Here is a 71,940-nt window from a genome sequence, read left to right as displayed (position 1 = left end):
AGACACAGTGTGCCACTAACACAGTCATTTTCTGGCCTAGCGTGAGCTTTCTGGCCTCTTCAATGTTGATTATCACTGCGGCCACTACACTCAGGCAGCCAGGCCATCCTTTACTCACTTCATCCAATGTTTGGAGAAGTAGGCCACAGCCCTTTTATGTGGTCCTAACTGTTGTTCTAGGACTCCTAGGGCCATTCCTTGTCGCTCATGAGAAAACAGCCAGAATGGTTTTGTCACGTCTGGAAGACCCAAGGCTGGTGCTCTCATGAGTTCCTGTTTCAGTCTCTTATAGGCTCCCTTTGCCTCGGGAGTCCAAACTAGAACACCCTTACTTTCCTTCAGTAAGTCATAGAGTGGTTTGGCGAGTATTCCATATTGATAGATCCATAGCCGACACCAACCGGTCATCCCCAGGAAAGCGCGCAAATCTCTCACCGTCTCTGGTCTAGGCATTTGGCAGATGGCTTCTTTCCTGGCTGCTCCCAGGGATCGCTATCCTCTGGAAACTTCATATCCCAGATACACCACTTCTTCTTGCACCAGCTGTGCTTTCTGTTGAGAAACTCGATATGCACTTAAACCCAGAAAGTTTAACAGGGAAATAGTCCATTCAATGCACTCTTCTTCTGTTTCTGTTGCTATTAGGAGGTCGTCTACATATCGCAAAAGAGTACCATCTCCCAGCGGCCTTTCCCACTGTTCTAATTCTTTGGCTAACTGCAGATTCCCATTCAAACGCAAAGATCTTTTGGCTCTCCGGAGCTAAAGGAAGGCAGAAGAATGCGTCTTTTAAATCTAACTCTGTGAACCATGTCAAATTACCTTTTAATTTAGTTAAGAGTGCGTAAGGGTTAGCAACTACCGGATGTAGCGTCTTGGTTATCTCATTTACTGCCCTCAGGTCTTGGACTAATCTTTAAGCTCCATTGGGTTTCTTTATTGGCAGAATTGGGGTGTTAAAATCTGATTCACATTCTATCAATAAACCTAATTCTAAAAACCTTTTGATTATGGGCTCAATTCCCTTTCTATCTTCTAACCTCAGTGGGTATTGTTTCCTAACTACCGGCCTCGCTCCAGGTATAAGTTCAATAATGATAGGTGTTGCTTGTTTTGATCTCCCAGGTATATCGGTAGCCCATGCTAATGGATATGTTTCACTCAGGATACGCTCAATATTGTGGCCTTCAGGCTTCGGTTCTATACAACTGATTGTTAGGCTTAAGGCTGTAATCAGTTGCTCTTCACTTACTTGAAATTCCAATTTGTCTTTGTTGAATTTTATTATGGCTCTCAGGTTCTCCAGTAAGTCTCTTCCTAATAGAGGCTTTGGTGAATTTGGCAAATACAGAAACTGGTGAATTCCCATTTGTTTCCCAATTTTGTATTTAATGGGTTTCAAAAAGTAAGCTTTTTCTGGTTGGCCTGTTGCTCCCACAACTTGTACAAATTCATCACTCTTAGGTACCAATTCCTGAATTAAAACCGAAAATGTTTCTCCTGTATCAATCAAAAAATCCAATTCCTTTTTACCTTCCCCTAGCTCCATTTTAACCAGTGGGTCTGCTAGGGTACGGCCCACCAGTCCCCCTCATTCACTGCCCTGATGTGCGATAGTAGTAGTGTCCATTGATCTTTCTCTTAATTGGGGGCACTCATGTTTCCAGTGTCCCGTTTGGAAGCAATAGGCACACTGGTTTGGCCCTATTCTAACTGGCTGGGGTTGGAACCTCCCTCCCCCTCTCACTGGGTAGCCTCTACCTCTACCCCTGGTGTTAGGCCCCAAATGGTTTGTATTTTGAGCTCCTACTGCTACAGCCACTATTCGAGCTAGCCTCTTATCTTCCTTTTCCTTTTCCTCTATTTCCCTATTATTATACACCTTCCATGCCTCATTCAGCAATGCCTCCAGGTTTATATTTGCTGGATGTTCGAGCTTTTGTAATTTCTTCCTGATGTCTGGATTACTCTGTCCCATCATTAATCCTAACAGGTGTTGCTTCCCTTCTTCCGTTGCTGGGTCCAGGGGTGTGTACTGTCTCATGGCTGCCCTAAGTCTATCCAAAAACTCTGATGGGGTCTCATCCTTTCCCTGCCTGATATCATATAGCATCGACCAATTGATAGCCTTAGGGATCGCATTACGCAAGCCCATCGCTATCAGTTTTCTATACTGCACCAGCCGCCGATAGTGCTCTTCATTGCCCGGGTCCCATTCTGGTTTACTGCTGGGGAAATTATCTTCTAGTCTCCCTGATAATACTTGAGCATGTCGTTTTCCTGTTTCCAATACGAGTTCCCTTTCGGTATCTGTCAATTCTGAAAGCATCACCTCTATGTCTTCCCAATCAATATCTAAATTCTTCGCCATTAATTCAAACCTCTTCGCTACTCCCTCTGGATTCCTCCTGAAGTTCCTTGCCTCATCCCTCCAATTGTTCAAGTCACTCGTGGAGAACGGCACCTTTACCCTAGTCCTTTCCCCTACCATTGGCATAAATTGTCGGAGAGGAGCTATCGTATGGTTACCTTCCTCTCTTTGCTTCGCTTCCCTCCGTGCCACAGATCTGGTATAATACGAGTGACTGATTGCCTCCCCGGGATCTTCTTCCTGTGCCTCAGTGTCTTCCCTATTCTTTCTCTTCTCTTTTCTCTTTCCCTTTCCCTGTTCTTCATCTTCACTTTCAATTTCTGTCAACTCTTTTCCTACTACTCCCCTAGCATGGTTTACACAGTCCAACCGCCTCTCGCTCTGCATCTGTCGCCTTTCTTCCCGCATCTGCCGGTGCCTGTCCTGTTCCGGGTTACTGTCCTCCTCATCTTCCGTTCCCCTTCCGTCTCTCTTATCCTCTATCTGGATTACTATATTCAGCTTCTGTGAGTTGTAATGGATGGTATTCCCACAGGCTTATTTCACTCTCCTTTCCACTATCCCTTCTTGTTAACTTAAGACATTGTTCCCCAATGCTACATGCATCACAGCAACGTTCTTTAGGCTTTGAACCTTTCTTATCTTTTTCTAGAGCTAGTACTAGGGGGTCCTGAGGTGCTACATAAAGAACATGTCAGCATACATCACTTCATCGCATTTATTAAGTCAACGGAGGAAAAGCATCAGTTGTAAAATAGTGTTATAATTAGTTGTTCCCTCCGGTGGCCATTTCTCATTGTCATCTAACTTATACAATGGCCACCACTGTGTGCAATATTTAAGGAGCGTCTTTTTACTTATGTTTCCCCCCGGAATCCCTCCCAAGTCCTTCCAGTGCTTTAGGATACATCCTAAGGGGGTTTTCATATTTACGTCCTTACTCTGTTGACCTCCCATTGCTATTTCCTGTGTCTGTGTTTTCTGTTTAACCAGAACAGTCTCTTTCTCGCAAATACTGTATGCCAATTGATTTTAACGCTTCATACACACAATTTCCAATCGCTTTGTCCGTTTCCGACCTGGCTTCTCGCGAAGAACAGGAAATGCGGAGTGGGACTCCCTCTCGCTTCGCAGCGATGCTGCGTCTCATTCACTCTCACCCACACACCTTTATGAAATAGTTCCTACCTTATGGTCTATATCAGAACAGATTGTTTACCAGGTAGGGTCACGAGAGGTCGCCTACAGACCGTGAGATACCGGTTTGCCAGATTCATGCAATCGCAAAGCACCGTAACAATTGCAGGGGGTGACAAATTTCTTCCCGGGATTGAGGCGTGTGTCTATTACATGAAGAGTGACAAGACGCCTCCTGTAAGATTTTGCAACAGACACATAGAGCAGACACAAAAATACCACGAACTGACCGACCTCTCTTCCGGTCTCAGAGAACAATTTCAGTTCTTGACCCTTAATTCACAGTATTATAACATTAAACACAATGTTAAAACGGTTTCCCACATAATAAGAACAAACCAAAGATACCAAGATAAACGAAAAACAAATATTCTTTCCAAAGATACCAAGATAAACGAAAAACAAATACTCCTTTCAGCAGGACTCTAACCTGCGTTACGAAAAACAAATATTCCTCACAGCAGGACTCTAACCTGCGTTACTATTACCGTACCTCTAACACAACTGGGATTCTTTACCAGGGCGTCCCCCGGCTTCCCTTCGAGCGGTCACGTCTGACCCTCGTTTCCCAATAAAGCGCTTTACCATAAAACCCTTAAGCAAAGATAAATACCTCTTAATTTGGAGCAGGAGATGCAGAAAGTTCTTGTCCACCGTTGCGCGTTGGCTGGGGGATGGGGATCCCTTCTGACAGAATTCCGTCAAGGGCCCCGAAGAGATCCCGCTCCCCCGAGCCAAGGCTCGGGAGGACCCTTTCCGTCCTGCCGCGGTCGCCAAAAATGATGCCGAATTTTGCCCCAAAAGACGATAATAAGCTGCCCAGAGACTAGATTTGAGGTCTATAGGCAGGAGGTATTTATTGACAACGCGTTGGAGAAATCACCAAGTGGATTTCTAAATCAGGTACATCAAAAGCAGGTTTTTATACAATTTTGAACAAGGATTACATCATTTATTATATGCATATTAATAAGCAGACAGGAGTATAGGCGGGGTTTTCCAGGAACTCTTGGTCTTCCTTAGTTAAATTTTAAGCTTCTCCTAATTTGGGCATTTTCCTGTCATCCTTGGCATGTTTTTCCATGACTTGGCAGAAATCACTGTTGCACTTGGCTTGATTCTGACGGCTTGGCAGGTCACCTTAACTTTTTGGCTTCTACTTTCGCTTCTTCAAATATTCTAATTCCAAAGTTTCTTTTGTGAGTGTATTTTAGATTATTTATTAACTTATCTAATCAAAGTTTTCCCAAACAATGTATTTTAGGTTATTTATTAACTTCTGTGTTTCCCTTGATAGAGTGTCTTTTAATTCTTTTATTCCTCAGATCTTTTAATTCTTTTCTTTCTCAGAAACTACTGTTCTTTGTAATGAATGGCTTCAACACATTTGAACATCCACATAACATCTACTTAATAATTGTCAGAGCCAACCATTGCATTACTCGTCCAGAACCCACAGAACCAGGAGAGAAGCCACTGTTGCCATCACAGCTGAAATGTTTCCTAACAAATCTCCCCACATACTTGCACCTTTATTGGACATGCCCAGGGCTCCAGTGCGGGTACATCTCTGCCTCTCTTCCCCTTTGGCAGCAGTCGAACCGGCACTGTTGCCCGATTGATAAATGACACAAAACTCGGACAAGTTTTGTGGGTGCTTTATTAAGGGCCCGGGGGTGCCGGCGGACTAACGTCCCAAGTCCGAGCCCCCAATTTCACATATGGGTGATGCCGAATTTTGCCCCAAAAGGCGATAATAAGCTGCCCAGAGACTAGATTTGAGGTCTATAGGCAGGAGGTATTTATTGACAACGCGTTGGAGAAATCACCAAGTGGATTTCTGAATCTGGTACAGCAAAAGCAGGTTTTTATACAATTTTGAACAAGGATTACATCATTTATTATATGCATATTAATAAGCAGGCAGGAGTATAGGCGGGGTTTTCCAAGAACTCTTGGTCTTCCTTAGTTAAATTTTAAGCTTTTCCTAATTTGGGCATCTTCCTGTCATCCTTGGCGTGTTTTTCCATGACTTGGCAGAAATCACTGTTGCACTTGGCTTGATTCTGACGGCTTGGCAGGTCACCTTAACTTTTTCGCTTCTACTTTCACTTCTTCAAATATTCTAACTCCAAAGTTTCTTTTGTGAGTGTATTTTAGATTATTTATTAACTTATCTAATCACGGTTTTCCCAAACAATGTATTTTAGGTTATTTATTAACTTCTGTGTTTCCCTTGATAGAGTGTCTTTTAATTCTTTTATTCCTCAGGTCTTTTAATTCTTTTCTTTCTCAGAAACTACTGTTCATTGTAATGAATGGCTTCATTCCCCCCTTTTCTTATAACTTACAAATTCTTTCGTCAAATTCTAATCCTATAGGGCGCTGGTACGCTCGTACCATTGCCCAAATCATTTGGGTCCTTTTCATTATGATTCTTAGTCTCCACCACATACAAATATTTGTGAGAATTAATAGTAACAGAACTACAACTGCTATTAGCATTGGGTGCACCAGGTAGTTAAAGACCTGTGTAGCTGTTGGGGAGTATCCTGTGAAGATATCCCACCAATGATGCTGGCCTACTTGTTCTACTTCGGTCAGGACATTCTTTATTTTTTCTGAATTATGTTCTACCTGCCATACCATTCGTTTAGTTGTTTGATTCACCTTCCGCACCAATTTCTCTATTTTAGGATGTGCAAGCATTGCTTTAAGAACTTTGACGTCCATCCCTATTTGTAATTTCGGTATCTCTTGATATACGTTGAAATCTGCGTTAATTAGCTGTTGAGTCGTTATTGGGACAGTATAATGAAAGTCACAACCTACTATCTTGGTGAAGTTGCATACACAGAAGTTAGTGTTATTAGTCTCTTCTTGGCAATTATCTATAGTGATGTTGTCACAAGCTGTCCTCACGCAAGCGCACCCATTCCCTATATAGTATACTTGTGATTGTGTTCTATTATGCGGAAGCATTTCAAAAGTACATATACTATTCTCGGCATCTAAGCATAAATCTTCTGCTTCTACTACAGCGTTTTCGCAGATATAGCCTAATTGTCCTCTAGGAATGCATGCATCTATACTAACCGATTGCCATCTATTTTTGGAATTATAACTGGCCCAGACATTATGGTCTATTGGCTTAACAATGATATCTTGATGTATTGTCCCTAGAGTGAGGATAGGAAAGATAGCTCTTTCCTCTGCCGCGCTAATGGTGAGGACATAGGCTTCAATGTGTTCTTGTTGAGAGTCATAAGTGAAATTTAATAATTGCCACCAGGCTTGGTGGTCTTTTTCAAATTGTGTAGTATGATTGTCTTTTAATATTGTTTCTCTGATTTCTTGAGGTAATATACCTGCCGTTCCTTCTCTCATTATTCCTGCCGTTACTGATTGTACCCATTGTTGCGTCTGAGGGCATTGGATAGCTAGTGCTATTTCCTTGCTAAGTTCTCCTGTATAGTCAGCGAATTTCACAAAGTCCTCTGCAGTGTGGTTTGCTACCATGGTTAGCAATTTTACTACTAACGATTGTGTTTCTGCTAATGTAAGTATGGATGAACTGAGGGGCATTTTAAGCTTTCCTAAGTTTGACGTGACGGTACTTAATTTGTTCACTAAAACCTCTTGGTCTATCGTATTTAATATACCAAATCCTGTACCAATCCACCCACTTAGATCTCGTTGTGCTCTTCTGTGATGAGACCTTGCTGCTAGCCATGCATTCCATCCCTTTAGGCTTTGCTGTATAAATGGTTGGCAATCCTTCTGTAAATACGTAATATCGGTGTGAACGTTCATCTGCACCTTTTTCAGAGAATAAGTGGGGTCTAACAATAATTTTTGTTCATTAGATCTTCTAATCACCTGAGGCCCTATAAAGGTTAGGTTGTGTACTGCTTTACATTCCACCGGTGGAGTGATTTCTTGGGGCAGGTCTAGGTCTGGATACAATGGGATCATGTCTCCCGGTAATGCCACCTTATATTGGACAGCACGCCTAGGGAAGCCAAAACCCCGCTCTGGCATTTTCAACTCCCTTTCGCATGTGAACGTCACCGACTGGTCTTATCTAAAGGCCATCTCACACTGCGCTCTCCCTTCCTCAGGACCACTAGAAACTGCGATCTTTCCTGCAGGGGAGAGAAGAGGGTGGGGGTCGAGGGTTATGTTTCGAGGATGTAGTTCCCCAAGCGAATCTTCTGTATAGATTACCGAGTTTTGGGGTTGTGTTTGTGTTCCGAGTGGATCTTCCCTGAGATCACTCCACTGACATGAAATTGGGCCCTTCTGTTGGATCCAGACAGTGGGCTTGCCCATTTTCACTGGACTATAGGTAATTAGGTTATTTTCAGAGGCTGCTATCAAGGGTTGAATTGTTAATACTAGCCGCCTTGTTTTTCCTTCTACTGGGTCAAGTTCTCGACACCCAATTTGGATTTGGTCTCCCTTGTATGCTACCATGGAAGGCTGATTCCATACTTCACTCGCGTATGGCTGTTGGTTACGTAAGGCATATACCTCAAAATAGGGTCCCTTCGATTCCGTTTCCAATTCCGGGTGGATACACTGGTGTGCATTAGACCATGGGTCTATTGAGGCGGAGTCTCGGGGAAGAATACTTATCAGTCCAATGATCAGGAGGGTCTGAGGTGAAGTCAGGATCATGGTGTCTGCTCCTCTTGTTTATTCCCCGGAGCTTTCTTGACCCGTGAGTAATGGATCCACGTAGGTCGCTCCTTGATCCGAACCGCGGTGAAGGTAGTCAGCAGCACTTGGAAAGGTCCCTCCCACTTTTCTTGTAGGGGTTTTCCTAAAAGATTCTTAACATACACCCAATCACCGGGATTAAACGGATGCAATTTGCAGTCAGGTTGTTTAGGCTGGTGCTCTATCACCACAGTAGCATCTTATCGAACTGTTTCCCCACCATAATTACATAATCATAAATGTACTGATTACCGATTTGGTCTATAGCGTCTCCATTTACCGCTTGCATAGCATAAGGTCTACCATACAAAATTTCAAATGGGCTTAACTTTTCTTTTGATCTTGGTTTGACTCTCAGCCTAAGCAGAGCAATAGGCAAAGCTTGATACCACTGCAAATTAGTCTCCTGACATATTTTGGCAATTTGCTGTTTGATGAGATGATTCATCTTTTCCACTTGCCCACTGGCCTGTGGGCGGTAAGGCGTGTGTAATTGCCATTTGATTTGTAATGCTTTGCTTATTGCTCTTACCACTTTTGCGCAGAAATGTGTACCCCTATCCGAAGAAATGCTTTTCGGTACCCCAAACCGTGGAATAATTTCATTCAACAGCACTTTAGTCACCTCTCTTTCCTTATTTGTCCTGCAAGGGAATGCTTCAGGCCACCCAGAAAATGTATCAGTTAATACCAACAAATACCGAAACCCCCCTTTTCTTGGGAGTTCAGAAAAATCAATTTGCCATACTTCACCTGGGAATTTACCTCGATTTATGGCTCCTTGGTGTACCTTGGTTCCCGTATTCGGGTTGTTTTTCAGACACCGCTCGCACTGGGATGTGACGTGCTTTATAGTGGTAAATAATTTCGGTCCTGCTATCCTGGCTTGCAAATATTGATAAAGCGGATCTAGACCCCAATGGGCCTTTTCATGCTCTGTCTTTACAACCTGCCACATCAGGTTCCCTGGTATTACCAACTGTCCTGTCTCTAATCGTCCCCATCCACTGTCTAACAGTTTACCTTTATTTCTTTGAATCCATCTATGATCTGATTCCTGATAGTTTGGTTGGAGGTTTACATCCAGCTCCCCTGGTATCAGAGCTGTTATATTTGCCTTTCCGGTCCTTGCAGCAGCTAATTTAGCTTCTGCATCTGCCTTTCTATTCCCAACTTCTGGAATAGTGTTACCTTTTAGATGTCCTTTACAATGCATTATGGCCACTTGTGCTGGGAGTTGGACTGCTTCTAGCAATCGTAGAATCTCCTCTGCATGTTTGACTGTTTTCCCTTGAGTAGTCAACAGTCCTCTTTCTTTCCAGATGGCTCCATGAGCATGAACAACGGAGAAGGCATATTTAGAGTCTGTCCAAATATTTATTCGCATGTTCTCTGCCAATTCCAGGGCTCGAGTCAGAGCTATCAATTCTGTCTTCTGGGCTGAGGTCCCTGCAGGCAAAGGGTTTGACTCGATTACCTTTTCTGTGGTAGTTACTGCATAACCAGCCATTCTTATTCCTTGTTTTACGAAGCTGCTACCATGTGAGAACCAATCATCTGCATCTTCGAATGGCTCTTCTTTGAGATCCGGGCGACTGGAGTAAACGGCTTCGATTGTTTCCAGGCAATCGTGCTCGATGGGTTCTGCTGAGGTCTTTCCTTCTAGGAATGAAGCTGGGTTCACAACGTTAGTTACCTGAATAATAACATCATCTGACTCAGCCAAGATAGCTTGATACTTTAGGAATCTGGAAGGTGACAGCCAGTGATTCCCTTTCTGCTCTAACACAGCAGACACAGTGTGCCACTAACACAGTCATTTTCTGGCCCAGCGTGAGCTTTCTGGCCTCTTCAATGTTGATTATCACTGCGGCCACTGCTCTCAGGCAGCCAGGCCATCCTTTACTCACTTCATCCAACTGTTTGGAGAAGTAGGCCACAGCCCTTTTATGTGGTCCTAACTGTTGTTCTAGGACTCCTAGGGCCCTTCCTTGTCGCTCATGAGAAAACAGCCAGAATGGTTTTGTCACGTCTGGGAGACCCAAGGCTGGTGCTCTCATGAGTTCCTGTTTCAGTCTCTTATAGGCTTCCTTTGCCTTGGGGGTCCAAACTAGAATACCCTTACTTTCCTTCAGTAAATCATAGAGTGGTTTGGCGAGTATTCCGTATTGATAGATCCATAGCCGACACCAACCGGTCATCCCCAGGAAAGCGCGCAAATCTCTCACCGTCTCTGGTCTAGGCATTTGGCAGATGGCTTCTTTCCTGGCTGCTCCCAGGGATCGCTGTCCTCTGGAAACTTCATATCCCAGATACACCACTTCTTCTTGCACCAGCTGTGCTTTCTGTTGAGAAACTCGATATGCACTTAAACCCAGAAAGTTTAACAGGGAAATAGTCCATTCAATGCATTCTTCTTCTGTTTCTGTTGCTATTAGGAGGTCGTCTACGTATTGCAAAAGAGTACCATCTCCCAGCGGCCTTTCCCACTGTTCTAATTCTTTGGCTAACTGATTCCCAAAAATTGTAGGGCTGTTTTTATATCCTTGTGGCAACACCGTCCAGGTGAGTTGGGCTTTTCTTCCCCTATCTACAGATTCCCATTCAAACGCAAAGATCTTTTGGCTCTCCGGAGCTAAAGGAAGACAGAAGAATGCGTCTTTTAAATCTAACACTGTGAACCATGTCAAATTATCTTTTAATTTAGTTAAGAGTGTGTAAGGGTTGGCAACTACCGGATGTAGCGTCTTGGTTATCTCATTTACTGCCCTCAGGTCCTGGACTAATCTATAAGCTCCATTAGGTTTCTTTACTGGCAGAATTGGGGTGTTAAAATCTGATTCACATTCTATCAATAAACCTAATTCTAAAAACCTTTTGATTATGGGCTCAATTCCCTTTCTATCTTCTAACCTCAGTGGGTATTGTTTCCTAACTACCGGCCTCGCTCCAGGTATAAGTTCAATAATGATAGGTGTTGCTTGTTTCGATCTCCCAGGTATATCGGTAGCCCATACTAATGGATATGTTTTACTCAGGATACGCTCAATATTGTGGCCTTCAGGCTTCGGTTCTATACAACTGATTGTTAGGCTTAAGGCTGTAATCAGTTGCTCTTCACTTACTTGAAATTCCAATTTGTCTTTGTTGAATTTTATTATGGCTCCCAAGTTCTCCAGTAAGTCTCTTCCTAGTAGAGGCTTTGGTGAATTTGGCAAATACAAAAACTGGTGAATTCCCATTTGTTTCCCAATTTTGTATTTAATGGGTTTCAAAAAGTAAGCTTTTTCTGGTTGGCCTGTTGCTCCCACAACTTGTACAAATTCATCACTCTTAGGTACCAATTCCTGATTTAAAACCGAAAATGTTGCTCCTGTATCAATCAAATAATCCAATTCCTTTTTACCTTCCCCTAGCTCCATTTTAACCAGTGGGTCTGCTAGGGTACGGCCCACCGGTCCCCCTCATTCACTGCCCTGATGTGCGATAGTAGTAGTGTCCATTGATCTTTCTCTTAATTGGGGGCACTCATGTTTCCAGTGTCCCGTTTGGAAGCAATAGGCACACTGGTTTGGCCCTATTCTAACTGGGTGGGGTTGGAACCTCCCTCCCCCTCTCACTGGATAGCCTCTACCCCTACCCCTGGTGTTAGGCCCCAAATGGTTTGTATTTTGAGCTCCTACTGCTACAGCCACTATTCGAGCTAGCCTCTTATCTTCCTTTTTCTTTTCCTCTATTTCCCTATTATTATACACCTTCCATGCCTCATTCAGCAATGCCTCCAGGTTTTTATTTGCTGGATGCTCAAGCTTTTGTAATTTCTTCCTGATGTCTGGATTACTCTGCCCCATCATTAATCCTAACAGGTGTTGTTTCCCTTCTTCCGTTGCTGGGTCCAGGGGTGTATACTGTCTCATGGCTGCCCTAAGTCTATCCAAAAACTCTGATGGGGTCTCATCCTTTCCCTGCCTGATGTCATATAGCATCGACCAATTGATAGCTTTAGGGATCGCATTACGCAAGCCCATCGCTATCAGTTTTCTATACTGCACCAGCCGCCGATAGTGCTCTTCATTGCCCGGGTCCCATTCTGGTTTACTGCTGGGGAAATTATCTTCTAGTCTCCCTGATAATACTTGAGCATGTCGTTTTCCTGTTTCCAATACGAGTTCCCTTTCGGTATCTGTCAATTCTGAAAGCATCACCTCTATGTCTTCCCAATCAATATCTAAATTCTTCGCCATTAATTCAAACCTCTTCGCTACTCCCTCTGGATTCCTCCTGAAGTTCCTTGCCTCATCCCTCCAATTGTTCAAGTCACTCGTGGAGAACGGCACCTTTACCCTAGTCCTTTCCCCTACCATTGGCATAAATTGTCGGAGAGGAGCTATCGTATGGTTACCTTCCTCTCTTTGCTTCGCTTCCCTCCGTGCCACAGATCTGGTATAATACGAGTGACTGATTGCCTCCCCGGGATCTTCTTCCTGTGCCTCAGTGTCTTCCCTATTCTTTCTCTTCTCTTTTCTCTTTCCCTTTCCCTGTTCTTCATCTTCACTTTCAATTTCTGTCAACTCTTTTCCTACTACTCCCCTAGCATGGTTTACACAGTCCAACCGCCTCTCGCTCTGCATCTGTCGCCTTTCTTCCCGCATCTGCCGGTGCCTGTCCTGTTCCGGGTTACTGTCCTCCTCATCTTCCGTTCCCCTTCCGTCTCTCTTATCCTCTATCTGGATTACTATATTCAGCTTCTGTGAGTTGTTCTCTGTCTCTCTTTCGCATGCCTCATTGTCATTCTTCTCACTATATTTCAACTCAGAGACATCGCCTCCCAGTGAGCTACTTTTGTCTCTAGTCCTCGGTGTGCTAGTTTCCATTCTACAGGTACCTGATTTCCTTAAACTTCCATTCTTAGGTGTGCTACTAGCCCTACATGGACTTAGTTCGGGCAGGCTGCGTGTCTCCCCTCGGCTCTCAGCTCCATGTGGACAGGCTTCTTCCCTCTCAACTTCTAGTCTAGGTGGGCTGTCAGCATCCCTGTAGTTCCCCGACCCCTGTGGACTATCTGGTCCCTGCGGGCTGCTTTCCCTCTTTTCAACCCCCGATTTTGATGGGCTACCTTCTTGCCAACTGTTGTCTAGCTTCTGAGGGCTGCGCCCAAACTTAGATTTCCACCATCGTTCCAGCTCCTTTAATGGGCTAGGGTCCCCTTGTTCCTCTTTTGGCCTGGGTAGAGGCCCTTCCTGTCCTGGGGCGAATGGATGATATTCCCACAGGCTTATTTCGCTCTCCTTTCCACTATCCCTTCTCGTTAGCTTAAGGCATTGTTCCCCAATGCTACATGCATCACAGCAACGTTCTTTAGGCTTTGAACCTTTCTTATCTTTTTCTAGAGCTAGTACTAGGGGGTCCTGAGGTGCTACATTTACCCCACATTCTTTTTGCCACTCTGGTTTATTTCTTAGGGTAAAGAACATGTCAGCATACATCACTTCATCCCATTTATTAAGTCGACGGAGGAAAAGCATCAGTTGTAAAATAGTGTTATAATTAGTTGTTCCCTCCGGTGGCCATTTCTCATTGTCATCTAACTTATACAATGGCCACCACTGTGTGCAATATTTAAGGAGCGTCTTTTTACTTATGTTTCCCCCCGGAATCCCTCCCAAGTCCTTCCAGTGCTTTAGGATACATCCTAAGGGGGTTTTCATATTTACGTCCTTACTCTGTTGACCTCCCATTGCTATTTCCTGTGTCTGCATTTTCTGTTTAACCGGAACAGTCTCTTTTTCGCAAATACTGTATGCCAATTGATTTTAACGCTTCATACACACAATTTCCAATCGCTTTGTCCGTTTCCGACCTGGCTTCTCGCGAAGAACAGGAAATGTGGAGTGGGACTCCCTCTCGCTTCGCAGCGATGCTGTGTCTCATTCACTCTCACCCACACACCTTTATGAAATAGTTCCTACCTTATTGTCTATATCAGAACGGATTGTTTACCAGGTAGGGTCACGAGAGGTCGCCTACAGACCGTGAGATACCGGTTTGCCAGATTCATGCAATCGCAAAGCACCGTAACAATTGCAGGGGGTGACAAATTTCTTCCCGGGATTGAGACGTGCGTCTATTACATGAAGAGTGACAAGACGCCTCCTGTAAGATTTTGCAACAGACACATAGAGCAGACACAAAAATACCACGAACTGACCGACCTCTCTTCCGGTCTCAGAGAACAATTTCAGTTCTTGACCCTTAATTCACAGTATTATAACATTAAACACAATGTTAAAACGGTTTCCCACATAATAAGAACAAACCAAAGATACCAAGATAAACGAAAACAAATATTCTTTCCAAAGATACCAAGATAAACGAAAACAAATATTCCTTTCAGCAGGACTCTAACCTGCGTTACGAAAAACAAATATTCCTCACAGCAGGACTCTAACCTGCGTTACTATTACCGTACCTCTAACACAACTGGGATTCTTTACCAGGGCGTCCCCCGGCTTCCCTTCGAGCGGTCACGTCTGACCCTCGTTTCCCAATAAAGCGCTTTACCATAAAACCCTTAAGCAAAGATAAATACCTCTTAATTTGGAGCAGGAGATGCAGAAAGTTCTTGTCCACCGTTGCGCGTTGGCTGGGGGATGGGGATCCCCTCTGACAGAATTCCGTCAAGGGCCCCGAAGAGATCCCGCTCCCCCGAGCCAAGGCTCGGGAGGACCCTTTCTGTCCTGCCGCGGTCGCCAAAAATGATGCCGAATTTTGCCCCAAAAGGCGATAATAAGCTGCCCAGAGACTAGATTTGAGGTCTATAGGCAGGAGGTATTTATTGACAACGCGTTGGAGAAATCACCAAGTGGATTTCTGAATCTGGTACAGCAAAAGCAGGTTTTTATACAATTTTGAACAAGGATTACATCATTTATTATATGCATATTAATAAGCAGGCAGGAGTATAGGCGGGGTTTTCCAAGAACTCTTGGTCTTCCTTAGTTAAATTTTAAGCTTTTCCTAATTTGGGCATCTTCCTGTCATCCTTGGCGTGTTTTTCCATGACTTGGCAGAAATCACTGTTGCACTTGGCTTGATTCTGACGGCTTGGCAGGTCACCTTAACTTTTTGGCTTCTACTTTCGCTTCTTCAAATATTCTAACTCCAAAGTTTCTTTTGTGATTGTATTTTAGATTATTTATTAACTTATCTAATCACGGTTTTCCCAAACAATGTATTTTAGGTTATTTATTAACTTCTGTGTTTCCCTTGATAGAGTGTCTTTTAATTCTTTTATTCCTCAGGTCTTTTAATTCTTTTCTTTCTCAGAAACTACTGTTCATTGTAATGAATGGCTTCATGGGTGCTTCCCTTTTTTTACTTGCGATTCATAACAAGGTCTCCAAGAAACAGTTCCCCTTGCCTAGTCACAGTTCCCTTGTGATACATTGCTTAGTTCACAAGCAAGATCATAAATCTTCTGCTTATCTTATTCTAAGAGCATTGTATGCTGCCTCCAGACAGGTTAGCATTCTTACTTTCCTGCACTAGTTTAATTATTTATTAAATTCCTAAGACTACCTGCTAGGTTACACACAAACCCAACATACACACTATCAACGGCTACAAAACTACAAAACTGCAAAACTGCTTTTAACAAACCAATTCACACACAACTCATAACTAAACTATAATTAAATATTTTGCTAAATTTCATTTCTTTTCCAACATTTCCCCCCTTTTGAGCATCCTTCAGTCCTGCTGCAAGGATGCTTAATCAACAGTATTGACAATAACATCTTCATACGAGGTGGGGAGTGTTCTTCATTCTGCCGCCCACGGGTCATCGCCTTCAGCAACCAGAGAGATCGCTTCTTTTCCTTTTCGATCACTCCTAAGAGGCATCTATATACAATCCATGTAGTCACTAAAAATACTAAAAACATTAGTACATACTGTATAGCAGATGTAATCCAGCCAGACAGGTGAAACCCCAAAGAATCAAATACTGCTCCTATCCAGTTATGCTGTGCTTCCTTTTCAATTTCCTTGGTTTTTGTTTCCACTTCTGCCAGTTGAGAAATATCTTTCTCAACTTCAAGTGTAACATTTGGAATGTGTACACAGCAATGATCTATTCTCCTACTCAGGTAACCACAAACTCCATGCTCTTTTAACAGTAGCAAATCCAATGCCATTCTGTTTTGTAGGGTCATTCTTGATGTAGCTTGCAATTGCAAATTTAGATCTTTAAATCCCTTCTTAGTAGCTGCTGCCAACCTTTCTGTCTGTCCTAACAAATTGTTGACCATCTCCCTATTTCGATATGTCGCTACCAGAGGGAATAATGATTCTAATATCCATCCAAATTGTACTCCTGAGCCAGGTTCATGCCACTGCTCCTCTAGGGATTCTTCCCTCTTTCTGAGTCCTTTCCTTTGGATCAATCTATTCTGTTTCCAGTATGGACACAATGTGGGAACCCCTAGGGTGATTTGTGTTACTGATCCATCTAGAGGTAAATGTGTGGTCCACTGTCCATGTCCCAACACCCAGACTAGATTTCCAGGGCTATGCACAGTAGTATATCTGCAATCTATAGGTCCATCCATGGACTCTCGGCTAACCGTGTGATCATACCCCCTACACTCGCATCCCCACTTTCATGCCATTTTCACCGGTACCAATCCAATTCGGTCTTCCAGTGTATCACATGTAAAAACCTCAGTACAATTCCAATCCTCTTTCTGCGGTCTGAACTCTCGGGAAGATGTAGACGTGATGAGGGCCCTATAATGTGACTGATTCTTTACTCCTGACCATTGGATGCACCATTGTACTTCCCCAAGGTAATTATAGTGTTCCAAAAAACTGGGTCCCCATAATGTCTTCCAACTATTCCAGGTGTCAAAATTCTGTGTGACATTCTGACAACTCATCTCATTTCGGTGGGATTTCGTTCTTATTCGTACTGTATTGCATGGCTCATCTATTGGGGTTGCAATTAAACACCTCCTGGTATTTTTAATCCAACCATAATGATTGGGTTTCTTTTCACATTCCTCTCTAGTCATAGCCTGAATGGTCATACACAAATCCCTCCATACATCTACTGGTTTGGGAACTGACTGGCAGGACCATGAAACATTCTTGAATGTTTCAGGCATTTTGGTTACCGGTATTATTCCCCAGGGAATTGGTTCACCTGTAGCCTGTGGTAATGGTAGGCAAGCTGTTATTTTAGTCACGTTCTGCATGATCCCAAAATCTCTAATTAATCCTACCACTAAGTTTTCCTGCTCAGTATTCTGTTCTATTGTATCATTAGCCTCCCGTCTACTCCTTCTACCGTGTCTCTGTAAGGATAACATCATTCTGTCATGCCTCCACCATGCATTTCCTATTCTAGGATTAGTGACATTCGACCACCCACAACCTTTTCCTTCCTTCTCCCACCAACTGGTCCCGTCCTCTATTCTGTCCCAGGTCAGTTCCCTATTTTGCTTCCACCATTTGACCCGTAGGTTCCTTTGATATCTTGATCTTACTAGGAAGGAACAATTTATTCTAAGGGGTGGCCCATCCCACATGTCCACTGCCATTGATACTGGATTAACCTTTATGTTTTCAGCACGATCCCCTGTCCCTGGCAAAACCCTCATACTCACTCTTGTAATCAAAACTATCCCGTATCTTGACCAAACATGTATATTCTCCTGTATCGTTTGTGGTTACCTTAGTAAGATTCAGTACCGTGTTTCCTTGTTGTTTATCTAGATCCCAACCGACTCCGATCTTGCCTCGGCTTCTTTCAGCCCCCCGTTGCCATATTGCAATAACTTCACTGGCCTCAACTTTCTGGATGTCAAATATAACACAAGTTAATTGAACATCCATCCCTTCCATGACTGTAACCTTTGTTTCTTCAACCTGTACTAGAGTAGACCCTCGAACGGGTAATAGTCTCATGATCACTAGCAGTAATATAATTAAGAAGGCGGCTTTGCACGGAAGATCATCCGGGTTGGAGACACTATCTGGGTTTCCCATTGGAACGGTGCCTTCTTTACCCTGGTGTAATAGATCCAAGCATCCATCCCCTGGACCTTCACCGCCGTGTAGGTCGTCATCATCACCTGGTGGGGTCCGCTCCATGATTCCCGAAGTAGCGGATCCACTTCTTGACGTACACCTGGTCCCCAGGCTGAATGTCATGGACAGAATTCTCCAGCGTGAGCGGTCTATTCCACTGATGTATTTCTTAAAGAATTCAAGATCTTATTAAGTGACATAACATACTCTGCAATCGCCTGGTCCCCACTCACATGTACCTCCCCCTTTAATACAGTTGCATGATATGGTTTGCCATATAGTATCTCATATGGACTTACGCCTACCTTTTCCCTTGGCTTAATTCGAATCCTGAGTAGGGCCAAAGGCAAAGCTTGAGGCCAGTGCAGTTTAGCTTCCTGGCAAATCTTTTTGATTTGTCCTTTCAGGGTTTGATTCATCCTTTCCACCTGCCAACTAGACTGAGGTCTCCAGGGGGTATGCAAATTCCAGGTTATATCTAACAGTCGTGCTAATTCCTGCACTACCCCGGCTATAAAATGCGGACCCCTATCTGATGACAATCCTAAAGGTACTCCAAATCTTGGTATTATTTCTTTTAACAAGGTTTTTACCACCTCCTTAGCCTGATTAGTTCTACATGGAAAAGCTTCTGGCCACCCTGAGAACGTACATACGTACACTAACAAGTATCTGTATCCCTGTGCCCTAGGCAATTCCGAAAAATCAACTTGCCAGTAATCTCCCGGTTGTGGCCCGACTTGCAGCTTTCCCATTTGTATTTGTCTCCTAACTACTGGATTATTTTTCAAACATACCGGGCACATTGCATTAACTCTTTTTGCCATTGTTAACATCTGATTAGAGATTATCTCATTCTTCAAAAATTTTACCAATTCTTCTGCCCCCCAATGACATTTATTATGTTCTGATTCCAAAATAAATTTCATTATGTGAGTAGGTACCACTATTTTCCCATTGGTGTAACATACCACCCAAGCTGATTCCTCTGTGCCCCTAGCAAGTTTATTAGTTTTCCATCTTCTATTGACTATTTGGGCTCCTGATTCAGGTATGGGGTAGCCGGATTCGTTCTTACCGGTACCAATGCAATTTGAGTCCATATTTCCCGTGCCACTTGCCATGCTGTAACATCAGCAAATCGGTTTCCTCTCTAAATGTCTCCTTCCGCAGTCTGATGTCCTCTAACATGCATTACTGCAACTGCTTTGGGACTATGTACTGCATCCAGTAGCTGTAGCACTTCTTCCCGGTGCTTGATGTTGGTTCCCTGTGAATTCAAAAGCCCCCTTTCCTTCCATAATGCCCCATGTACATGAACCACACCAAACGCATATTTAGAATCTGTCCAGATATTAACCCTTTTGTCCTTGCTCAAATACAGGGCTCTGGTGAGTCCAATCACCTCTGCCTTCTGGGCCGAAGTTCCAGGTAACAAAGCCTTTGCCTCTATTACCTGATCCAATGTTACCACTGCATACCCGGCATAGTGAGTGCCATTCTCGACAAAACTGGATCCATCAGTGTATAGTTCCCATTCAGGGTCTTCCAATGGTTCATCCTTTAGGTCGGGTCTGCTGGCATACACTTGTTCAATTACCTCTACGCAATCGTGCACCAGTCCCCCAGCCTCCTGGTCACTGCGTAAAAACTCTGCTGGATTAACATGATTAGTAGTCTTTATTTCAATATCATCCTGTTCTCTCAGGATAGCCTGGTATTGCAACATTCGACTGGATGATAGCCAGTGACCCCCCTTTTGCTCCAAAACGGCCATGACCATATGGGGAACAAACACTTCCATTTTTGCCCCCAAAGTCAATTTCCGGGCCTCTTGAATAAGAATTATTGTTGCCGCCATGGCTCGTAAACACGAGGGCCACCCGGAACTTACCGAATCCAGTTGTTTAGAGAAGTATCCCACTGGCCTCTTCCAGGATCCCACCTTCTGGATGAGGACCCCCAATGCCAGTTTTTGCCTCTCATTCATGTACAACTGGAATTCCTTGGTCAGGTTAGGGAGTCCTAGGGCTGGGGCCTCCTTTAGTGCCTGCTTCAATTCCTGGAAGGCCTTCTTTTGCTGTGTCGTCCACTCCAACCAATGCTGCTTCAAGGCCTCATACAGTGGCTTGGCTAGGAGACCGAAATTCATGATCCACAGTCAACACCATCCCACCATTCCTAGAAAAGATCTCAATTCCTGATGGTTACGAGGCAAAGGAATAGAACATATTGCCTCTATTCGATTTACTCCCAAACGTCTCTGCCCTTGTGTGATCTCACAACCGAGATAAATAACGCTATTTTTGACCAATTGAGCTTTTTCGTTAGAAGCCCGATACCCTGCTTGGCCAAGCATGTTGAGTAATTTAATTGTTAATTCCACACACATTTCCCTTTCCTTAGTAGCCAGAAAAATGTCGTCCACGTACTGCAGGACTACATACAAGGATGGGGATATTGTTACCTGGGTTATCTTCCATTCCTCCAGCTCCTTGGCCAGTTGGTTTCCAAAAATAATAGGGCTGTTTTAAATCACTGTGGGAGTCTCGTCCACGTAAGCTGCTTCTTTCTCCCAAAATCAGGACTCTCCCACTCGAAGGCAAAATATTTTCTACTCTCTACTGCCAGTGGGATGCAGAAGAAGGCATCTTTAAGGTCAATCACTAAGAACCATTTAAACTCCTCCGATAGAGATGTTAACAAGGTGTAAGGATTAGCAACAACTGGATATATGTCTTTCACTATTTCATTAATAGCCCTCAAGTCCTGTACCAAACGGTACTTACCATTAGGCTTCCTCACTGGAAAAATTGGAGTATTATACTCCGATTCGCATTCCTGTAATGTTCCTTGAACCAAAAATTGTTTAATTAACGGGGCTACTCCCCTCCTTGCCTCAAGCTTCAAGGGGTATTGCTTTACCCTCACTGGTTGGGCCCCTTCATTTAGTTCCACCTTTACTGGCTGCGCAGCTTTAGATTTTCCAGGGACCCCTGACTCCCATACCCAGGGTACTACAGCCTGCTCAATTTCTTCTGGAATAGGAGAGGCATCCACTTCCTTGATCACAAAAATGCCTGCTATTTGTTCCTCAGGTATTTCCAATTTCACCCTTCCCCCTTCAAATATTATTTTCACATTAAGTTGGGAAAACAGGTCTCTGCCAAGAAGGGGTGTGGGGCAGTTTGGCATGTACAAAAATTGGTGATCTAATTCCTTCCCTCCAAACCTAAGATTTAAAGGTTGTAAAAATGATTGTTCCTCTAGCTTCCCTGTTGCCCCCACCACCTGTACCGTTGTGTCACTCAAAGGTCCCAATCGTCTATTGAGTACAGAACATGTGGCTCCAGTATCTACCATAAATTCTTGATCCTTTCCATCTATCTCTAAAACTACCCTCAAATCCTGGTCTAGTCAGCTTTGAGTCTGATAGTTTCCCAAAACTAGTGCTTGAGCGACCTCTGCTGGTCCTCCCGTGAATCCTCCCACAGGAGCATTCCCCATTGGACCTGTCCTTAATCCTATGTTTCCCATGCCCATACTTCCTCTAACCGGGCATTCATTTTTCCAGTGTCCCAATTGTCGGCAAAACGCACACTGGTTTGGATCCAACCTCCCCATGTTAGGTGCAAACCCAAATCCTCCCCGACCTCTCGCCATCCCCCTCTGTCCGCGGTTAGCTCCTCCCCGACCTCGACCCCTAATGGGTCTTCCTCCTGCCCCTGTCTGTTGCATTACAGCCAGAATACTAGCTTGTTGTCTTTTTGCAGTTTCTTTTTCCCTGTTGTTGTATACCTTCCACGCTACCTCCAACATTTTATCCAAACTCCGAGTGTCCTCCCCTTCCAGCTTTTGTAACTTTTTCCTAACATCCTCTTGTGATTGCCCCATAAACAACAATGCCAATTGAAGTTTTCCTGATTGATCCTCTACATCTAAATTAGTAAACTTCCGAGCCATGTCTTTTAATCATTCTAAAAAAAGCAGACGGAGACTCATTCTTGTCCTGCTTGACCGAATACAACTTAGACCAATTCATAGTTTTAGGTATTCCTGTCCTAATTCCTTCCACCAACAATTCCTGATATCGTTTTACAGCCCTTATTTCTCCCGTAGAATTTGGGTCCCACCTGGATTCCTCACTAGGTACCAATTCGTCAACTGTTTCATTTAGTTGTCTCAACCAAATCTCCTCACGAGCCTTTTCTCTAGTGGCTCTAATAACCATTTCCTTTTCTGTGGAATCCATTATAGTATCTAATAATACCTGTAAATCATTCCAGTCTGGATTCTGAGTCTTTATTACCATTTTAACCACCCTTTCCACCCTTTCAGGATCCTCCCGATAACTCCCCACTGTTTGCTTCCATATTACCAAATCCCCGGGGGAGAAAGGCACCTTTATAAGTATCCTTTCTCCCTGTGGTCCCACAGCTTCCCTTAACGGCGCAATTAACTGTGGTCCCTTCTGCCCCTTCCTCCCCTGGCGAGTCCGCCCTGCTAATGGAGTTCTTTTAACACTCTCATTCTTTTCACCATCATCACCATCACTATCACTCTCACTAGATCCCGTTTTTATAGCTATATCGGCAGGGGGAGCAGGGGGCACATTAGGAGCAAACCGGAACCCTCGAGGGTGCCATACAATAAAACAAATCTTCCTCAATTGAAGGATACAAATTACGCTCCTTTCTTTCTTTACATCCCACACGCTCCCTCTCATCATTCACTTCTAAAACCAAGATACCGCACTCCTTTTGCCATTCCTCTTTCCGGTATAAAACAAAAAACAAATCTAAATATGGTATTTCATCCCATTTCTCATTTTTCCTTAAAAATTGCATCAGAGATTCCATTATCCCCAATTCCAGTGTACCATTCACCGGCCATCCCGCTTCCCCAATCTCATATTCAGGCCACCAATGATTACAACAATCTATCATTTTACTTTTATCCAATTCTTGATAATACCCCTCACTTTTCCATCATTTTAATATACAACCTAATGGCATATTTCCAGGTATTTTACCATTGGCTTGCACTAAGGTTTTAAAAATTTTAAAAGACATCATATTACAGCCTTTAATTCCACCTTTAATCCCAATAAACCAATATACCTTAAACCAATATACCTTCTCGCCGTCCTTCCCAAAAAGAAACAGGAGGCGAGTTCCGGTCCTGCGTCCTTAGACGTCTTATGGCCGGAGCCTAGGCTTTTTTACCAACCACCAAATCCAAATCCAATTATCACCTTTTTCCAATATAAAGCACCTTCGGGCTTACCTTAATGCAGTTGTCCGACAGGCGCAGGGGTGGTTACGAACCGATGACTCCCCGAGAAATGCTCGGTGCCGGCTTGGAGTGGATCGAGACACGGAACCGCCCCGGCAGCCCTCGGAGTCCTGCCGCGGTCGCCAGAAAACTGTTGCCCGATTGATAAATGACACAAAACTCGGACAAGTTTTGTGGGTGCTTTATTAAGGGCCCGGGGAGCTGGTAGACTAATGTCCCAAGTCCGAGCCCCCAATTTCACATATGGGTGCTTCCCTTTTATACATGCAATTCATAACAGGGTCTCCAAGAAACAGTTCCCCTTGCCTAGTCACAGTCCCCTTGTAATACATTCCTTAGTTCACAAACAAGATCATAAATCTTCTGCTTATCTTATTCTAAGAGCATTGTATGCTGCCTCCAGACAGGTTAGCATTCTTACTTTCCTGCGCTAGTTTAAATATTTATTAAATTCCTAAGACTACCTGCTAGGTTACACACAAACCCAACACACACTATCAACGGCTACAAAACTGCTTTTAACAAACCAATTCACACACAACTCATAACTAAACTATAATTAAATATTTTGCTAAATTTCATTTCTTTTCCAACACTAAGAGCCACCAAAGCCCCTTCCCATCTCCCCCAAAACCCACCCAAATCCTCTCCAAGCCACACAGCCCGGCCAGGACCTCAAACCCCCCTCACAGTCTGCCACAAAAGCCCCCAAACGCCCTCCCAGCACCACAAAACCCCCAAGGGCCACAGAAGCCTCTCTCCGTTCCCCCAGGACCCCCCAAACCTCCTCCCACCCCCCTGGCACTGACCAGGAGAGGTTGGTGGGCAGGAACATCCCCAGCCAGGAGCAGCCCAGGCACTGCAGCAGTGATTTGGGCACTTTGGGGGGACACCCCAAACGGGGAGAGCCAGGCCAGGGACTGGGACAGAACCAGAATTCCTGGAGAACAGACGGGCTCAGGGGGACAAACTCTGCCAGCACAGCTACGAGATTGTGGCCCCACAGCCCTACAACACACACATTCTCCTGGATATTCCTCTGAACCCCAAATTCACCTCCAAATCCCAGTGAAGTGGTGCAGCTTTAGATCTCTTTGTTTAGTTTCTTTATTTTTACCTCAATTCTGGGGGTTTTGATGGGATAAAGGTGTAAATAATTTAAGTTGGAAAAGACCTCCACGGACCATCCAGATTTGCTCAATGCCACCAGAAGAAATGATTGGATAGAGCAGAAATTTTAGGGTGCAAAGGTATGTTGGGGGTTCCTTTTGTTCCTTTTTACTTAGAGAATTGCTAGGAAACACTAACAACTGGATACTTAAGAAAACAAAAGATGTGATCAAGCTCAGGGAGGAGGGCATCTGGCTGCACTTCTCTTATCTGGGAGTTTCTCCAGAGCCCAGCCCAGAGCTGCTTCTCCAGCTGTGGGTTAGAAATTTAACTCGGGGTAGAAAGCAATTTTAGATTTAGCTGAAGTCTGCTGTTTAATCTCCTGTAGTCTGTTAACTTGTGTGCTCCCAAAAAAGCCTGCAGAGAAAACAAAGGAGATTCAAGGCTTCCTAGAGGGGAATACAAACATCCAAGCTGTAGAGAGATAAGGAGAGTGGGCCACCGCATCCACCCTGGGGCTGAAACAGATGGAAAAACTGGATCTGGGTTACAACTATGTGACTAAACATCTGTCAGGCTCATAGAATTTATAAGACAGTTTACTACATGTGTGCCAGGAAAATGACTCCACAAACATCAGAGGTTTATGTCCAAAAAGGAGACAAATGAGTCCTTTGACTTTATTTGAATAAAGGGAGAGACCATCGGGCATTCCCCTGGGGTGTCTCAGAATTTTGGAGGATGCAACCTCCGTTCTATCCCAATTTCCCTTCTCTCTTTCCCCATTTCTGAGGTACTTGAGAGGTACAGACTTCCCAAAATGCCTGATACCAAAGATTTCCCTCTAAAGTATAACCCCCCCTTTAAATTTTTAAATCTTACGGAATTTAGGGGTTTCCCGGATTGTTTTTTTCATCTTTCAATGTCCAATTTCATTTATCAGCAAACCTACAGTTAATTTGTAAAAGCAAATATCTTTTTCCATTCATCAATGATTGGAATCCTTCCCATTGTTTCTTTTATCTCTCAGTGCTGGTTTTATCTAGCAGCAGACCCACAGCTGGTGTGTAAAGACAAATCCCACATTCCTCTCATATGCATATGCAACAGGTTATGAGGTAAAATAGACTTGGGAATTTCCGGGGTGCCCATGTCCTTAGGGCAGTACTGAAATCAGTCATACTGGCTTTATAGTTTCTACAAATTGTGGGTTTTTTCTGCAAATCAGGGTGAGCCTCTGCTTGTGAGACAACACTGGGACCTTATTGTGAAAAATGCATGTATTTTATGATTGGCTTTTCGCAAATATTAAAATGAATTTTATATGTGTTGTGTTAGAAAGTAATGCTGTATTAATTCTCTTAAGTATTGTGTTAAATATAGTTTTAGGTTATAAAAAATGTTAAAATAGAAACGATGCTATGTAGGATACTCTTTTTAAAGAAAGGACTTGAAACGAGATAGCAGCCAAAGGACATCTAAATCTTTCAGAGAAAAAGAATTTATTGATTTATTGCCTGCTTATCAGAAGAAACTTCTTCCTGCCTGGAAGGTGTTGTTAGGAATCAGAGGAAGAAGCTGACACTGACCAGGCAGAATCCTGTGTTTGAATGCAATTTATGCATCATGGATGAAGTGTATGAATATTCAACAGGCCATTGCTTTTAATGGTTAATCCTTTGTTAACGGGTGTCCTTTTTTGGGCTCAGTGCTGCCCAGAAAAAGGTACCCAGACATCCATAATTCTTTGTCTCTAGTCTCATATTGTCCTAATTCAAATGGTCCAAATTGTTATCACTCTAATTATATTACTATTTTATAACCATTTTATTACTATTAAACTTTTAAAATTTCAAAAACAAGTGATTGGTGTTTTTTACACTTATTAACACCCATCCCACTGAGAGAGGGACCCATCCCCATCTGCCTGGGACCCTGAGCTCAGCTCTCCCTGTCCTACAGCCTCTGTTATAGATACATATTATAACATTGGCTTTTCACAAATGTAAAAATGGATTTTATATCTGTGGTGTTAAAATAACTTTGCTATATAGTTTCTATTTCTGTTATCAGTTAAAGTTAGACATAGTAGTGAAATAGCTGATATAATTATGCTTGTGCTAAAATGCCTGCTTTGGTTGGGATAACATCCAGTTGAGAGGAACAGCAGATTTGTCTTCACAAACCAGCTGTGGGTCTGCTGCTAGATAAAACTAGCACTGAGAGATAAAAGAAACAATGGGAAGGATTCCACTGATTAATGGAAAAAATATTTGCCTTTACAAATAACAAAAAAATTAGGTTTGCTGATAAATGAAATTGGACATTGAAAGATGAAAGAAACAATGGGGGAAACCCCTAAATTCCGTAAGAATTTAAAATTAAAAGGGACGGTTATTCATTAGAGGGAAATCTTTGGTATCAAGTGTTTCAGGAACCCTGTGCTTCTCAAGTACCTCAGCCAATGGGGAAAGAGAGAAGGGAAATGTGGCAGGTAAATTGGGATAAAAAGGAGGCTGCATACTCCAAAATTTTGAGAGACCCCAGGGGGATGCCCCATGGCCTCTGCCTTTATTTTAATAAAGTCAAAGGACTCTTCTCTCTCCTTTCTGGACACAAATCTCTGATGTTTGTGGATTAATTTTCCTAACACAATGAACACAGGATGAGGACCTCTCTACAGATCTGCCAACTGTCAGCAACCACTGTCTGAAGGCAGTGTGGTCCGGACCCAAAACTGAAGATGATGATAAAAAAAAGACTAAAACCAAAAGCCAGGAATACTCATGCTCTAAAAAGGCAGATCTGAGGACAAGATAGGCTAAGGAGTTCTTGGAACATGTAAACTGGTTAGGGGAAATGTTTACTATGCATAAGGGTCTATGAATATACAAAGGGTTGGTGTAAGGGAAAAAGTATTTAAGGGGTATCCCCAGATGAGTGCCAAGATGCACCTGGCTGTAATTACCTTTGCTCTATGGTCCTCGTTTCCTATTGTCCTTTATTAAATTTTTTTTATTTTCACAGGAGACTGAAGGTGTTTTTCACAGCCCACACCCCCTGCCTGCTGATACATCTTGCCAGCCCAGCCTGGTGCTCCCCAAGCCCTGCTGGGGCACTGGGATCATCCAACCCACCCCTGTGGGTTTGTGCAGCAGAGCCTCTGTCAGTGGTGTAGTTGTTGCTGTTGTTTGTTTGCTTTATTATACACACCAGTAAAGAACTGTTATTCCTATTCCCCTATCTTTGCCTGAGAGCCCCTTAATTTCATGATTCTAATAGTTCAGAGGGAGGAGGTTTACATTTTCCATTCCAAGGAGGGCTCCTGCCTTACAGACACCTGTCTTTCAAACCAAGACAAGGTAAAAAATCAGCTCTTCCCAAGGGGTTTCCAATATGGAGCTGAGACCCAATGGATGTTCCTGCCCCAGCGCTGAGTCAGGTGGCCACAGGGAACCAGGATGATGTGGAGACCACCAGCCAGGCGTCTTCCCAATTTCGATTATTGGGAATGTGGATCAGCAGGGCTTTTCCAACTTGGATTATTGGGAATATGGGACACCAGGGCTCTCTGCAACAAGGGTTCTCTGATGGAGGGGGAAGTTGGAGCAGTGCACGAAGCTCCTCCTGCAGCTGGGGCACTTGCAGGGCTTCCCTTAGCGGTGCCTCCACTGGTGTTGATTCAAGACTGAGCTGGTCCTGAACCTCTTCCCACACTCGGGGCACTCGTAGGGCCTCTCCCCGCTGTGGATGCGCCGGTGCCTGGTGAGGTGGGAGTTGTGCTTGAAGCCCTTCCTGCAGTCGGGGCAGCGGAAGGGCCTCTCCTCTGTGTGAATCCACTGGTGGGTGAGGAGAAGGGAGCTGCTCTGAAACGATTTCCCACACTCGGAACACTCGTAGGGCCTCTCCTCTGAGTGGATCTTCTGGTGGGAAGTCAGGTGGGAGCTCCGGAGGAAGTTCTGGCCACGCTCCCAACACTCGTAGGGCCGCTCCCTGGTGGGGATGCGATGGTGGATGGTGAGCTGGGGGCTGTCTCTGAAGCCCTTCCCACACTCAGGACACTTGAAGGGCCTCTCCCCAGTGTGGATCATCCGGTGGCGGAGCAGGCAGGACCTGCAGCTGAAGCTCTTCCCACACTCCAAGCACTTGCGGGGCTTCTCCCCACCATCGAGCTGCTCATGAACTCTGGCTGAAGCTCTGTCCATCTTCCCGGCTCAGGTTTGCTCTTTCCTCCTCAGAACACCCTGGGCTGGGTTTGCAGCCCCTCCACCTGGGGGATCTCTGGGGATTTTCCTCCCCATCAGATTCTTGTGCTGTGGAGTCACTTGAAATAGCCTCTTCTACAAGGTTCTGCTGCCGCGGGCATTTGTCCTCCCTGCTCTCCATGCTCAGCTCCTGCTCTGGGGGAGGAAGGACAACAAGAGGATGGGATTTGTCTCCATCCCAGAGGGAAGGAGATCCTCCCAATGAGTCCCCAGCAAGACGGCATTGCCACCGGGATTGTCCTGCAGCCGGAGCTGTGCAGGGCTGGGAGATGGAGCAGCACAGAGGGGGAAAAGGGCACTGACTTCCTCCTCACCTGCCTGGGGGTCCCAGGGCATCTTCCTCTTCCTCACAGCCTCCTCCTCCACCCGGCCAAGAGTTGGGAATGTGAAATCCTGCTTAGCAAGGAAAACAAGGGATGAGCATATTGGGTTTGGAGGTCCCCCTGCCCAAGCCTGTGTATGGATGCCAACATCATGTGTCCATAAAAATCCCCTCTAAAAAAGCCTCCCAGGAGTTCCTCATCTCTGGTCTCTCAGTTTTGGGGTTCTGGGGTTCCTTCCTGTCCAGGATGCTGGGTCTCCTAGAAATCCCAAAAGCTCCTCTCTATTCTGTCTCCCCTTTAGGCATGCTGGGGGTTTTGGGGGTCCCTTCTCCCCTCATTCTCTGCTCTGGGCTGCAGCAGCTCCAAGGAGTCCCCCCTGCCCCTCTCCAGGCTCTTGAGGCTCCCGCCCACGGCGGCGCTCCCCCCTCTCTGGGCTCCCCACTTTGGGCTCCTGGGGGACACAGGGCTCTGCTGTCCCCACAAGAGGCCTTTTCTGCTCAGCTTCTTCATTCTCCAAATATCCCCCCAAAAAACCCAACCCAGGGACCCCCTGGGATACCTGAGCTGAGCTCCCCCTCCCCAGTCATGATCCCACGGGTGGTTGCTGCGAATTCAGGGTGGTGCTGAGGCACCTAAAGCTGCACTGTATCCCCCAGGAATGGCCAAGGGAACAGCAGGGCTGGGGACAAGCCACAAGGAAGGACTACTACAGCCACATTCCTGGATTCACTTCTCCACCAAGGTGTTTCCAGCCTGGAGGGGATATCCCACAGGAGAGCAGCTCCATGTCACATCCCCAACACCTGCCCTGCTCCAGGGCTGAATCCAGAGCCTGCTTCTGCCTGGCTGAGAGCACAGAGGGAGCTGCAGGACATCTCAGCTATCCCTGAATCCTTCTCTTCTCCAGGTGAGCACCCCCAGCTCTCCCAGCCTGGCTCCAGATCAGAGGGGCTCCAGCTCTTGGAGCATCTCTGGTGCCTCCTCTGGTCTGGTTCCAGCAGCTCCAGGTCCTTCCTGTGCTGGGTCCCAGGGCTGGGGCAGCTCTGCAGGTGGGGACTCACCTGAGTGGGGCAGAGGAGCAGAATCCCCCCCTCCCCTGCTGCCCACACGGGGGCTCAGTCCAGGCTCAGGGGGGCTTTCAGGCCTGGGGCTTCCTTCTGCTTTCCTCGACCTGCCTTTGTCCCTCCTCTTCCTCCCACTCCTCCTCTTCCATCCCTCCTTCTCCTCCTCTTCCTCCTCCTCCCTCAGCTCACCTCCTTCTCCTCTTCCATCTCTTCTGGCTGTCCTCCTTCATCCCTGCCCTTCCCTCCCTCCTCCTCCTCCCCCAGCAGGAGCCACACCCTCGGTGCCCCGTTCCCGCAGCCCTCGCAGCCCACAGCAGGAGCGGGGATGGAGCCGGGACAGGTTGGGATGGGCACCCTTGGGCCTCATACTGGAGGCTCCTGGGGTTATGTTGGCATTGACAGAGAGGAACTGGGATCACACGGGGGCCTCTGGCATCGTACTGGGAGTGACTGGGATCCTCCTAGAAGTGACTGAAACCATACTGGGAGTGACTGGGATCCTACTGGGCTAATCCTGGGAGCCGCTGGGATCACACTTTGGGCAACTGCCAGAAACTGGGATCATGCTGGAGGCAACTGGGAGTGAGTGGGACCTTGCTGAGAGGGACTGGGACTATTCTAGGGACAACTGGGATCATACTGGGATGACAGTGACAGCAGCTGGATCCATGCTGGGAGAGACTGGGATCACACTGAGGGTGACTGGAATCATCCTGGGATTCACTGGGAATCGTTGTCAGCACCTGGAATCATGCTGAAAGCAACTGGGGGGAAGTGGGAGTGACTGGGTGCCTCCTGGGGAGGACTGGGAACCATGAGGATCATACTGGAGGCTCCTGGGGTCATGCTGGCGTGGACAGGGAGCAACCGGGATCACACTGGGGGCCACTGGCATCATACTGGGAGTGACTGGAAGTGACTGGAGTTACACTACAAGTGACCGGGATTCTGTCTGGTCATTGTCAACTTCTTCTTCTGAATCCTAACAGTGCCTTGGAGGTGGGAAGAAGTTAGTTTCTTCTGATAAGAGGACAATAAATTCTTTTTCTCTGAACTATTTAGGTGTCCTCTGGCTGCTATCTCATTTCAAGTCCTTTCTTTAAAAAAAGAATCCTACATATCATAGTTTGTATTTTAACGATTTTTATAACCTAAAACTCTATTTAACACACTACATAAGAGAATTGATACAGCATTATTTGCTAACACAACACATATAATATTCTTTTTAATAGTTGTGAAAAGCCAATCATAAAATACATGCATTTTTCACACAGGTGATTTGGTTTCTTGGGGCAGGGATTTATTGAAAATTTTGGGAGTATTTGGTAATTTTGGTGGGTTCCACTGGAATTTTGTGGGATTCTCTGGAGTTTTGGAGGATCTTATTGTAATTTTTAGGAGATTTTGGGAGTTTTAGTGGAATTTTGGGGGGCCTTGGGTGGTCTGAGGGGACTTTTGAGTTGTCCCCAGGTGTGGGGAAGGGCTGAGAGGCACCAAAATCTCCTTAAAACCCCTGAAAGTCCCAGTAAAATCCAGAAAATCCCAATTAAATCCCACAAAATTAGAACATCCTAGAATCTCAATAAGTTCTCACAAATCTCTTGAAATCCCAACACCCCCATAACCCCAATTAAGCCCCACAAATTCCCCAAACATGTCCCCAAAACCACAAGAAACCCCACAAAATCCCTCCAAGATGCAAAGAAATCTTAGCAACACTCAAAAAACCCCAGAAAAACACCCAAATCCCCAAAAAACCCCAAACATTTCCTCAAAAAATCCAGACCTCTAAAGAATCCTACTAAAGGCCTCCATAATTCCAATAAAACCACCCAAAATCTTCCAGAAGTTCAAATAAAACCCCAAAATTTAAGAGATCCCAAAAAATCCCCATAAAATCCCATTAATCCCCCCCAAATTAAAAAAAAAAAACAACCAAAAAAATTTCAAAGAACCCCCAATCACACTCAGGAAAACACCCCCCAAAGTGCCAATAAAAGCCCCCAAAATCCCCCAAAATCCCCAACTGCCCCAAACCCAATCACTCTCTCCAAAACCCCAATAATTGCCCCTGAACTCCCAACAAACTCCCCCAGCCCCAAAGCCCCAAATGCCGCAGCCCTGCCCAGTTCTCCCTGGTCCCTCCCAGTCCTGCCCAGGCCCGTCCGGGGCCGCGGCCAAAACCCCCCGGAGCGAACGCGGAGGGCCCAGAGTGAGCGCGGAGCCCATCCCGGGCTCGGCCTCAGCCTCGGCCCCTCGGGGGCATTTTGGGCCACCCTGGGCAGGTTTAGGGTGGGCTCAGATCCCTGGCAGCCATTCCCAGCCTTGCCGGGGGATTTTAGGCCCCTTTGGCTGATTTGAGGCCGAATCTGGTGGGTTGGAGGGGGGATTTTAGATCCCTTTGGATGATTTGAGGCCCATATGGGTGAATTTAATTTTGTGTGAGTGATTTTATGTCGCACTTTTTGGTGATTTGGGGCTTATTTGAGTAGGATTTTGCTCCTTTCTGTAATTTTAGGTCAAACCAAGTCATTTAGGATGATTTGAGGTCCTCTTGTGTTGGTTTCAGGCACATTTGGGTGATTTTAGGTCAATTTAGGTGATTTTTGGCAAAAACCGGATGGATTTTAGGCTCCTTTGGGAGATTTTAAGCCAAAGCAGGTACTTTCAGGGTGGATTTGAAGCCTATTTTGGAGATTTAAGGCAGATTTTAGGCCATTTTGAGGGAAGTGTAAACCAGTTTGGGCGATTTTAGGCCCCTTAGGTTGGATTTTAGACCCCTTTGGATAATTTTAATCCCATTGGGCTGATTTTAGGCCAAACTTGCTGGATTTCAGCTGCATTGTAGACGACTTCGGGTGATTTTAAACCAAGCTGGGCCCTTTCAGAACTGCGCGTCCCATTGGCCCCACCCCTTTCCCCTCACGGTTCCCGCCCTTTCCTCGCCCCCTTTCCCCTCACGGTTCGGCCTTCGGGAACGGGGCAGGAGGAGGAGACAGGCTGCAATTTGCTCCCAGCAAGGTCCCAGTTGCTCCCAGTTCCTGCCACTTTTGTCCTGCATGTTCCCAGTTCTCACAGTTACCCCAGTCACTCCCAGTATGATCCCAGTCTCTCCCAGCAGGGCCCCAGTCACTCCCACTTACCCACAGTGTGTTCCCAGTTTCCCCCAGCACATTCCCTGTCGCTCCCAATTTGGTCCCAGTCACCACCTGTATGGTCTCAGACACTCCCAGTATATCCCAGTTGCCCTGAACATTCTCGTAGTCATTGCCAGGCACTCCCCGTTACCTCAGTGTGGTTCACTTGCCCCCTGTTTTATCCCAGTTGCTCCCAGTTCCTCTGATTATGTCCCCAGTTGGCTCCCAGCATGGGCCTGGTAGCTCCCAGGAACCCCCAGTCAGGGTCCAATCACACCCACTCTGCTCCCAGTATGATTGTAGCCACTCCCAGTATGATCCCATCATTCCCAGTCTGATAGCAGTGCCCCAGTGTGATCCCAGTTGCTCGCTGTAAATGCCAGCCTGATCCCAGTAGCCTCCAGTGTGATCCCAATGACTCCCTGTCTCTCCCAGTCACCCCCCCTCTGCATGCTCCCAGTCACTCCCACTTTCTTCCAGTTGCTTTCAGCACAATTCCAGTTGCTCACAGCCACTCCCAGTCAATCCCAGCATGATTCCAATCACCCTCAGTGTGATCCCAGTTTAACCCAGCATGGACCCACCTGCTCTCACTGTGATCCCAGCATGATCCCAGCATGATCCCAGGTTTCCCTAGAATAGTCCCAGTCCCTCCCAGCATGGTCGCAGTCACTCCCAGTTGTCCCCAGCATGGTCTCGGCTGTTCCCAGTGTGGTTCCAGTCCCCCCACTGTGGTTACAAACACTCCCAGTTTATCCCAGTTGCCCCAGTAAGGCTTTAGTTACCTGAGAATGATCCCAGTCTTTCCCAATTACTCCCAGTTGCCTCCAGCATGATCCCAGTTTCTGTCAGTTGCCCAAAGTGTAGTCCCAGTTGCTCCCCCCCCAGTTGTGGTCTCAGTCTCCTCTGCATGGTTCCAGTTCCTTCCAGGTGATCCCAGATGTTCCCAATTGTTCTGGTTTGACACTGGCACAATGCCAGTGCCCCCATGAAAATTCCCCCCTCCCTGGCATCTGCTGTGAGGTAGTACCCGGGAATAAGCAAAACAGGCTCCTGCTTAAGGAAAAAAAAAGGGAAAAAACTTTATTAACTAAACTACAAAAACTAAACTACAAAAGAAAAGAAAAATGAAAAAAAAACACAAGGAAAATGAAAACTACACAGAACCACTTCCCCCTCCTCCTCCTTTCCAGATCCCCAATACATTTACACTTCCCAAAATTATCCACACTCGGTCTGGCACCACCCTTTAGAAAATCAAATCTTCAGCTCATGAAGAGTAGACGGAGTCCTTCCTTGTCCCACGGACTTCTTGTCACAATCAGCAACTGCTCGGAGTCCTGCTATCTCGTGACATCTCCTCTCCATGCCAAGGTGCTCTCACCACCAGGCATGGGATGAGGCAGAGGCCTGCTTTTCGGGTGGACCTTTTTAAGGATGCCTCGTCTCGTTCCAAGCAGAGCACAGTCTCATCTCTGGGACCTTTGTCCCCCCCATTTCTTCTATACCCCCTGAGGCCGAGGGGTCTCAAAACCAAACTCTCTTGACTCCGAGCCTCCGCTTCCCCCTGCAATGCAGCCTCTGTATCACCAGGAAACAGTCCATGGAAATACAACAAAAGAGTCCAGCAAGATTGCCACTCCGTTTTCCTCCATTCCTTAAACATCTCTCTTTCCCTTTGCCAGACCCCCTTGCTGGCCTGTTTCTTCCTTCATCTTCCACTCTTATCCCTTTCCTAGGAAAGGTAATGTTCCGTGAAGTTCTCACTATCCACAAGGGTTAAAAGCTCTCACTGCTCGCCGGTCCCCCCCCCCCTCTTCTCTTCCCAGCCGTGCTGCCTGCCGGCACATGATATCAAGTTTCAAAGTAACAGTCCAAGCAGTCCAAGCACTGGCTGCATTCTCTCCGTCTCCAGGGGGGGGGGGGGGGGGGGGGGGGATTAACAGGTCGCTCAATGCTCCCCCCACCCTTCCACCGGGTCTGGCCTACCGTAGATGGGCCACGTGGCTTTCCCCTCCCCCAGCCCAGCCAGCAACTGGGCCGGGGGAGAGAGGCCCGACTCCTTCGCGCCCGGAAATCCCAAGAGGGCTCTGAAGGACAAGAGCCCTGCTTTTAATTCCTTGGGTTTTGTAGTCTCAAGAGGCGGATTCAAATGCCCACTGGTCAAACCAGGTGCTCATCTTAAAATCCGATCACCCATTGGTAACCACAGCAAAAACAACATATCCCAGATGTCCCATTTCCGGTCAAACCACGACACCAATGTTTCCACATTTTCCTCCCAACGTGGGCCCAGTAGCTCCCAGTAACCCCCAGTCAGGATCCATTCACACCCATTGCAATCCCAGTGGCTCCAAGAATGATCCCAGTAACTCCTGCTACAATCCCAGTCACTTTCACTATGATCCCAGTTGCTCCCAGTCACCCCCAGTATGACCCCAGTCACTCCCAGATCCTCCCAGTGTTATTCCAGTCATGGCCAGAGCGACTCCCTGTCACTCCCAGTGTGGGCCCAGTTGCTCCCATTCACCTCCAGTATGGTTTCAGTCATGGCCAGCACCTGTCCAGTCACTCCCAGTCTGGTTCCAGTAGGATCCCAGTCACTCTCAGATACTCCCAGTACTCTTCCAGTCACACCCTGTATGATCCCAGTCAGTGCCAGTGTGATCCCAGTATGACCCCAGCATGGACACAGCTGCTCCCATTATCTCTCAGCATGGTTCCAGTTGCTCCCATTTACCCCCACTATGGTTTCAGTCTTTCCCAGTAAAACCCAGCTGCCCCAGCATGTTCCCAGTCACTCCCAGTTGGCTGGAGTGGCTTCCAGCCTGATCCCAGTTGCTCACAGCCACTCCCAGTCACCCTCAGTGCAGTCCCAGTTGCTGAAAATGTGATCCAGTATGATCCCATTCTCCCCCAGCATGGGCCCAGCTGCTTCCACTGTGATCCCAGTAGGATCCCAATTGACTCCATCATGGTTCCAGTTGCTCCCTGTTCCTCCCAGTGTGATGCCAGTAGTACCCAGTTGTCCCTCATATAGTCCCAGTCACTCCCCAGATGATCCCAGTCCCACCCAGCATGGTCTCACTCACTCCCAGTTGCCCCCAGTGCGGTCCCAGTTCTCCCCAGCATGGTCCCAGTTGTTCCCAGTGTGGTTCTAGTCCCCCCAGTATGGTTCCAGACACTCCCAGTATATCCCAGTGGCCCCCAGCATGTCTGTAGTCATTTCCAGGCACTGCCAGTGGCCCCAGTAAGGTGTTAGTTCTCCCAGTATGATCCCCCAGTCATGCCCAGTATATCCCAGTTGCCTCCAGCATGCATCCAGTCCTTCCCAGTTCCTCCAGTTTGCTTGCAGCATCATCCCAGTTTCCCTCAGTTGCTCCCAGTAGCCCAAAGTGTGATCCCAGTCTTTCCCTTTCAACCCCAATAGGATCCCAGTAAGCTCCAGTTTGATCCCAGTCACATGCCAGCCCTCCCAGTGTGGTCCCAGTATAATCCCAGTTGCTTCCAATCTTTCCCAGTATGGTCCCAGCTGCCTCCAGCACGGTTCCAGTTGCTTCCTAGATCAGCCCAGTCAGTCCCAGTATGATGCCATTTGCTCCCAGTTGCTCCCAGTCATGCCCAGTATGGGGGATGATGTGCAGGGTGTGTTCCCAGTCGCTCTCAGATCCTCCTAGTATTAGTCCAGTCTCTCCCAGTATGATGCAAATATGGCCCCAGTGTTCTCCCAGTCCCTGCCAGAATAAACCAGTTTTGTTCTACATGGTTTACGTTGCTCTCCCCCTCACTTTCATTCCAGTCACTCCCAGCATGTCCCAGTGTACCTCAGTTCCCTCCAGCATCTTTCCAGTTCCTTCCAGTATGATCCCATTTGCTCCCAAGCACTCCCAGTCACCCTCAGTGTAGTGGCGCTAACTGCCAGTATGATCCCAGTCACCTCCAGCATGATCCCATTTCATCCCAGTATAAGCCCAGGAGTTTCCAATCCCCCCAGCATGCACCCAGTCACTCCCAGTTCCTCCCAGTTGCTCTTAGCGTGTTCCCAGTTGCTCACAGCTGCTCCCAGTCACCCTCAGCATAATCCCAGTCACTCCCATATATCCCATTTGCCCATAACATGGTCTCAATTGCTCACCGCCGGCTCCTACTCACTCCCAGTATGATCCCAGCATGATCCCAGTCTCCATCAGTGTGATCACAATCTGCCCTGGTATGCCAGTATGATTCCAATACGATGTCCATACAAACCCAGTACCATCCCAGTCACTCCCAGTACGATCCCAGTATGATGTCAGTACAAAGCCAGTACAGCCCCAGTCACTCCCAGTAGGATCCCAGTGCAGCCCAGTCCCTGGCAGTGCTGCCACTGCTGGGATTCCCCAGCCCTGTGTGCGTTCCCCCCCGGCGGATGTGCCGAGAGGAGCCCCAAGGGCTGGCAGTGGCCAGGCAGGGTCCCCAGCAAGGCCCAGTTTGGATGTGCAGCCCCCAGTTTGCCCAGTTTGCCCCTCCTTTGGCCCGGGCCGGGCTCCCCCCGCCCGCAGCGGCTGGGAGCAGCCGAGAGCCCCGCGCTGCCCATCCCGACCTTTCCCGGCTCCATCCCCGCTCCTGCCACGGGCTGCGAGGGCTGCGGGAACGGGGCAGCGAGGGTGTGGCTGCTGCTGGGGGAGGAGGAGGAGGGAGGGAAGGGCAGGGATGGAGGGGGAGGAGGAGGCGGGGTAAGGGAGGAGGACGGGGAAAGGGGTTGGAAGGGGCAGGACGGAAGAGGAGAAGGAGGTGGAGATAACACAGAGGAGCGGGAGGGGGGATGGAAGAGGAGGAGCAAAGGCGGATCAAGGCTGAGCTGAGGGAAGCGCGCGGTCACTCCGAGCCGGGCCTGAAGTCGCAGCCCCCACCTGTGGGATCATCGCCCCCCCCCCCCCCCCCCCCATCGCGCACGCAGGTGAGCGGGGGCAGGGGGAGTTCGGCCCAGATATCCCGGGGGGTCCCTGGGTTGGGTTTTTGGGGGGATATTTGGAGAATGAAGCAGTCCAAGGCTGAGCGGAAAAGGCCCCTTGGGGGGACATCGGGAGGTGCCGGTGGCGGCTGCCGGCAGAGGCAGCCTGGAGGAGCAGAGCCCTGTGTCCCCCAGGAGCCCAAAGTGGGGAGCCCAGAGAGGGGGCAGCGCCACCATGGGCGGGAGCCTCAAGAGCCTGGAGAGGGGCAGGGGGGACTCCTTGGAGCCGCTGCAGCCCAGAGCAGAGAATGAGGGGAGAAGGGAGCCCGGGAGCCCAAACAGCCGCGGCATCCCGGAATGGGGGGAGCGAAGAGGGGGGAGCTTTTGGCATTGCTGGGAGTGCCAGCAGCCTGGGCAGGGCGGGCACCGAGGAGAAGGGGGACCCCCAATGCAAGCGTGACCCCAGCAGCTGGGACAGGGGGTAACCCCCGAACACCCGAGGGGAGGGAGCAGGCACAGGGAACTCCTGAGAGGCTTTTTCAGGGCTTAATCTTGGTGTTTGAGAGTTTTTTCTGGAGCTCAGGTGTCCTGTGACTTGTAGTGATGGACACAGGCAGAGGGACCTTCAAACTCAACGTGTGTTGGGGAAGATGAAACAAGGAAGCCTTATAAATATGATTGTCTGGCAAATGATTGTGAGAATATAGAAAGGAGAAGCAAGACTGGAATGGAAGCAAGCTTTTAGATACCTTAGTGAACAGTTGGAAAGCAATGGTGTGGCCTGACTGAAGGTAATCCCCTTTTGATGAAACAATTCCCTCTGCTTGCAGACAGGTCCCAGGGTCAGAGCAGACCCTACTATCTCAGCAGAAGGGGTCCAAAGAGTAGTGTTCAGGGTTTAAAATGTAACACAGTATGGTCATGTAATGATTTTTATAGGCTGTATGTAAATGCTATAGGATTTGTATCTTGTACTAGATTGGTTAGTGAGAAATAGAATATTCAACTCAGAAGAAGATTTATTGTATTGTAACAGGAACCTTACTCTCTTACGCTCTTACCCTCTTACTCTCTCACCCTCTCATCCTCTCTGCCCCTCTCTTCTCTCTGGCCTCCTCTGAGCTGTGGCTGGCAGCTCCAAGCAGGGCCCTGCACCCAGGCCCTTTCAAATAAACTGCAAGTTCCACGACCTGGCTTCAGAGATCTCTTGTCTCCGTCCATCCCCACCGTCCTACCCCCGACGCTCCTACAAACGTGCTCATCCCTTATTTTCCCCAAACCAGGATTTCCCATTGTGAGGAAGGCTGCGAGGAAGAGGAAGATGCTCCAGGACACTGATGCAGGTGAGGAGGAAGTCAGTGCCTCTTTCCCCTCTGTGCTGCTCCCTCTCCCTGCCCAGCACGGCCCCGGCTCCGGCACAGTCCTGGGGGGATCTCCTTGCCCTTGCCTGTGGCACGGAGGCAAATCCCATCCTGTCCTTGTCCTTCCTCCGGCAGAGCAGGAGCTGAGCATGGAGAGCAGGGAGGACAAATGCCTGCAGCAGAACCTGGTGGAAGAGGCCGTTTTGAGCGGCTCCACAGTGCAGGAAGCCAACAGGGAGGAAAAGGCCCAGAGATGCTGCACGAGGAGGGGCTGCAAGTGCAGCTGGTGGGGATCTGAGGGGGAAAGAGCCAGCCTGGGCTGGGAAGGCGGCCGGAGATTGGGCCAGAGCTCGGAGCTGGTGCTGCATGAGCAGCTCCATGATAGGGTGAAGCTGCACATGTGCGTGGAGTGTGGGAAGAGCTTCAGGAGGAACTGCAACCTGATCAGGCACCAGAGGACCCACACTGGGGAATGGCCCTATGAGTGTGGGGAGTGTGGGAAGAGCTTCAGGCAGAACTGCCACCTAATCCAGCATCAGGTGATCCACACTGGGGAATGGCCCTATGAGTGTGGGGAGTGTGGGAAGAGCTTCAGCTGGAGCTCCAGCCTGATCAGTAACCAGAGGACCCACACTGCGGAGAGGCCCTATGAGTGTTCCAAGTGTGGGAAGGGGTTTCCAACCAGCTCCCATCTCCTCCAGCACTATCAGAGTCACAGAGAGGAGAGGCCCTTCTAATGCCCTGACTGTGGGAAGGGATTCAAGGACAACTCCACCCTCTTCACCCACTGGCGCATCCACACAGGAGAGAGGCCCTACAAGTGTGATAAATGCAGGAAGAAGTTTCTGACCAGCTCTGATCTCCTCAAGCACTATCGGATTCACACGGATGAGAGGCCCTTCCGCTGCCCTGACTACGGGATGGGATTCAAGCACAACTCAGACCTCGTCACCCACCAGCGCATCCACTCAGGGGAGAGGCCCTATGAGTGTCCCCAGTGTGGGAAGAGCTTCTCCAGCAGCTCTACCTTGGCCAAACACCAACGGAGGCGCCGGTAAGGGAAGCCCTGCGAGTGCCCCGAGTGCGGGAAGAGCTTCGTGCGCTGCTCCAGCTCCATCCCCCACTAGAGGAGGCACTTTGGGCACAGCCCTGGTCACTCACATTCCCTGTGATCCATGTTGGGAACACACCTGGCTGCTTCTCCTTTTGGTTTGGCCCAAATTTGGAGCAGTGGGATGGGGATTGTGTGGGGCTGGGTGTGTGGGATGTATTTGACTGCAAAAAAAACTTTCAGAGTTACTGATTCTGTCCTATTTTCTGTAAGTTCTGTTTGCAGAGTGCCGCCTTCTCAGCTGATTTAATTACTATTAAAATCCTTTTTTAAAATCTAACCCAAAGAATCCAAAAACCAATATTCAAACAAAGCCACTCACCCATAATTAAATTTTTTAAAAGTAATTTTATTTGTTTTAGAGTACTTAAGGGAATTATTAAAGTTTAATTGTTGGTTAAAATTTCTGAGAAATTACAGTGGTGTTTGGTTTTGTGTTTAGTATATTTGTAATAGGAATTTTTTTTACTAAGGTGTGTTAGATTCTATGTTAGTTGTTTAGATATTTTTTATCTAAAGTATATTGGTTACTGAGTTAAAACTTACGAAAGGTATTTCTTTGTATGTAATTTATTTTTTTTCTTTGGTAATGTTATATTAATAGTTTACTGTTGTTTTGGCTTGAGTCATTATTGGAGTATTGTAAGGAAGAGTTGAAATTAGATTTCATTTTTACATTTCATTTTTATTGTAGTGTATTTCATTTTAATTTTAATTTATTGATTTTTAATTTATTATAATTTGTTGAGAGGATAGGAAGTAAGTTCAAGGGCAGGAACATTTTTTCCTGGCTTGGAACTGGAATTCCAGACCCTGGGAGTGTGTGAAGGACCACAGACTGGGATCAAGTATGGGCTGGGATCAAATATGGACTGGGATCCAATGGGTTTGGACTGCACAGAATGGGACCATATGGATCAGGACCACACAGACTGGGATCAAATGGACTGGGATCACATGGCCGAGGATCACGTGCACTGGGATCCTGTGGATCAGAAACCTCCAGACTGGGATAGGCTGGAGTGGGATCAAGTATGGACTGGGACTGTATGGACTGAGATCCAGTGGACTGATCAAGTGGTCTGGGATCAAATATGGGCTGAGACCATATGGAATGGGACCATGCAGATCAGGACTGGGATAAACTGGGTTGAGATTTTATGGACTGGGATTGCACAGACTGGGGTCACACGGACTGGGAAAAAGCTTTGGCTGCCTTTGGCTGCCATGCACGTCTGAAGGCAGCCACATCAAGTTGGCTTGATCCTGTTTGGGAGTCCCATCTCCCTCTTCCCTCTGCTCTCCCGCCCCTTCCCCATCGTTCCCCCAGCCCCCTATCCCTCCGCCGTGCTTGGTTTTGGGGGTTCCAGGCCTCTCCTGCTCCCTCTGGGGGTCCCAACACCCTTGGGTTTAATTTGGGGCCCCCACGCTCTGATTGGCCAGGATCTGTTTTGGGGTGGGGACGGGATGAACTGGGCACCCCCAGGAGCCCCTCAGGTTTGGGGCTTTCAATCCCCCCTCGGCCCTCGGGGCGGCCCTGGGGCCACCCCAACACCCCCAAAATGGGGAGGGTCCGCAGGGCACCTTGGAACCCCCAGAAATGGGCGGGGAGCAGTAGGAGCGGCCCCAAAAAGGGATTGAAGGGTCTGGGCTGGGAATGGGGGAGGCTCTGGGGATGGCTCTGGTCCGGATCGGGGTGGGCTGGGATTGAGGGAGGGTCCGTTCAGCGAGTGGGGAGGGGCTGGCAGTGGAGAGGGGTCCGGGATTGTGGGGATGGGTCCATTCCGGGACTGGGACGGGGCCTCTACCTGGGATTGGGGTCCGGGATTGGGTCAGGGGTCTTCCCCCGATCCTGTTCCCAATCCCAATCCCAATGCTGATCCCAATCCTAATCCCAATCTTATTCCCGATCCCGTTACCGATCCCGATGCTGATCCCAATCTCCTTCCCGATCCCGTTACCAATCCCGATCCCGACGCTGTTTCCAGGGAATGGCTCTGATCTCAACCCTGACGCCAAGCCCAGGGAATCAAACATTGGGATCAAGCACCCCAAATCCTGGGGTCAACTCCCTGCGACCCCAAATCCTGGAGGTTGAAACACTGGGGGAATCAAACACCTCCAAACCCAGACTCTGGGATCTCAACACACGCCTCCCAGCCCGAACCCCAAATTTTAGGATCAAATCCCCCAAATCTCAGATCCTGGGGTGTCAAACACTCCCGAATTCCCAAACGTTGGGGTTAAATCCCCCCAAAGCCAGCTCCTGGGGTTTGAAACATTTGGGCTGTCCAACACCCCCCCATTCCCAAAGTCTGGGGTCAAACATCCCCTAAATCCCAAATCCTGAAGTGTCAAACGCCCCCAACCCCCAAAGTTTAGGGTTAAAACCCCCAATCCCCAATTCCTAGGGTTTCAAATATCGAGGGTGTCCAACCATCCTCACTCCCAAAGTCTGGAGTGAAACCCCCCAATCCCCAAACTTTGGGGTCAAAGGCCCTCGATCCCAAACTCTGGGGTGTCAAATCCCCCTGATCCCCCAACTTTGGGGTTAAATCCCCCCAAATCCTGGGGTGAATCCCCCCAATTACCAAACTTTGGCATGAAAACCCCCTGACCCCATATCCTGGGGTTTGAAACATCTGGGGTGTCCAACTGCCCTTATCCCAAAATTTGGAGGTCAAACCCCCTGACTGACAAATCCTAGGGTCAAAAACCCCCACATCCCAAATTCTGGGGCCAAACATCCCCAAACCCCAAGTCTGGGGTCAAAAACCTCCAAATCCTAAACCCCAAGGTGTCAAACCCCCTTTAACTCCCAAATTTTAGAATCAAACCCCCCAACCCCCAAAATTTGGGGTCATGACCCCCCCCCAGTCTCCATATTCCCCCAAACCCATTGCAACCCTGGGGGGCACAGTGGGGTTTGTTTGGAGCAGCTCCAACTGCAATATCTGCAGATAGACCCTGGGTAAAATGTTGGGAAAAACCCCAAAAACCCCTCAGGAACCCCAAAATCCCTGGGGGCTGGGAAAGGGGATTTGCAGTGGGGATCTGGGGTGGCAGAAGGGGATTTGGGGTGAAAGAAGAAGGATTTGGAGTGAGGAAATTTGGGGTGGAAAAAGAAGGATCTAGGATGGAAAAAGGAGATTTTTGGTGTGAAAGAAGGAGGATTTGGGGTGGGAAAAGGGATCTGGAGTGGGAAAAGAGGGTTTGGGGTGAAAGAAGAAGGATTTGGGATGTACAAAGAAGGATTTGGGGTGGAAAAAGGAGATTTCAGTGGGAAAAGGGGATTTGGATGGGAAAATGGTTTGAGGGTGGGGATTGCGGGACCAGAGGAGACCTTCAGATGGGTCCGTTTGGTGCTGCCTCCCTGGCTGCTCCCAGCACCTCCAGAAGCAGCACCTGGCTGGCTCTTGGCCCTGCCCATGCCCATTCCAGCAGGGCTGGCCAGAGGGGAGCAGCCCCAGGCTGTGCCTGTGCCCCCAGCCCCTGTGGGCAGTGTGTGGCTGCTGGGCTGGGCTCCAGAGGGGAATGGCCTTGCAGCACAAAGTGCCCAGAGAGCCCAGAGCCAAAGAGCCTCTCCCCTGCAGGCACTGCTGCTCCGGTGCATTGAAACATTTTCAGTGCTGGAGTGGGCTGACGGCTGTTCCTCATCCCACCCAAAAGAAGCTGATGGTTGGATATTATTGGAGAATTTCTCTCAAGTTGAGCCTGGCAGGGGGTTCTTGACAGGGAGAAGCTGCTACAAGAAATACCCTGATGCCTCCCCCAGGCTCTGTGTGTTTCAACGCTCTTGGCCTTTCTTGATGCTTCTCAAATGAAAAGAGATTCCTGGGGCAGCAGCAGCAGGATTTGCCTCTCACCATAAAATACTGTTACATCAGTTGGTTTTCCAGGCGATCCAGCTCTTACAGTGGCTATCCTGGCATGTGTCCAAACCCTAAAGATGTTCATATCCCCAAAGGGTGACACAGGGTTTTTCCTGTTGTTCAGACCTGGAAGACTTTGAGGTTTACAAATAGAAGGGGGAGTAATTGCAAGGTGCTGTACTGTATTTATAGTGGTCTTTTAATAAGCAATAAAATTACAGATGGACCATGATAGGAAAATAACTTGCTGCAGGAAAAATTCCTCAGGATACCTGGTTATTCTCAAGATCTACTGCTGCCATTGAGTAGGGAAAGACGAACAACAAGCCATGTCTGAATAACAACAGATTAATGTTGTGCTCTCTTCCTGAGTCTGCTCCCAAAAGATCTGGGATTGACAAAGATAAATGAATTTTAAGAGCTGGTTTTGGTTATTTCAGAGAAAGTTTAAAAGGGAGAAGGGATTGGGGTGATGAAGAGGCTGTCATTACCTATCCTTTTCAGTGCTGTCTATTGGAGCAAAAATGAGCAATGTGCCCTGCTGGTGTTTAGATGTTGAGTCCCTCAGCTGTGAGTTGGTTGCCGTGCTGTCCTGCCTGGCGCTTGCTGGATGTACTGGCACAAAGAGCTTGGGCCCTTGATGAAAATGACCACAAATGAGTTCCTTGGGATTTACTGGGCTCAGAGTAAAAGGGATCAAATTCAGGTTTGATCTAGAAAATGCTTCTTCCCTGTCAGGATGGTGAAGTCCTGGCTTCACAGATTGCTCAGAGAAGCCGAGTAAATAAAGTTTCAGAATTCTTCCTTTCTGTCCCATTCCTGTTCCATAAGTTCAGGTTTGCTTTTCAGAGTGCCACCTTCTCAGCTGGTTGCTGTTTGTGTCCTGCTTTCTCTCCTGCCTTCCTTGGTCTGCTCCTTTTCCCTTCCACAGGGTCTCTCTTTACCTGTGGCAGCTCCCAGCCAAAGACCCTCCCCTGATTGTATTTTTTTTTTCTTCCCCATCCAGGTGCTCAAACAGCCCTGGATGAAGTTTTGGAGGCTGGCAGTGAAATGTCTGTGGAAGATCTTGCTGCACTTGTGTCTTGGCCCCTTCAGAATTTGGCCTTGAAGGGCAGGACCGTCTTTTCCTTGCTGGCAGCTGGAATTGCAGCCCATGGCAGTGAGTGCCAGAGATGTCAGAGGGCAATTGCCCAGGCTGCCAGGGCGCTGCTCCTGCCGTGCCTGCCAGGGGAGCTGTGCAGGGCAGGGTCAGGCTCCAGCAGCTGGCTGGGCTCCCCGAGCAGACAGCAAAGGCGGCTTTGCTGCACATTCTGCAGCTGGGAGCAGAGGGAAGAAGGGCAGGGAGTCCCTGACAGAATGCTGGAATGCTTGTGGCTGCAAGGAACCTGCCCCCGGACCCCAATCGGGCCCAGCCCTGGATGTCCCCTGAGACCCCCCCCAGACCCTCTCCCCAAACCCTTCCAGAGCCCCTGCCCAAAACCTCCAAAACCCTCCCAGGACACCCTCAGCACCGCCCAGAGCCCTCCCCAAACTCCCCCCAGGACCATCCAAACACCCTCAGACCCTCCCAAGACCTTTCCACGACCCCTCCCCAAAACCCCCCCAGACCCTCCCACGACACCTCCGCCCCCCCGCGAGACCCCTCTTAGGAGCCATCTGCACCCCCCAGGTCCCCCCACAATGCCCCAGGACCCCTCCCCAGACCCCCCCAAACCCCCAGACCCCTCCCCAGACACCCCCCAGACCCTCCCCCGCCCCCCCCCCGAACCCCTCGCAGGCCCCTCCCGTTCCTGTCCCGAGCCCGGCGGGTCCCGGCGGCGGCGGGGAAGGGGGCGCCGCTTCCGGCTCTCCTCTGATTGGCTAGGCCGGCACAGGGGAGACGGGCATTGCTGAGGGGAGCCGTGCTGTGATTGGTTGTTTTAGGGACGTGCAGCACGGTGATTGGTTGGTTCGGGGCGGGGTGCGCCGCCATTCTTGAGTCCGCGTGCACGGCAGAGGCGGGAGATTGTGAGGGGAGAGTGGAGCTGAGGTGGGGACGGGGGGAAACTGGGGTGGTTTGGGGCGGGTCTGAGGGGAAATTGGGAATTTTGGGGGGCATCGACGGGAAACACAGGGGTGGGCGATGGGTTTGGGGTGAATGAGGGAGTCTGAGGAGCTTTTGGTTGGTCAAAGGGAGCTTTAGGGAGCTTGGGGGGGAGCTTGAGAGGGTTTGAAGCATTCTCAGGTGGGTTTAGGGGGATCTCAGGACAATTGGGCGGGTCTGAGGGCATTTGGGGGGATTGTGAAAGGAACTGGGGTGTTGTGAGGGAATCTGGGGGGGTCTGAGGTGGCTCTAGGGGTAATTTTGGGGAGTCTTCAGGGGATTTCATAGGGTTTGGGGGGGATTGAGTGGTCTGAGGGGGATGTGGGGCATCCTGATGGATTTGGGGCGGGTCTCAGGGGGGTCTGGGGTGAATTTTGGGGGGAAATGGGGGGGTCTGAGAGTCCTGGGGAGGTTTTTGGGGTCCAGGGTGGTTCTGGGCCAACACTGAGGGAGCTCTGGGGGGTTTGGGGTTCCTGGAGGGGTCCCGGGGGAAGATTTGGGGGTCCCGGGGGGTCCCAGGCCCACCCTGAACCGGGGTCTGGGGGTTTCGAGGGGAGGGGGCACAGCAGGGGTTCCCCCCCTCCCCAGTTTTTGGGGGGTCTCCCATGGTGCCCCCTCCCCAAAAAGCTCCGAGGGCCCCCTGAAGTGGCTCCTGTTCCACCGGCCGGTGCCCCCTGATCCAGGACGGCCCCACTGAGTCTGGGGGGCTTCTGGGGGATTTTTGGGTTTTGAGTGGGTTTTTGGGGATTTCAGAGTTGCTTTTTTGGGCTTTGTGGGATTTTTTGGGGAGTTTGGGGGAAATTATTGGGTTTTTGAGGAGAATTATTGGGTTTTGGGATGACTAGAGGATTTTGGGGGATTTTGGATTTTGGGTGTTTTGTTGGGGTTGTGGGGGTTTTTTGGATGGGGAGGGGATTTATTGAAATTTTTGGGAGTTTTTTATAATTTTGGTGAGTTCCATTGGGATTTTCGGAGATTCTCTGGGGGTTTTGAGGGTTTTCTTGTAACTTTTGGGGAATTTGTGAGGTATTACTGGAATTTTAGGGGGGCTTTGTGGCATTCCCTGGGTGTGGGGAAGGGCTGAGAGGCACCAAAATCTCCTTGAAACCCCTGAAAGTCCCAATAAAACCCATTAAATCCCAATTAAATCTCTCAAAATCTCATTAAAACACCCTAGAATCCCAATAACAGCCCACAAAATCCTTTGAAATCCCAATAACCCAAAAAATCCTAATTAAACTCCACAAATCCCCCAAAAATCTCAAAGCCATAAAAAGTCCCACAAAATCTGCCCCAAATCCAAAGAAATCCTGGCAACACCCAAAACATCCCACAAAACCCACCAAAAATCTAAAAACTCTCAAATCCCCAAGGAATCCCGCTAAATGCCACCACAGTTCCAATAAAATCCCCACAAAATATCCTAAAAATCCCTATAAAACCCCCAGAATTTCTGAGAATGCCAAAAATCCCAACAAAATCTCAGTAAAACCCCCAAAATTCAAAAAAAGCCACAAAAATTCAATAAACCCCCAAACACCCCCAGAAAAACTCCCCCTCAAACTGCCAATAGAATCCTCCAAAATCTAAACCCCCCAAAATCCACAAAACCAGCCACTCCCAGTCCATCCCAGTATGATTCCAGTCGCTCTCAATGTGATCCCAGTGTAACCCAGTATGGACTCAGCTGCTCTCACTATGATCCCAGTTGCTCCCAGAATAATTCCAGTTGTTCCCAGTTCCTCCCATTATGATCCCAGTTTCCCAAAGAATACTCCCAGTCCCTCCCAGCAGGGTCCCAGTTGTGCCCAGTTGCCTCCAGGGTAGATTCAGTTTCCCCAGCATCGTCCCAGTTGCTCCCAGCATGATCCCAGCTGTTCCCAGTGTGGTTCCAGTGCCCCCAGTATGGTTAGAGACACTCCCAGTTTGTTTTAGTTACCTCAGAATGATCCCAGTCTTGCCCAGTTACTCCCAGTTTCCTCTAGCATAATCCCAGTTTCCATCTGTTGCTCAAAGGGTGGCCCCAGTTGCTCCCAGTATGATCCCAGTTGCCCCAGTTATAGTCTCAGTCCTCTCAGCACGGTTCCAGTTCCTTCCAGCTGTTCCCAGTTGCTCCCAGTGTGTCACATTTTCCTCCCAACATGGCCCAGTAGCTCCCAGCAAGCCCCAGTCAGGTTCCATTCACACCCAGTATAATCCCAGTATGAGTGTAGCCACTCCAGTATGATCCCAGTCACCTGCAGTCTAATCCCAGTGTCTCCCAGTCACTCCCAGTCTGATGCCAGTGCCCCCAGTGTGATCCCAGTTGCTCCCAGCATGGGCCCAGCTGTTCCCAGTGTGGTGCCATCACTCCCCTATGGTTACAGACACTCCCAGTATGGTTCCAGTTGGACCCAGTTGCCCCTGCTCTAGTCCCAGTCACTCCCCAGATGATCCCAGTCCCCCCAGTATGGTCCCACTCGCTCCCAGTTGCCCCCAGTGTGGTCCCAGTTCTCCCCAGCATGGTCCCAATTGTTCCCAGTGTGGTTCCAGTCATTCCAGTATGGTTCCAGACACTCCCAGTATATCCCAGTGGCCCCCAGCATGTCTATAGTCATTTCCAGGCACTGCCAGTGGCCCCAGTAAGGTGTCAGTTCTCCCAGTATGATCCCCCAGTCATGCCCAGTATATCCCAGTTGCTTCCAGCATGCATCCAGTCCTTCCCAGTTCCTCCAGTTTGCTTGCAGCATCATCCTAGTTTCTTTCAGCTGCTCCCAGTAGCCCAAAGTGTGATCCCAGTCTTTCCCTTTCAGCCCCAGTATGATCCCAGTATGCTCCAGTTTGATCCCAGTCACATGCCAGCCCTCCCAGTGTGGTTCCAGTATAATCCCAGTTGCTTCCAATCTTTCCCAGTATGGTCCCAGCTGACTCCAGCGTGGTTCCAGTTGCTTCCTAGATCAGCCCAGTCAGTCCCAGTATGATGCCATTTGCTCCCAGTTGCTCCCAGTCATGCCCAGTATGGGGGATGATTTGCAGGGTGTGTTCCCAGTCGCTCTCAGATCCTCCCAGTATTAGTCCAGTCCCTCCCAGTATGATCCAAAGGTGAGCCCAGTGTGCTCCCAGTCCCTGCCACTATGAACCAGTTGTGCTCCACATGGTTCCAGTTGCTCTCTTTCACCTTCACTTTTGTTCCTGTCCCTCCCAGTATCTCCCAGTGTATGCCAGTTCCCTCCAGCATGTTCCCAGTCACTCCCAGTATCTCCCAGTTGGCTTTCTGGGGGCATGTTTGGAGAATGAAGCAGTCCAAGACTGAGCGGAAAAGGCCCCTTGGGGGGACATCGGGGGGTGCCGGTTGCAGCTGCCAGCTCCATGGTGCAGGAAGCCAACGGGGAGGAAAAGGCCCAGAGATGCCGCACGAGGAGGGGCTGCAAACGCAGCTGGCGGGGATCTGAGGGGGAAAGAGCCAGCCTGGGCTGGGAAGGCGGCCGGAGATGGAGCCAGAGCTCGGAGCTGGTGCTCCACGAGCAGCTCCATGATGGGGAGAAGCCCCACACCTGCTTGGAGTGTGGGAAGAGCTTCAGGAGGAACTGCAACCTGATCAGGCACCAGAGGACCCACACTGGGGAATGGCCCTATGAGTGTGATCAATGTAGGAAGAGGTTTAAGACCAGCTCCAATCTCCTCGATCACCAGCACACGCACACAAAGGAGAGGCCCTTCCACTGCCCCGACTGCGGGCAGGGCTTCAGGTACAGCTCCTGTCTTGTTGTGCACCGACAAACCCACACTGGGGAGAGGCCCCACGAGTGTGAGGAATGTGGGAAGAGCTTCAGCCAGAGCTCCCAGCTGATCCGCCACCAAAAGATCCACACGGGGGAGAGGCCCTACGAGTGTGGGGAGTGTGGGAAGGGGTTTCGGATCAAGTCAGATCTCCTCCGGCACAATTGGATCCACACAGAGGAGAGGCCTTTCCAATGCCCCGATTGTGGGAAGGGATTCCAGCACAACTACACAACTACACCCTCGTCACCCACCGGCGCATCCACTCAGGGGAGAGGCCCTACGAGTGTCCCCAGTGTGGGAAGAGCTTCTCCAGCAGCTCTAACTTGACCCAACACAAACGGAGGCGCCGGTAAGGGAAGCCCTGCGAGTGCCCCGAGTGCGGGAAGAGCTTCATGCACTGCTCCAGCTCCATGCCCCACTGGAGGAGGCACTTTGGGCACAGCCCTGGTCACTCACATTCCCTGTGATCCATGTTGGGAACACACCTGGCTGCTTCTCCTTTTGGTTTGGCTTAAATTTTTTTCTCTTCTCCATGTCTTTGCACTCCAAAAGCCAAGAGGGATCAATCTGTCACCTCAAAACCACTCAAATCCCAATGAAAACAACTGCATTTTAACCCATCAGGGCTCAATCTCACCTCAAATTGCTTGTTCCCGCCTCACAAAAACTCAGTCCTGTGCCAGACTTGCTCCATTCCACAGCCACCAGGGTGAGTTGGGGTTGGGAGGTGATTGGTAGAAGTGGGATCCCAATTTGGAGCAGTGGGATGGGGATTGTGTGGGGTGGCTGGGTGGGATGTATTTGACAGCAAATAAAACTTTCAGAGTTACTGATTTCTGTCCCATTCATTTTCAGTCAGTTCTGTGTGCAGAGTACTGCCTTCTCAGCTGTTTCAGTTCCTATAAAAATCTCATTTTTTAAATCATCTAACCCAAACAATTCAAAAACCAATATCCAAATAAAACCACGCACCTGAAATTAGAATTTTGAAAAAAAAAATTTTTTTTAGAGTACTTAAGGATGTTAATAAAGTTTAATTGTTTGGTTCAAATGTGTGAGAAATTACAGTGGTGTTTGGTTTTGTGTTTAGTATATTTGTAACAGGAATTTTTTACTAAGGTGTGTTAGATTCTATGTTAGTTTTTGAGATATTTTTTATCTAAAGTGTATTGGTTACTGAGTTAAAACTTACAAAAGGTATTTCTTTGTATGTAATTTTTTTTTTCTTTGGTAATGTTATATTAATAGTTTACTGTTGTTTTGGCTTGAGTCATTATTGGAGTATTGTAAGGAAGAGTTGAAATTATATTTCATTTTTATATTTCATTTTTATTCTAATGTGTTTCATTTTAATTATAATTTCTTGATGTTTAATTTATTATAATTTGCTGAGAGAATAGGAAGGAAGTTCAAGGGCAGGAACATTTTTTCCTGGCTGGGAACTGGAATTCCAGACCCTGGGAGTGTGTGCCGGACCACATACACTGCAATCAAATATGGACTGGGATCAAATATGGACTGGGATCCTATGGGTCAGGACGGCACAGAATGGGACCATAGGGATCAGGACCACACAGCTTGGGATCAAATATGGACTGGGATCAAATATGGGCTGGGACCATATGGAATGGGACCATAGAGATCAGGATGAGACAGACTGGGATAAACTGGGTTGAGATTATACGGACTGGGCCATATGGACTGGGATTGCACAGACTGGGATTGCACAGACTGGAATCACACGGACTGGGAAAAAGCTTTGGCTACCATAGGCTACCTTTGGCTGCCATGCACGTCTGAAGGCAGCCACATCAAGTTGGCCATATCCTGTTTGGGGGTCCCATCCCCCTCTTCCCTCCGCTCTCCCGCCCCTTCCCCATCGTTCTCCCAGTCCCCAATCCCCTCCCCCGTGCTTGGTTTTGCGGGTTCTAGGCGCCTCCTGCTCCCTTTGGGGGTCCCGACCCCCCTTTGGGTTAATTTGGGACCCTGCCCCCTTCTCACCGCGCCCTCCCCTCCCCCCGCGGCCGGGGGGGCTCCGAGCACCCCCAGTGCCACCAGTGCGGCCCCGGCTGCCCCCGCACGCCCCATCCCCATCCCCGGGGTCACCTCCCCCCGCCCCAAATTCCGCTCCTGGCAACTGATGAGTCATCAGCGACAAACGCTCTGATTGGCTGGAAACGGCCCCTGGAGCAGCGGGACAGGCACCTTTGCAGCCTGAGCTGCCCTTGTTCCTCTCTGTCCGTGCCCGGAACACAGCGCGGAGGAGAAGGGCAGCAGGGCCCTGCGTGTCCCCGGGCTCAGGTTTTGCACTGCTTCAGCTCCACGGAGACGCGGGTCAAGTGAAAAACACAAACAGTTTATTAAGGGAAAGTGAAGGTAAGGGGTGAGCTGGGAGGCAGAAAAGGGGATGGGCAGGGCCTGAGGGCTGCAGGGAGGGAGCTGCCAACAGGGAGAGAGATGGCAGGAGCTGCTGGAGCTTCGCACAGGCTCAGCTGTGAGCAGCCAGAGCCGTGCGTGGAGCTCCAGCTGGTCACTTCTGCTCTGCAGGTGCTCCCATCTTCAATGGGCACTGGAAATCGCCGATGGACACTGGTACATCTCATCCAGCAGATGAACAAAGTCGTGCACATCTTCTTTCAAAGGTCATCTAAAGCACTTTGCTCATGCATGATGGATTCTTATCTTCCTTCAGCGCTTGAGGAGCTGGAAGAGTGGAACAGAGCCAAGGTCAGAGGCCAGATTGAGGCAATCCAAGGAAAGCCTCCTGCCAGGGCCATCCCAGCCAGCTCTTGCCATGGCCAGGAGGGAGCGGGAGACAAGGGCTTCGGCCGGAAGGTGCTGGCCACGGATCCCCCATGTGTCCCTGAAAGCTCTCCGGGCTGTGCCCCCACCACCCCTGGTCTGCACAGGCAGCAGAGCCCTCCGCAGCCCGGGCACGGATTGTAGCTGCGGAGCCGGGATTTGCAGCTGCCCCCACACCCCCGGCAGTGCTCGCTGCCACGCGGCTGCCCTGACTCACCCTCAGTGAGGACCTGGAGCTCCTCCTGCTGCCCCATCACGAGCACTCCGGCCAGCCCTGGCAAGACAGAGCATGTGGCGGCGCCAGGAGGCATAGCTGCCCGACACGGGCTCTGCCAGCCCTGCGGCCGCACGCCCTCCTGGCGGGCAGGGCTGCTGCCGGACGCTGCTGCCCGCTGCCGCCCCAGGGCACGGCTGCGGGAGGGCTGCGGCAGCAATGCCCAGGGCGGGCGGGGCTGCAGCGGCCGGGGCGCGGCTCCCGCTGTAGCCGGGGCAGCGGCCGGGCCGGGGGCAGGGAGGGGCACGGGGCTGCCGGCTCACCCTGACGGCCGCATCTCGTAGGGGCCTCTGTGGGCTCTGCAGGTGCAGCAGGGCCCAGCGCAGGTGCTCGGCCGCTTGGCTCTCGTCCTGCAGCAGCTGCGGGGAGCGCCGGCAGGGAAGGCTCGGTGCGGGCTCTGCCCCTGGGCAGAGTACTATACAGTAAACAGTACTATAATGTTAGAAATGAGAAGCTTGACTAGGTCATTATTCAAGCAGCAATCAATTTATTAATTATTTTGGTAAAGTATGAGCAATACAGCGCTGAGTACAGTGGGGGAAATTTTCCCTCCAACTGCACACAGATAGTTGAGGCTTACCAGTATTTATAGGGGCACTCCTAAGCTTTCTCAGCAGTTTCTAGTCCAAATTTTTACTCATCAGTAGTTTCTTTTCCCATTTTTTACATCACAATTCTATACAGTATTGTGATTATTTTTTCTCAGGATGTATCCCAGAAAAGGAATATCCCAGGTGGTGGGGGGTTCAACTTCTGAACGAAGAAAGAAGTCTCCCAGCTGGTGGGGTCCAGATTCCAGACATGGCTTTACCTTTTGATTGCAAGGACTATAAATCTCACAACAGTGATGTCCAGCTTCCCTTGGTCAAAATTGTTAGTCCTTGCGTTGATATTCATATTCATTTCTCAAGCTGCTTTTCACTGTTTTGTCAAGGTGTGAGATAGGCATATTTCCTTTTTACATATTCTGAAGCTATAGTTTCAGAGATCCTTACTACATGCAATATTCTGAAATTATACTTCAAAAGGTTATTATTGCAAAACTCTTTAAGGCTTAGCTACAAGCAGAAAGTTCCTGTCAGAAAGCAACATCCTCAAAGCTTTAATTCAAATGCTTCTAAATCAACTTAAGACTTATAAAAGCTAATTAGGAACAAAGGACAGGTTCAAAGGCCTTCTTCCATGCTTTGCTTTCCTCAGTTATATTAGAATTCGTCTTTATAAGTGTCCCATGGTTGGTTTCCACACATATCAAAATCAGAAATACACACGTTGCCTGTATGTACCTGACACAAAATACAGCTTTGTATTTGAAAAAAGGAGAGAAAGGATAGTGATTTAGAAAGATGCATCACCAATTGCCTAAATTGTTTATCATCTTGCAGATCTGCACTTGCTGGGGAGCCTGATTTTACACCAAGGACCTGGGGAACCATTCCCAGCAATTGGGAACATCCGAGGTCGTCCACGCGCTCATTGATGAGGTCTCCAAATGTGCCCCGAAATTTGGTCCGGCTCTTAGAGGCCTAAAAGAGCAAGTCCAAGTGACTCGATGATATTTTTCGGCCCAGGAAGCCCTGCAGCTGATGGCACACTTCACAATCAGCAGGGGACACAGCTCGGCCAAAGCCCAGACCTCTGCTGGGAGCCTTTCTCCTCAAATACCCTTCAGACAAACCTCCATGCAAGTCAGTTGGGAAAGTTTCTTCAAATGATCCATTTCTGGCACATGACTACACAGGGTTTTGGGAAAGATTCTAAAACAGCTGCTCTGGAGTCAAAGAGCCAGCACTAAGAGCCCTTGTCATCTCTTTGTAGCTAAATCCCACTTTGGGGGATTTGAGGGAGTTTGGAACAAGCTAGAGAGCAGACCTCTGAGTGTTTTAGATGATGCCATTGCTTTTTCTTCTCTGCTACATAGACAGGAAGGGTGAGTTTGGCTCACATCTCCACCGCATGGCTCACAAGGCCAAAACACTTGTAGTTACAAGAGCTTTGAAGGATTTCTTGGCCAAGAAGACACTGCCAACAAGGATATTTATGTTTTGCAGCCAATCCTTCAATATTTCGTCTTAGGGGCTCTTGCTACAGTATAAGCTTCCTTAGCCAATCATGTTATGACACACAAACCTACAGCACTGCATCCTAAGCTTCTTGTTTACCATTGTAACTACTTTTATTTTTTCTAGATCTTCAGCCCTAAAACTCTAAACTTTCCTCCACTTCAACCTTCCTCCCCGTCTCTCTGCTATAATAAACTAGAAATCCACATTCTCGCTTCTAGCACCTAAGTTTGGAAGCCCTTTCCAAGGTCTCCGATCAAATCCTGTGTTTAATTCTAAGCTTTGCTGACAAGACCAAAGATCTGAGATTTCCCTGCATTTGGGTTTCCAACAACACTGATGCTGTTAGTTCCAGAGTGCCCGGGATCCCTCTTGCAAGTCAACTCTGGCAGGAACAAGGCGGGCAGCTGCCAGGGGGCTGCTTGTGGCCTCTGCCAGCCCATTGCTCAGGGCTTGCCAGCGCCCCATCCCCTCAGGGGCTGCCCCAGCCCGGCCAAGCTGTCCGGCAGCAGCGCCGCAGCCCCACAGCAGCTGCAGAGCAGCCCCATCCAGAGGCACCTGGGAGCCCCCAGCAATCCAGCCAGCAGCACACGGGCAGGAGGATACAGAGGGTGGTTCCTTCCTGGCACAGGGTTTGTGGCCATCTCCAGGCACCGCTCTGGCAGGGATTCCTGCAGCCCCAGCCCCTGCCCACCCACTCTGTCACCAGCACAAAGGCTTCAGCAGAGCCACCACAGGACAAGGGGCTTCTGGCCATTTTCCCTTGACCACTGCATGCCTGGGCAGCTGGCTGAGCCAGGGTACCCTTCTCCCCCTCTTCCCCTATGCCCTGCAGACCCTGGGTAGCAAAAGAAAGCTCCTGGGAGTCTGTGTATTATAGCACACTCTATATTCATATACTAAAGAAAAAAAACAAAAAGAAGAAAAGAACAATCTTAAAGAAATGGAAAATTCCAGCTGGCTCAGGTGGCCCCAGCAGACAGAGCCTCTGGTATCAGGTCTCTGCAGAGCTGCAGCAGCGCAGCCAGCCACGCCCCGACAGACGAGGCCGTGTCCTCCATGCCCTGCGGAGCTGATCTTGCAGCCTCTGGAAGAGGGAATATCGCTCACTCTGCAGTGCCTGGAGGACATACAGTGTTTCTAGTGCCACGTCCGACACGGCACTACTGATGTCCTCTGTCAGCGGTTCAAGGGCTGCAAGAGAGAGGGACAGAGCCATGGTCAGATCCCGGATCTGCGGGGAGCCGAGGAGAGCCCCCTACCAGGGCCATCCCAGCCGGCTCTAGTCATGGCAAGGAGGAAGCAGGGACCAAGGGCACTGGCCCGAAGCAGCTGGCCACGAATCCCCAACGTGGCCCTGAAATCTCTGTGTGCTCTGCCCACGCCGCCCCATGTCCGCAAAAGGAGCAGAGCCCTCTGCAGCCGGGGCAGGGCTTGCAGCTGCCCCCTCCAGCCCCCTGGAGCGGTCAGCCCGCTGCCCTCACTCACTCACCAGTGCAGATCAGCTGCAGCTCTTGCTGCTGCCCCCTCAGGTGCCGCCCGGCCATGCCTGTGAACACAGAGCCTGTCACGGCCCCAGCGGCACAGCTCCCTGCCAGCAGCGGTGCCGGCGCTGTGGCCACACGGGCTGCTGGCCCGGCAGAGCTCAGCCCGGGCCCTTGCCGCACGCTGCCGCCCCAGGGCACGGCTGCCAGAGGGCGGCAGCAACGCCCAGGCCAGGCGGGGCTCCAGGGCGCCGGGCCGGGCCGGCGCTGCCGGGGCAGCAGGCGGGGCCGGGGCCGAGCTGTGGCGGGCCGGGGAGGAGCCCGGGCTCGGGACTCACCCATGAACCTGACGGCCGCCTCTCGCAGGGACTCCTGTGGGCTCTGCAGGTAGTGCAGTGCCCTGCGCACGTGCTCGGCCGCTTGGCTCCTGTCCTCTGCCAGCTGCAGAGAGCGGCAGGAGGGAAGGGTTGGCGCGGGCTCAGCTCCTGGGCCAGGCGCTGCCGGCGCCCACCGCCGGCCACGCCTGCCCGCCCAGCCCTGAGGCGCGGCCAGCAGCCGCTGGCCAAGGGCTCCCGAGGGGAGGGGCAGAGGGCCGGCTGCTGCGCGGGGAGCCGTGGTGCCGCCCCGCAGCCCCGCCGGGCCGGGGCTCCATGGGCACCCGACTCAGGCCCACGGGAGCCTGGAGAAGAGCCCGCGCAGCCTCTGGCTGCAGCAGCGGGCACAGCTGTTAGCCCTGCACACTGAGCACCGCCCTCAGGGACCTTGGCCATGCTGAGGCTGGGGGGTCTCTGCTGTTCTTACCAGGCACTCCCCAAGGCTCTGATCCACGTGTAGCATTTGTTCTATATCCCTCCTCTTCAGGAATCTGGCTGAGGAATGCAGCGTTTCCCGGGAGGCCTGGAGAGGGACAGAGATGCACAGATGGCCCTACAATCCAGGGCACAGGAGCATCCCAGTGGCACAGGCTGGAGGAGGCTGCAGCCCACAAGGTGCCCGGGCAGGAGGCAGCCCAAGCCCCTGCCAGGGGGACAGCAGCTGTGCACAAGTGCTCACCTCAGCAACCATCTGATTCTCATCATGGCAGTGGAAGTAGAGAGGGAGCAGGCTCTGGCGCACGTGGGACTTGAGGGCCTTTCTTCCCTCTTCTGTTAATAAGTCCAGCATCTCTTGAAAGAGAGCCATGGAGCTCAGCTGCACCTGGATGTCATCCTGGATGAAAGGAAAGGGCAAAAGACCTGAGCATCAGCTGCTTCAGGCCCCCCAGGGCACAGGCGTGCATCTGCACAGGGCAACAAGGGTCCGGGCAGCAGCCAGTGGCTGTGGCTGTGGGCACAGAGCCTTACGCTGTCAAAGAGTGGCAGGAGCGCCTCAGCCAGCTGCAGGGCGATGGGGGTGGCTATTGGAGCACCATTATCCAGGAGCAAATATCTGAGTAGAAGAATGCTGATCCTGATCATGTCGCTGTCATTTTCCTCCAGGAGCTCCACAAGACTTTCAGTCAGGCTCTGCATTTTTTCAGCCTGTGCGGAAGACGACTTTGTGAAAGGCCGCCCTGCTGCCGTAGGGCCCAGAGGCCGAAGGCCTGTCCCGAAGCACTGGGGCAGGGAAGCAGGAGAGATGGGAAGAGCTGCCCCAGCGGCCGAAGCCCAGGCAAGGCCAAGCGACTGCGTTGCCCAGCCCCACGCTGCCTGCACGGCTTCGGCCACTGCCCTCTTCTCACCATCAAGGGATTCTTGCCCAGCACTACGAGGCCTCGGAGTGCCAAGTAACGCCTGGCCATGTGCTTGCTCTGCAGGTTCTGTGCCAGGATCTCCAGGACACTGTCACTGCATTCCCTCAAGTCCAGGCACTCGAGGACCTGAAAGGCACAGGGCAGTGACAGGGGAGCCGGCCGGCAGGAGCCCAGAAGCGCACAGGGCCGGGCCCAGGCAGCAGCACAGGGCACGGGCACTGTCCTGGCAGCTGTGGCTGTGAGAGGCCAGAGGGCTGGGAGGCCGCTCAGCCAGGCAGCGCTGGCCTTGAGGCTCACCTCCACAAGGAATGCCAGGGCAGGGAAATCCCAGTATGGCATCTCTTTGCCGAGCAGGGCGAGCAGGTAGAATGCAACCCCGGAACAAAAGTGGATGGCTAAGCGGCGAATTTCTCTGAAGAGGGGAAAAAGGAAACAAGAGCCTGATGCAGTGGGGCAAACGTCTCCCAGGTGTGACTCACCCAGTTCTCATCTTTCCCCAGCACCCTTCCAGCAAGGGGACGTGGGCCGTTTGGGAGTTGGTTGCTGATGGGCACCCTCCTCTGCCAGCCTTTTCCAGCCTGCTTGGCCGTCCCTCAGTGCCAAGGCCCTCTGACCCATGGCCACCACGGACACTTTATGGGGCACCTGGGCACAGGGCAGCAATGTCAGAGGCAGTGGGGAGAAGGGGGTCTCACCTGGCAAGCAGAGCCACGGCAAAGTGGTGAGTGTCAAGAGAGAGCAGCGTGTCCCAGGCACACCTGCGCTCCATTGCCACCACCACATCCTCGCAGCGGAGAAGGCAGAGCAGGGACTTGAGGGTGCGCACAGCAAACCTGTGTGCACAGCAAAGCCCAGGTCACACTGGCAGCACTGGCTCCTTGGCAGGCCACGTGGCAGGGACAGGAGGAGTGGCATGGAGCACCTGTTGGGGCTGGTGGCAAGGCCGTGCTCTTCCTGGCATCCCTTCCAGAAGGTGTCGACCTCCTCTGGCATATCCAGAGTGCTGAAGAACACTTGGAATAGCAGATGCACAAATAGGTGGGGGAAATACACCTTCAAGATCCGTGGGAGACAGGGCACCTGGAGGATCTTCCACGTCACCACAGTTGCCTGCAAAGGACAAAGCCCCCCGAGACAGCGCTCAGTGCCGAGGTGTGTGTGTGGCAGGGCCCGAGCGTGGCAGGGAGAGGCCAGGAGAGAGCATGGCAGGGGGAGCACGGGGCCTGGTGGGCCTGAAGCTGCCCCTGGGCCAGGTTTCAGGCCAGCGCCTGAGGCAGGGAGATGCAGTGGGGGAAGGAGGATGGAGAGCTGCTGGAGAGACAGCCTTGGGGCCTGCAAAGGCCAGTTGCAGAAACTCACAGCCAGGGCAAAGACAGCCGTTTCGTCCCCATTGGAGGTGCGGGTGCTGTACTCTGGCCAGCTGCCCAGCACATCCAGGAGGATCAGCTGCGCCAGCTCCGCAGTCCTGGCTGAGCCCATGATGGTCTTCCACATGGCCATGGCAGCTCTGTGGGGTTAGAGCTGTGTCTCAGGAGGGTCTCAGAGGAAGCACCAGGGGCAGCTGAGCCGGCTGCCATTTCTGCCTCTGCCCACTGCCCCCCTGCCAGCAGGAGGCAGACAGCCCAGCCCTGTGGGGACAGAGCCCTGAGAGGCGGCAAGGGAGCACGGCAGCAGGCTCAGGGGCTGGCCTGGCAGGGCTGGGAAAGGGAGCATCCAGAGGGCCCTGGAAGTCTCTGTTGCTCTGACACCTGGGGCAGGCTGTGCAGGGTGATGGGCTGGGGAGGCCTGAGCCCTGTGGGCAGGTGGGCCCCATACCTGTCGCAGGACGGGGCCACACGCAGGAGAGTCACCACTGCGTCATTTGGCTGTGCTTGGGTGAGATCCAGCAGGGTCTTGTCCAGCCTGTGCTCAGCAGAATCATTGGCCATGAGCCACTGGTGGATGTAGCTGACCATGGCAGGCACCTGGAGAAGGCACGGGGAGACTTGGAAAGCTGCCAGAGGGAGCAATGTTCCCAGCTTCCCCAGAGGAGTGCTTCCCTTCCCACCCCACTGCCATGTGGCCTGAAAGGCTCACAGCAAGCAGCTTGCGTGGACTGGGAGGCCAAGCAATTGCTGGGAGGATCAAAGCCTGGCCCAGGCTGCTTACTTGCTTTGGAGTGTAAAAATCTTCCTCTACAAGCATATGCAGCAGGGCAGCACCGGTCTTGCTGAGGAAGATGGGCGAGTATGGTCTGAGGCCTACGCCCGTGGCGATGGTCTCTTCCTCTTTAATTCTCTTGAGGAAGTTGCAAACAAACTGTAGGAGAAGGGCAAGAAGCCGAGGATGTTGCATGAAGTGCTGCACACACGGTGCTGGGCTGAGCAGGGACAGCAGGCCCAGCCCAGGTGGGGGTGGCTGCAGGTACCTGCGCTGTTCTGCGGAAGCGGCCACGGCTGGGCTCCTGCTCTTGTGTGCACTCCGGGGCTGCATCTGGCAAAGAGCGAGCGCAGCCAGAGATGAGGGGCTGCGGGAGAGGCCGGACAACACGGCCCAGCCCTGCGATCCCTAGGCAGAGAGAACCCCGGGATGCCCCAGGGGATGGAGCACGGCCACTGCGGGCTGTCTGCCCGGGCCCTCTTCCGTCCTGTCCGTGGGCATGTCCCCAGGGCACAGCATGGCACGGCACGGCACGGCGTGGGGTCCAAGCTGGCAGCAGGCACCAGTCCTGTGGCCCAGCTCTGCCACTCACCCTCCTGCGGTGGCTGGAATGGCACCACCTCCTCAGTCTGCTGTGCCGGGGCAGCTCCAGGGCCACCTTCCTCCTCCTCCACGCAGGCCAGCTCAGGCACTGCCGGGTTTCTCTGCTCCATGTCTCTGCCTGGATTTGTGGCTATTTGCAGGAGAGTTGCCTTGGAAAAGCTCCAAGTCACCAAGTCCTGCAGTGGTGCCTGGAAGGCACCTTCAAGTAAGAAGCCTCAGGAAGGCTACAGGACAACAAGTCCTGCACTCGGTCTCAAGGGCTCCTGCCACAAGGACAGGGGACTCCTGACAAGGACTATGATATGGCCTCAAGGGCACCTGCAGAAGAGAAGCCTCAGGGAGACCACGGGTCAGCAAGCCCTGTGGTCTGGCCTCGAGCTCAGCTGCAGGAACCAGGCTTCAGAAAAGCTCCGGGCGGGACGCGAACGAGCGCGCTGTGCGGGGGCTCCTCACGGCACCGCTCTGTCCCGTCCTGTCCCGTTGCGTGCTCTGAGCACTGTGGCGTGCCCTTGTCACCTCCAGCTCCTATGTCACCCCGTGTCACAAAGGGCCCTTGGACACTCGTTCCATGTGTCCTGGGGTGACGTTATGATGCTTGTATCCCCATTCATCTGTTCTGTGCCTTTGGGACCTGCTCTGAAGATTTGTCCTGCCGCAGTTTTGTTTTGGTTTCTTGTGTTAGATAGGGACAAGCGTTCGGAAAATCTCATGATGTCACGGAAAGCGGCAGGATTCCTCTCCTCCTAACGCCTAGTGATAGGGGATCACCCAGGAATGTAGACCCCCCTAACACTAGTAACTTTCTACTCCTTATTAACCAATTACAGTACGGTAAGACACCCTGACGTAGAGAAAAAACCTCCCCGAGTATAAAACCCGACGAGACTGGACAATAAAGGCCTTTGGACCGTCCACCACGTTGATGTCTGCGTGTGTTCTTGGCCCGAGCGACCCTGGAGAGTTTGGGTCGCCGTGCCGTTTCCTCAGAACCAGGTCGCCTTGCCTTGCATCAGAAGGCAACATTTCTCTTATCAGGGACATAGAGACGAGCAGTACATAGGGCTGTTTTTCACATCTTGCTTTCAGCTTGCTGCTTTGCTTGCCCTCTTTTCTGCTCTCGCTTCTGCGCTGCTTTGGCCTCTGCTTATTAGCTAGTTCTAGCTAAACAGTCCACATTCCTTCCTGGACTGTTTCTCCTCTCCTGTTTCTGTGACCATCTCGAACCTGCTCCGAACTGGGACCTGGGAACACCGTTCGGCTGCAGCAGCTGCCCCAGCGCCGGAGGGACTGAGAACAGAGCAACCACTCCCAAAAGAGACTTTCTGATTTTGTCATGTTTCTCAGAGCACTGTCATCGGGTATTGTTCATTTTTGTGCTGGGGGGTGCTGTGCCTGAAATAAACCGGTTTTTTCCACCTCTCTCCAAGGAATTTTTTCCCGAACCAGTTGGGGGGAGGGGCCGTGTGGGTTTTGCTTTCTGGAGGGGCCCTCCTTTGCAGATTCTTTAACAAATTTGCCCTAAACCAGTACAAAATATTGGCGCCCAAACGTGGGGCAAGAGAGTGGAAAAACCCTGTTTTGACTGCATTTATGTTGCTATTACTCTGTGTTTGTTTAAATCAGCTAATAGCCATGCTTTTTGAATTCATAATGTCTATTGGGGTGAAGGTTTGCATGCATTTCTGGTCCCTAGGGTTTTTTGAGGTTTTACTACCTCTCTGGTCCCTAGATTTATTTACTTATCCAGAAATAGCTTTAGTATTGCCCCTAATACGTAGTTTTTACATCAGAGGGGCAGTGACCAGAGTAGGTATCCTGCTGGGCTTGGTGGCAAAAATGTGCAAGAAGTTTATAAACATGCTAGGGTCTGCTCCAGGTATGAATGGTTCATGGCTATGGTTATGCATCCAGTTTGTTGCAGGAGGAGCAGGAGGGAATGAGGTTTTTCAGCCTCTGCTTTCCTCCTTCTCCTATGAATCAGTTGCATCACTAGTGAAGGATGTTCAGTTTCCCCTCAATGTTAAAGAAACCGTCTTCCTGGTATTCAATCTGGTAACCTTCCTCTATACAGCCTGCTGCTTTTCTAGAATGAGGGCTGAGATTTCTAGACAGGCTGATGAGACCCCTGACTCAGGAGTAGACCCAGGTGTGGAAAATCCTCAGTGGTGTGGGAAATGGGAGGATATGGGCCAAATCCTGAAGGAATTCTCTGAGCCTATAGTCTGGGATTTTCCCCATGAACAAATTCAGAACCCAGCTGAGGTGGGGAAATATCTGAAAGAGAAGTACCAGGATGAGCCTAAGGAGAGGAAGGTCATTGCAGTGAGCTGGGCCCTGGAGTATGCTTATCGCACGCTACTAGATACTGTCGGGCAGCAGACAGAGGCAGGGGGGCAGGGAGATCAATCAGCAACTGTCCCAGTGACTCAGGCTGCAGCTAACACTCCAGGCTGAAAGCCAGCATCTAAACCCATGGCTGTTGCTACCAGCACTAGGAGTGGGAAATGTACGGACAAGACCAATCAACCAGTGGACGATGATGATGATGATGATGATGAAGGAGAAGGAGCCTCAATGCCTCCTGACATAAAATCAGGAGTCAAAGCAGCAGGTGCAAGATCAGATGCGAGTATTGAGTCCTTTTCCCTGAAGGACCTTCGTGGCCTACGGAAGGACTACACTCGAAGGTCTGATGAATCCGTAATTAGTTGGCTGGTTCGTCTCTGGGATGCTGCAGGCGAGGCTACAATTCTGGATGGCACTGAAGCCAGGCATTTGGGATCCCTGTCACAGGATCCTGTTATCGACCAAGGAATGATGAGGGGGGCTAACTCTCACAGCCTCTGGGAACGGGTCCTAAGAAGTGTAGCAGAAAGATACCTGTGTGCAGACGATCTCTATATGCAGCAAACTCAGTGGAAGACAATAGAGCAGGGGATCCAACGCCTGAGAGAAAGTGGCAGAGATTATCTTCTCAGATGATGTAACAACTAGGAACCCAGACTTAGTACCATGCACGTCTGTGATGTGGCGAAAATTCGTACGACTTGGGCCACATGAATATGCTTCTGCCTTAGCCATAATGAAGCGGGATGAGAGGGGTGAGACTGTGCTTGACATGGCAAGGAAGCTCCGAGCATATGCAGATGGTGTACATGGCCCGACACATGCCAGAATCACAGCGGTAGAAACACGTCTGCAGAACTTAGAGGATAAGATAGAGGAGAACCATAAGAAGCTTAGAGAGGAGATTAAAGAAGACCTTCTCGAAATTTCAGCAGCACAGATCTGAGGTTCCGGTATCCAAGGCAGACGTTTCCCAGATGTTGAGAGAAGGTACACCCCATATGCTGAGCTGTGGTTTTACCTGTGTGATTGTGGGGAAAACGTGAGAAGGTGGGATAGGAAACCTACTGTTGTTCTGGCACGACGGGTGCGTGAACTGAAGGAAGCCACCAGAAGGAAAGCAGCTCCAGTTGCCCGTAGCCGAATGGCCAGGTATGATGATGATGACATGTCTGATCCCCTCGAAGGAACATCCAAAACATATGCCCAGGGAAAGAAGGATAACCAGACTTAGAGGGGCCCTGCCTCTAGCCAGGTAGAGGCCAGGGAAAATCGTGTTTTCTGGTCTGTGTGGATTCGTTGGCCTGGCACATCGGAACCACAAGAGTACAAAGCTTTGGTCGAGACTGGTGCGCAATGCACATTAATCCCATCAAGACATGTGGGGACAGAGTCTGTTTCTATTGCTAGTGTGACAGGGGGATCCCAGGATTTCACTTTGGTGGAAGCTGATGTGAGCCTAACGGGAAATGAGTGGAAGAAGCATCCTATTGTGACTGGCCCAGAGGCCCCATGTATTTTGGGCATCGACTACCTTCAAAGTGGGTACTTTGGACCTTCAAAGACCCAGAAGGACTCAGATGGGCATTTGGAATAGCTGCTGTAGAGACAGAGGGCATCCAGCAATTGAACACCTTGCCTGGGTTGTCTGAGAATCCATCTGCAGTAGGATGCCTGACGGGAGACGAGCAACGAGTGCCAATTGCCACTTCCATAGTGCATCGACGACAGTATAGGACCACTCGAGATGCTGTGATCCCCATCCATAAGATGATCCGAGAGCTGGAGAGCCAAGGGGTGGTCAGCAAGACCCACTCACCCTTCAACCGCTCCATTTGGCCTGTGCGAAAATCTGAAGGAGAATGGAGATTGACTGTGGACTACCGTGCACTGAATGAAGTGACTCCACCACTGAGTGCTGCCGTGCCAGACATATTAGAGCTCCAGTATGAGCTTGAGTCCAAGGCAGCAAAGTGGTATGCCACTATAGACATTGCCAATGCATTTTTCTCCATTCCTCTGGCAGCAGAATGCAGGCCTCAATTTGCCTTCACATGGAGGGGAGTGCAGTACACCTGGAACCGACTGCCCCAGGGGTGGAAGCACAGCCCCACCATCTGCCATGGACTGATTCAGACTGCACTAGAAAGGGGAGAGGCTCCAGAACATCTGCAGTATATTGATGACATCATTGTGTGGGGGAACACAGCTGCGGAAGTGTTTGAGAAAGGGAAGGAAATCATCCAGATCCTCCTGGGAGCTGGTTTCGCCATTAAAAAGAGCAAAGTAAAGGGACCAGCTCATGAGATTCAGTTCCTGGGAGTAAAGTGGCAAGATGGACGGTGTCAGATTCCTACAGATGTCATCAACAAGATCACAGCAATGTCTCCACTCACCAATAAGAAAGAGACACAAGCTTTCTTGGGTGCAATAGGTTTTTGGAGGATGCATATTCCTGAGTACAGTCAGATTGTGAGCCCTCTTTACCTGGTCACCCGCAAGAAGAACAATTTCCAGTGGGGCCCTGAGCAGCAACAAGCCTTTGTCCAGATCAAGCAGGAGATTGCCCATGCAGTAGCCCTTGGCCCAGTCAGGACAGGACCAGAGGTAAAGAACATGCTCTACTCAGCAGCTGGGAACCATGGCTTGTCCTGGAGCCTTTGGCAGAAGGTGCCTGGGGAGACTCAGGGTCGACCACTGGGATTTTGGAGTCGAAGCTACAGAGGGTCTGAAGCCAACTACACTCCAACAGAGAAAGAAATCTTGGCTGCCTATGAAGGAGTCCAGGCTGCCTCGGAGGTAATAGGCACTGAAGCACAACTCCTCCTGGCACCCCGACTACCGGTGCTGGGGTGGATGTTCAAAGGCAAGGTTCCTTCCACTCACCATGCCACCAGTGCTACATGGAGCAAGTGGATTGCTCTTGTCACTCAGCGTGCCCGTATAGGTAAACTGAATCGCCCTGGGATTTTGGAGGTAACTACAAATTGGCCCGAAGGTGAGAATTTTGGTGTCACAGATGAAGAGGAACAAGAACCAGTGACATGTGCTGAAGAGGCTCCTCCCTATAACCAACTGCCCCCAGAGGAAACACGCTACGCTCTTTTCACTGACGGTTCCTGTCGCATCCTTGGGATGAACCGGAAGTGGAAAGCAGCTGTATGGAGCCCCACATGACAGGTTGCACAAGCTACTGAAGGAGAAGGTGGATCAAGCCAACTTGCTGAACTCAAAGCTGTTCAACTGGCCCTAGACATTGCTGAGAGAGAGAAGTGGCCAAAGCTCTACCTCTACACTGATTCATGGATGGTAGCCAATGCTCTGTGGGGATGGTTGGAGAGGTGGAAAAAGGCTAACTGGCAACGTAGAGGGAAACCAATTTGGGCTGCTGATGAGTGGAAAGACATTGCTACCAGGGTAGGGAGGCTACCTGTGAAAGTCCGCCATGTAGATGCCCATGTACCCAAGAACAGGGCCAATGAGGAGCACCAAAACAATGAGCAGGTAGACCAAGCTGCAAAGATAGGGGTGTCCAAAATAGACCTAGATTTGGAACATAAGGGAGAGTTATTCCTAGCTCGATGGGCCCATGATGCCTCAGGCCACCAGGGCAGAGATGCCACCTATAAGTGGGCACGAGACCGAGGGGTGGATCTAACCATGGACAGTATTTCTCAGGTTATCCATGACTGTGAGACGTGTGCTGCCATCAAGCAGGCCAAGCGAGTGTAGCCCCTCTGGTAAGGTGGGCCGTGGTCCAAGTACAATTATGGGGAGGCCTGGCAGATTGACTCCATCACACTGCCCCAGACACGCCAGGGCAAGCACTACGTGCTGACCATGGTGGAAGCCACCACTGGATGGCTGGAAACCTACCCTGTGTCTCATGCTACAGCCCGGAACACCATCCTGGGCCTGGAAAAGCAAGTTCTGTGGAGACATGGTACCCCTGAGAGGATCAAGTCAGACAACGGGACTCATTTCAAGAACAGCCTTATCAACACCTGGGCTAGGGAACATGGCATTGAGTGGGTGTATCATATCCCCTACCATGCACCAGCTGAAGGAAAAGTGGAGAGGTACAATGGACTACTAAAAACCCAGTTGAAAGCTTTGGGTGGGGGATCTTTCAAGAATTGGGAGCAACATTTAGCAAAGGCCACCTGCTTAGTTAACACCCGAGGTTCCACCAACCGAGCAGGTGCTGCCCAGTCTGAGTCCCTGAATGTAATAGAAGGAGACAAAGTCCCAGTGGTACATATCAGAGGTTTGTTAGGGAAGACTGTGTGGATCAATTCTGCCTCGAGTACAAACCCATTTTTGGGGTTGTCTTTGCTCAGGGCCCAGGTTGCACGTGGTGGATAATGCAAAGAGATGGAACAACACGATGTGTACCTCAGGGAGATCTGATTGTGGGGTAAGAATGATATGCAATATCACTGTTCATTGGATGTTACTGCCATGTTACTGCCATTGTCTGTACATTAAACCATACAGACATGAGATAGAAGGAAATGTGTAAGTGTTGAAGGTCTGGGCAAGTGGAAGATGGAGAAGGAAATGTGTAAGTGTCGAAGCTCTGAGCAAGTGATAGATGGAGCTTTAAGTGACTAAAGTGAAAAGGGGGAATCCTACAGCTCTGTAATATAGGGTCTGGATTCAGTGGTCCAGTGTGGGGATGTGATGACGGCATGATGGGTATTGCTTGTAAATTTTGGGGGGACAGATGGAAATTTTGTATGAATAATGCATGATGTGTTGTAGTATGTTGATGATATGGGGATAAGGGGTGGAATGTCCTGGGGTGACGTTATGATTCTTCTATCCCCATTCATCTGTTCTGTGCCTTTAAGACCGGCTCTGAAGAATGGAAGTTTTGTTTGGGTTTCTCTTATCAGGGACACAGAGACGGGCAGTACATAGGGCTGTTTTTGCTTCTTGCTTTCGGCTTGCTGCTTTGCTTGCTCTCTTTTCTGTTCTCACTTCTGCTCTGCTTTGGCCTCTGCTTATTAGCTAGTTCTAACTAAACAGTCCAAATTCTTTCCTGGACTGTTTCTCCTCTCCTGTTTCTGTGACCATCTTGAACCTGCTCCAGGCTGGGACCTGGGAACACCGAGGGTTTGCACCGTTTTGGCCTGCAGCAGCTGCCCCAGCGCCGGAGGGATTGAGAACAGAGCAACCACCCCCGAAAGAGACTTTCTGATTTTGTCATCTTTCTCAGAGCGGTGTCATCTGGTATTGTTCGTTTTGTGTGCTGGGGGGTTCTCTGCCAGTCAAATAAACAGGTTCTTTCCACTTCTTTTCAAGGAATTCTTCCCGAACTGGTTGGGGGGAGGGGCCATGTGGGTTTGCTTTCTGGAGGCGCCCTCCTTTGCTGATTCTTTAACAAATTTGCCCTAAACCAGGACAACCCCCCCCTTTCCCACTTTCCCAGAAGATGTTTTTTTCAAGGACCACAGGAAAGGAGCTGAAGATATAGTTGCTAAAAATGTCCAAGAAACTGCTTCGGTCCCAGAAAATGCTAATTATAAGGGATTTATTACCTTGATATGTAGATGCAGTGATATGTTAGTGTCATGGTTTGGGCCTGGCACAGAGCCAGTGCCCCCATGAGAATACCTTCTCCCTGGTGTCTGCTGTGAGATGTGACCAGGAATAAGCAAAGCAGGCTCTAGCTTAAACATAAAGAAAACTTTATTACCTAAACTACAAGAAAAGAAGGGGGAAAAAAAAAAACCTATAAGGAAAAAAAATTTGAAAACCTTACAAAAAAGCACTTTCCTCCTCCCCACCACCCAAACAATTTCCCAATCCAATACATTCCCCCAAATCACCAACTGCCCAGTCTGGCACCACCCTTTAGGATATTCAAACTTCAGTCCATGAAGAGGAGAAGAGTCTTTCTTGCACCATAGGCTTCCCCTGGAAACACGCTGAAACCTCGTGTGCTTCCATGTCACTCGGCACTACCCGGAAAGTCCTTTTGCCGCTTGTGACATCTTCCTTCCATGCCCAGTGCTCTCACCACTGTGCATGGAGCAGAGCTGCTTTTAGGGTTGTCTTTTAAGGATGCCTTGTCTCACTCCAAAAAGGCACAGTCTCTGCTTTGGGACATCTGTCCCCCCCATTTTTTTCCAAACCCCTGGGGCCGAGGGGTCCCCACAATGATCCCTCCTGGTTCTGAGGCACTGCCTCCCCCTAAATACAGTCTCTGTGTCACAGGAATAAAACTGGTTCAGTCTATGGCTACACAAGAAAAGTCCAGCCAAAAGGCCACTCCAATCATCTCTCTCTCCACTCAGCAAGCCTTCTCAACGTCCTTCGGGCCAGGTCCTTGGTTATCTCATCTCTTATTTCTCTTCTTATTCAGCTCTGAGGAGGATCAGCATTTTTGCAAGGTCCCAGTCATGAAAGAAAGGGGTTTAAAATTCAGTCTCTGCCTGTCCCAGAGCTCTAGCACTCCCACACTCGCTGCTGCTCCGGCCGGCACCTCCTCGCCGCTTTCTCCCCCCCATTTCCTCCTGGGCCGGCCGCTATCAAATTCAGACACCGGCTCTCCTCTCTCTCTCTCCTGGGGGGGGAGATGGCTGCCCGATGGCTGTCTCTTGGGGGTCCTCCACCCTTCCATCCTCAAGGGCCTCTTCACCCCCCATCTCTGTCCAGGCCCAGGCCTACCACATGGCTGTCCCTCCCCTGCCCAGCAGCAGTGGCTGAACGAGGGAGGGCGATCTGTCCTCTTTGCCTCGAAGTCCCAAGAGAGCCTCCCAGGGCCGAAGCTCTGGTTTTAACCCCTGTGTGTTCTCGGAGGTGTGTCCAAACCCAACTGGCCACACCAGGTGCCAATATCAAAATCCGAGCACCCATTGGTTTGACCACAGCATCCCAGAATTCCCACTTCTTCCTGGTCAAACCACCACAGTTAGTCTTGGCTTACATTGTACTGGCTTGGTGCGCATGTGTAACCCAAAGGTAAATTAAAGGACAACGAAGAAGACTACAGGGCCTTCATCAGTGACGACCCCCAAAGACTTGTGCGACCACCAAACCGAGTGGTGGCGCATGCGTGACTGGGGTGGTAATGAGGGCGGAGATAGAGATATGACGAACCGAAAATGGGAGGAGATGGTATTGACACTTGGCATATAAGGGGTGATCTTCACTTGGCAAGCATGTACGTGAAGTGGCAAGGGTCATTGAACCCTGCCCTCCGTACCCCGCATTATCTCTTGCTTATGCCCTATTATTTGAACCAAATTATCCCTTATTTATATATTTTCTAAAATATTTAATTAAAATTTCTGCTACCTTAAACATTGTTTGGTTTTTTTTGATGGGATAATTGGGCAAACATAACATATGTAAACAAACCCATAGCTGTACACAAGGACAGAAGCAGATTTCTTCTTCACCAGGCTGAAGAGAGTGGTTTTATTATTCGAAAAACAAAAGCCAAACTACCCCAAGTCAAATATATATTGTCCCACTACATTTAGACATTACAACAATGAAAATGCACTATAAAACTACTGCAGTAAATTAGTCAGTTAGGAACAATAAACAGGGCACATGGTAATAGTATCCATATCTGTCTTTGGAAAGATGAGCAATTACAATCTGCATCCCAGCTCATGCTCAGTATTTATTACAATCTCAAATAACAATAAAGTCAAACACAACAGATGACTGATGTTCCTACCTTCTGCTTTCCAAACAGAGTTTTAAAAGATAGTTTATTGTAAAATCACTCTCAAGTATGTTCAAGGCCTTGGGAGCTCTCTAAGCTTAATTAACAACAGAAA

The sequence above is a fragment of the Melozone crissalis genome, unplaced genomic scaffold, assembly GCF_028551555.1.
Source record: "Melozone crissalis strain CALT ecotype California unplaced genomic scaffold, PUWL_Pcris_2 ptg000017l_1, whole genome shotgun sequence".
In the NCBI taxonomy this organism is placed as follows: Eukaryota; Metazoa; Chordata; class Aves; order Passeriformes; family Passerellidae; genus Melozone; species Melozone crissalis.
The sequence above is the reverse complement of the archived record's forward strand: the minus strand, read 5'-3'. Positions refer to the sequence as shown.